The sequence below is a fragment of the Hordeum vulgare genome, chromosome 7H, assembly GCF_904849725.1.
Source record: "Hordeum vulgare subsp. vulgare chromosome 7H, MorexV3_pseudomolecules_assembly, whole genome shotgun sequence".
Lineage (NCBI taxonomy): Eukaryota > Viridiplantae > Streptophyta > Magnoliopsida > Poales > Poaceae > Hordeum > Hordeum vulgare.
The window spans coordinates 152,129,595-152,201,683 of record NC_058524.1 but is presented as its reverse complement, the minus strand read 5'-3'; the positions used below and the strand labels follow the sequence as shown (position 1 = coordinate 152,201,683).

The 72,089-nt window shown below is 45.2% G+C and overlaps 1 protein-coding gene across 3 annotated transcripts; it reads right to left on the bottom strand.

The window, feature by feature from the left end:
* Positions 1 to 35,572: 35,572 nt before the first annotated feature.
* Positions 35,573 to 49,100, bottom strand: LOC123412942 (G patch domain-containing protein TGH homolog). 3 transcript variants are annotated; one of them, XR_006613635.1, is made up of 17 exons: positions 48,867 to 49,100; positions 48,085 to 48,175; positions 47,905 to 47,999; positions 47,052 to 47,155; positions 46,478 to 46,539; positions 46,327 to 46,401; positions 45,853 to 46,001; positions 44,781 to 44,856; positions 44,556 to 44,639; positions 44,381 to 44,458; positions 43,871 to 44,009; positions 42,173 to 42,659; positions 41,769 to 42,050; positions 41,583 to 41,699; positions 40,716 to 40,925; positions 36,410 to 37,316; positions 35,573 to 35,952 (listed from the first exon to the last, which is right to left on the bottom strand). XR_006613635.1 is itself a non-coding variant. In XM_045105902.1 (16 exons), exons 1-16 carry the CDS (start codon positions 49,002 to 49,004, stop codon positions 36,528 to 36,530), a joined length of 2,976 nt encoding a protein of 991 aa, XP_044961837.1. In that variant the 5' UTR covers positions 49,005 to 49,100; the 3' UTR covers positions 36,261 to 36,527. The 3 variants fall into 3 exon arrangements, 1 of the variants encoding a protein (XP_044961837.1); XR_006613634.1 differs by having other exon boundaries at positions 35,573 to 35,931; XM_045105902.1 differs by lacking the exon at positions 35,573 to 35,952 and having other exon boundaries at positions 36,261 to 37,316.
* Positions 49,101 to 72,089: the final 22,989 nt, after the last annotated feature.

Below are 72,089 nucleotides of genomic sequence, written 5' to 3'. Positions count from 1 at the left end.
TGCGGAGAAGAACTATCCTGTGCATGATCTTGAGCTAGCAGCTGTGGTTCACGCATTGATGACTTGGGGACATCTCTTGTTGCAGCGTAAGGTTGAAGTTTTCACCGATCACAAGAGTCTCAAGTATATCTTCACTCAGCCTAACTTGAATCTTCGACAAACACGTTGGGTGGAAATGCTCCAGGATTTTAATCCGAGTGTTGAGTACACGCCAAGCAAAGCTAATGTCGTGGCAGATGCTTTGAGCAGGAAGGCATATTGCAACAGTCTGATCCTACAACCTCTCCAGTCGGGTGTTTGTGAGTCTTTCAGGAAGCTCAACCTTCAGCTAGTACCTCAGGGATTTCTTGCAAACCTTCAGATCTCTCCTACCTTGGAAGATCAGGTCCGAGCAGCACAGCTTCTTGACGCTATGGTGAAGAAGGTCAAGTTTGGCGTGGGAAAGACTCTCCCCAAGTATAAGTGCTTCACTGTTGATGCCAGGGACACGTTGTTTTTCGAGGATCGCCTTGTCGTCCCGAAAGGTGATCTCACGAAGGTGATCATGGAAGAAGGTCATAACTCTCTGCTCTCTATTCATCCTGGAAGCTCCAAAATGTACCATGACTTGAAGCAAACCTTCTCGTGGACTCGTATGAAACGTGAGATTTCTCAGTTCGTAAACGAGTGTGATGTATGTCGAAGGGTGAAAGCAAAACATCAACGCCCAACAGGCCTTTTGCAGCCTTTGCCGATTCCCGAGTGGAAGTTCGATCACATTGAGATGGATTTCGTCACTGGGTTTCCGAAGTCCAAGAATGGTAATGATGCTATCTTCGTCGTCATCGACAAGTTGAGTAAAGTGGCTCATTTTCTTCTAGTCAAGGAGTCCATTTCAGCAGCTCAGCTGGCAGAGTTGTACACCTCCAGGATTGTCTCTTTGCACGGCGTACCTGTGATGATCTCTTCAGATCACGGAATTATCTTCACTTCCAAGTTCTGGGACTCCTTTCAGTCTGCTATGGGCACGAAGATCCGCTTCAACACAACGTTCCATCCTCAGACTAGTGGTCAAGTGGAGAGAGTGAATCGAGTTCTTGAGGATATGCTGAGAGCCTGTGTTATCTCTTTTGGCATGAAGTGGGAAGATTGTCTGCCTTTCGCGGAGTTCTCGTATAACAACAGTTATCAAGCTAGTTCTGGCAAGGCTCCGTTTGAAATTCTTTATGGCAGGAAGTGTCGTACCCCGCTCAACTGGTCCGAGACCAGCGAGCGTCAGATCCTTGGCAATGATATGATAGAAGAAGCTGAGGAGATGTGTCGGATCATTCGCGACAACCTCAGAGCAGCTCAGTCCCGTCAGAAGAGCAATTATGATAACAAACACTGTGACATGTCTTATGAGCTTGATGACTTTGTCTATCTCAAGGTGTCGCCTATGAAGGGTATGCAGCGCTTTGGCATCAAAGGCAAGCTTGCGCCTCATTTCGTTGGTCCGTTCAGAGTGTTTGGCAAGAGAGGCGACCTTGCGTACCAGCTCGAGCTTCCGTCAACCTTTGCAAATGTCCATGATGTGTTCCATGTTTCTCAGCTTCGGAGGTGTTTCAAGACCCCCGAGCGCACTATGCATCTTCAAGACATCAACCTTCAGCCTGCCCTTTCTTATCATGAGCATCCAGTTGCGGTTCTCGAGGTGACTGAGCACAAGACCCGTAACAAGACTGTCAAATTTCTCAAAGTGCAGTGGTCACACCATTCCGATAAAGAGGCGACTTGGGAACGCGAGGATCACCTCCGTTCCGAATTTCCCGAATTCTTTCAGTCTTAGATCTCGAGGGCAAGATCTTCTTTGTAGTGTGGGAGAGTTTGTAGTGCCCCAAGTGTAAACCTTCCCTATTTGGAACCTATTGCAAGTGGGTCCACCTTGTCAAGGATATGATGATATCATTTGTGTCATGACTTCTTGTGATGTCCCTTGTAATTTTCTTCCTTAAATGCATGCATGTCATATCATCTCTTCCATGTATCTTTGTGGCTTTGAGTTTGCAAGTGTGGTGGTGTTGATGTGGTGTCTTGTGTTCATGTGGTTTGGTGCATATGTGAGGAGATGGGTAGTAGTAATAGTGTGGTGTTGGATCTTTGCAACCCTTGCTTAAGAAAAATCCCCTCTCTCTCTTTATTCCCTAGTTGAATATTTACTTGTTCCTTCCCTGTTTTTAAAATGTCCAATGTTTAGAGAATATTGTGGGGATGATGGAGTGACATATTTGATGTTTTGTTGAGTTGAAATAAGGGTGCAAATAAATCCAAAACAGAAACTAAGTTGCTGTTTTGCATTTATTCAAGTTGCTCCAAAAATTCCCTTTGTATTTTATTCAAATAGGTTAAATGTTTTCATGACCAGGGGCATTTTTATTGTGTTTTTATCTCCAACAGAAAGCCATGTATCTATTTTTCTTTCTCTGGGTTTTCTTTTAATGGGAATTAGTCCAGGAGCTTCTTTCTCTATCTGTCGCCCTAGTGGGCTTCCTCTCACCTAGGCCGGCCCATCTCTCTTCCTCCCTCGCGCACGTGGCACGTGCGCTTTCGTCCCCCTCCTGACGCCGTTGCCTCCCCGCTTCTCCTTTCCGTCAGGTTCAGAGAGGGACTCGGCCGACGCCGTGAGCAGCAGCAACGTCGAGGCCCCCCCTTAAATTGCGTTGGCGTACGTGCATCCCCTCGCCTAGGGTTCCTCTTCCCCCCTCAGCCGCCGCCGCCACCTCTCCCCATCTCCATCTTTCCTCCCTTCCTTCCTTGCGGTAAGTCTTCTGTAGGGATAGCAGAGAGAAGCAGAGAAGGAGCCCGCCGTCGATCCCCTGCCTCCCGTCGTCTCCGGCAACGGCGGCCATGTCCAGGGGCACGGGATATCGCCCCGCACTCCATTCCCGCCATCGCTGAGGTCGAGGAGCGACCTCAACGACGGCCAGGACCTCGTCATCGCCTCGGACCAGGAGCTCTTCTTCCTGTTCTTCGGTACGGCACCAGCAGTTCGTCTTCTTCCTCTTCATCGCCTCGTCCCGTGGGGTCCTCTCCTTCCTTCCCAGGGTGAGGAGATCTTCCCTCCCTCCTTCCTCCTCGTTAGGATCGCCTGTAGGTCGCCGGAGTTTTCTGCTGTGTAGGTAGATCGGTCATGGCGTGGTTGTGTTGTGTTTCTTGCGCTCGTTTTCCTGGGTGCAAGATAGGGGCCTCCTCCCCCCTCGTGGTAGCACACGCATGAACATATTTCATGTGCACCATGGATTGTGAGCATGTGCTTGTGTGTATGGATTCCCCACCTACTAGAACAAGGTGCACCTTCATGTGTCCATATGTGAGTGGTGCATGTTTCTTGTGTTGGTGTGTTTGCTTGTAGATATGGTTTGGATTGGTGATGACCATGGCACAGACACATGGGATCAAAACCCTCATGTCAACATTGGTGTTGTGGTCATGCAAGTGCTTGTGTAGGAGTTGTTCTAGTGTTTTTGCACATATGATGTTGCACTCTTCAATTTGTAGGAATCTATGTAGTTTTTCCTTCCTAGTTTAAGCTCACTTGCTCCAAGCAAGTGCATATGTTTCATATATGGTTTTGGGGTAGAAAGATCTCAGGAGTCCAATGGTGAAACCATTTTTGCCATTGGAGCATTTTCTGAAAATGGCATATTTGCATTTTCTTCTAAGTTTAGAGCTTGGTTATATTTTCTTCTCCTGTAGATGAGGTTGTGTTGGTCATTGTGTTGTGATCTGGCCCTAGCTTTCAACCAGAAAGTTGGACCTGATAAGTTTTTCTAGCTCCCTGTAAAATTTCATGTCATTTGGAGCCCTGTAGGTATTGTTTTGGCTGCTGTCAAAAAGCTTCAGAGCAAAGACAGAAAGTTAGGTGCAGGAATTTTCACTAAGTCCCTGAGATCTAATGGTTTTGGGTAAGTTTGCGGCCTTATAACTTTCTGTGTTTAATTCCTTTTAGTGTGATTCTTGCTTCTTCTAGTAGTATTCTTGGCTAGCTACAGCCACATATATCATTTCTCATAGTTGGGTGGCTGTAGGTGCTTTGCATGTAGCTCACAAAGTGCTATGATGCAGTTTATGGCAGATTGTGTAGTTTTGTCATCTTGATGATTGTGAGTGCTTAGTTGATGTTGTGGTGTTCTTCTTTGCTCCACCCCATCCATGATGGTTTGTCTTATGTCTTGGCAACCTGGGAATACCATATTTGTGCCATTTGAGTGTGTGGTGATGATTTTGACACGTAGGGCTTCATAACTTGTTTCGTTGATTCCCGTTGATCCGTAGCTCCGATTGTATTGTTCTTTATATGGTTTTGCATCATTTTCACGATATGCATATTATCATGTCATTCTCATGCATCTCAAAATAGGTTAACATGCAGTTCTGTCCAGGAACATGTTTTAGCTTCTTTTGCTTGTGCTAGTGATAGAAATAGTGATGCATGCTCATATTCATCTCATGCATCATGTGCTTGTTGCATCTTGAGGTGCTGTTGTTCATTGGATGTTATTCTTATGTTGGGTAGCACCGGTATCGGATAACGAATACGTGGAGTCAGGATAGTACGTGCAGGACGATCAAGAACCATTCCAAGCTTAGGATATCACAGGCAAGATGATATGACCTTGATTCCATCTCTAGACTTGTTATGCTAGTTTGCGTTTCCATGTCATATTGCTCGCTGCCTACCACTGAAATATTTTCCTCTTGATATGCCATGAACCCAAACATTGATCCCTTCCTAGCAAACTTGAATGGCTAAGTAGGCTTTGCTCAGCTACTAATGGTAGCGTTGCTAGATGCTGGTGCTTTGCCTCATGTGATAACATGAGCTTGATATCATTATCTAAATTCTGTTATTTAATTAATGCACCTAGATACTTGGCAAATAATGGAAGGCCTAGCCTTTTGCCGTGTGCTTTGTTCCTTATTGCCGCCATAGTTACCGGCTATCTGTGTTTGATTCCATATTGATCGCTCCTAACACGTTCGGGGTTGTTATGGGGACCCCCTCGATAAATCGCGTAGTGTTAAGACTTGTCCGGCAGGACCCAAATTGGTTTTAATTTGCTAATCACTTAATAATAATCTGCACAGGGAATAGCTACCCCGAGTAATTTAATCAACAACCCGGGCTAGTGCTCCTCATGAGTGTTGGTCCAACCACCTAGCAGTCGGCAAGACCACCCCAAGGAAACTTGAGGTTTGGTCCTTGTCCACTTTGCATAGACGGTGTTGTCCTGAGACTGAGATACGCGACTCTTATCGGGGTCGTCGACACACAGGGAGGTCCTACTAGTCTTGTCTTACCTTAGCGATATATCTTGCGTATAGGAATCCCGGTGAAGCTTTGGTTCTCCCCAGACTTCTCCAGCGATATATCCCCCAAGAACCGTGATAGAGGATTACTTTGCGGCCTGTGTACATTTGTGATGGACTAGTTGGAGCACCCCTGCGGGGTTTAATCTTTCGGAAAGCCGTGCCCACGGTTATGTGGCAACTTGGAATATTTTGTTAACATCCAGTAATAGATAACTTAAACTTAAACTATTAAAATTGCCAACCGTGTGCGTAACCGTGACTGTCCCCTCGAAGATCTCTCTTTGATCGGGAACACAGTGGGGTTATGAATGACGTAGGTAGGTGTTCAGGATCACTTAGTGATCAAATATTCACGACCGCTAGAATAGTCCACCTTCGTAAATGCTCTACATAAGTTAGCCACCAAATCAAGCTTAGGATGCTGCAACCTTAAACACTTTAACCTTTCCACCCTAATAACTTGACTAGTTCTGGCACCAAGGTCTTAGATTGCTGAGTCCCCGTGGCTCACGGATTCCTCCACAATACCAACAGGTTCAGGTACACCAGAGACAGATGATCCCGACGGCACGCAGCTGGCATGGCAGTACGATGAGGAGACAGACCGCCTGTACGTGAACTATCCAGAAGATTGAGGCGTGGTCGTGATCGTGGGCCTGCAGGCAGGGTAGCATAGCCTTTTCTCTGTTTTTGAGTCCGTAGCGGAACTACTTTGGTTGTATGCGTGATGTACTCTGATATATTATGAGAAGGCAATTGAACCCCTGGTTGTCTATCTTTTATTATTATGTATGTGTTGTGTTACCTGTTTGCGAGGCGCTTAGATGCGCTCCTTTCCAATTCGGGGCCTCGATCCCCAGATCGGAAAGGACCGCATCTTGGTCGTTACAAGCTCCTCGTCGCCGGTGAGCATTCTACCGTAGCCATGGTGGCTCAAGCTTGAACATAAGCACGTAGGCGTGCATAGGGGGTCCCAGGGAACCCGTAGGTGCCACCAGTTAATTTCTTATCTTTCTCTAGCACCGGCTCGATTGGCACCCGAACGCCAACGTCCGCCAAGGTCGCTACCTGTGATGATTCTGGCAACCCCGCGACCACTTAACCCTCCAGTTAGATGCGGCCCAGCGTGGGCTACCTCCTGGTGGTCTCCGAGCATCCAACCGCTGCCAAAGCAGCGTTTCTGGCGAACTTCCGTCGTTGGAAAGGTCACCGCTAGTGGAGCTCCAGCGAGAATGACGTGGCACCGTCATTAGGTGTTAACCACCTAGTTAGTTAATCCCACAGCTAACTAGTTTAATTAGTGAGGTAAATAAACACTTTTAACTAACTGTGACACTCACGTGTGAACCCCACAAGTTAGGTTTGACTTTGACCAGGTCAGTTGACCTGCTGAGGTCATGCTAGCGTAGTGCTGATGCAGTTAATCCCTTCTGGACTTAAAGTAAATACTAAATGAATTATTATATTCCATAAAATGTTATAAACTTCAAAAATTCATAGAAATTCAACCATGGCTCGGATGGAAATAATTTATATATGAAAAATGATCAGAAAAATGCAACGAATCTGTTTATGCCATGTTCATGCATGTTTGAACAAGTTAACATCACGAAGTAGGGAAAATGATGGTTAGGACAATTTGATAAATAGTGTTGGAGTTGGAATTTGGTATATAATTGAATTCAACTTCACTCAATATGACTATCTTTTTCATTAGGTCAATTCAATGCTTTAACATGCCATATCATACATCATGTTTGTTGCATTGCATTGAATGTGTTCTTTTCTTGCTTTGTTGGTGTTGTTCCCTCTCGGTAGACGATGGTTCTGACATTGTGACTGTTGGCATTAATAAAGAGAAGTACTATCTTCAAAACTGTCAGGCAAGCAACCCCCTCTTGAGCATACTGATATAAACCCACTCTCTCGCTCCTGCTCTCTTTTACTGCGTTAGGACAACAACGATTCAATTGCTACATGTTTCGGTAGTTGAACCCATTCCTCTGCATGACTTGTTTTTGCCACAGTAAATAGATGAAACCACTTAGCATGAGTAACAAATGTTTGAGCCTTGTTATTCTTACTCATCGATGCTTGCTTACTATGCTTGTTATGCTTAGAGTCGTGTTGGGTCTGATCCATCTGAACGATGAATCGGAATGGTTGGGTTCATGCCCTACTGTGTGAAAGTAAAGCATGTGAATCCGATTTGCTAAAGGTAGTGATGAGAGGCCATGTAGGAGTACATGGTGGGTTGTCTCATTGGAACCGTCCTTAACAACTGAGTTTTGTGTATGTTATCCAAGACAAGACACTACCACGCATTGGAATGCTTAAGTGCCCCTCTCGGCTTATTAATCACCTAGATCTATGTCCAGGAGTTGCAACTAGTTTCTGGTGTTTGTAGGAAAAGTGTTGGCGGCCGTGTTTAGCTCTGCCCGATGGGGTAGGCTTCAGTGCGGTAGATACACAGTGGCACGGTGTACCAAGTGGTACCCGGATGGTGGGCTTGTGGAACCCTGCGCACATCGTTTGAGGCCGTTGAGGAAACTTCGGTCGGACTTACTTGCGGGTTCAGTCTCAAATAGGCGATAAACCTGGACTAGGGTCTTTTGTGGTTAACGGTCGTGGCCGACACCCACACCAGTGCTTCCGCTTGAAGGTTGTCGAGATGCATGATGTGCACATGGTGATAAGTGGTGAGAGCGTGTGTGAAGAAGTATACCCCTGCAGGGTGAATTAATCTATTCGAATAGCCGCGTCCTCGGATATGGACTACTTGGAAACATTATGTGGTACTTAGACAACTTGAAATGGATAAGCTAAAACATGCAAGATAAGTGTGAGTGCTATGATGGCCTTCTCGTGGGGTGACGGGAGTGGATCCATATTGGTGTATTGATTTGGTGAATATTTGGACTCGTGTGCGCTACCCCACCTCAAAGAAAGTATTTGTGATTGTAGTACAGGTTAGCCAAGAGTCAAAGCTGGCTTGCTGCAAATAAACTCCACAACCCCCTTTGTTGACAATGATGCATATGTAGATAGTTCTGATGTAAGTCTTGTTGAGTACCTTGTGTACTGAGGGTTGCTTAATTATGTTTTTGCAGAGTAGACATTAGCCTCATTAAAGGTTTCTACGCGATGTGTTTGACATTGACCGAAATAGTTTGGGAATCCCAAACAAAGGTCTGGCTCCTTTGGTAGCTTTTCAGGCTCTTCGAGTCGCTTTTAGTAGATGTCTGTACACAGACATGTTATGCTTCCACTTGATGCTTGTATGACTTGCGTGTTGGGTCATGTGACCCCTGTTTGTAATATCATACTATGTTGACTCTTATGAGTCTTTAATAAATGCTTCAGTCGTAGAATTACGTTGTGATGGCATGTTGTATCTACACATATCGTGCATATTGTGTGTATGTTTGAAATGCATTGGTATGTGTGGGATTCGACACCTAGTTGTGTGCCTTTAGTAGTACTCTTTACGGCGAAATGCCTCTTTGTGCTTCCACCGAGCCTTGGTAGCTTTCTACTCCTCCGAACACATCGATCGACAGGCATGTATCCTTCTTTGTTGTCCTGTCTGTCCCCTCGGGGAAATGTCACGCGGTGTAATGGAGTCCTTGTAGCTTGAAAGACTCGTCTACACACGCTATTGACCGAATCCTGCTTTGCTGGGTTATGTATGCGAGTCCCCGTATGGATGTACCACTTGGGTTTATAACTAGTCATGTCGACTCGGGTTCTTTGTTGCTCGAATGCTAGCGACACATTCATATACGTGAGCCAAAAGACGCAAACAATCCCAATCAAGGTAAGGTGGTAGCCGTGGAGTTTACCGTGCGTGAGGCCACAAAGTGATGTGATGTGTTACATGTTGGGTTCTTATGACTTAGGATCGGGGTCACGACACAATTCTTCTCACACACTTTTACACCCATCTCGTTCCATCACATCATTGAGACAGAGGACCCTCCTTTCTAACTGACCGGTTGTACCGCTGCCTAGGGCGGTTGTACCACTCAACCCCTGGGTGGTTGAATCGGCCTAGCACCGACCCACAACTCGACACGGCTCTGTTTAGCTGCGGTAGTTGGTTGGCGGTGTCCCGGTTGTACCGTTATATTAGTATAGCTTCTACTACTGGTGTTCTTAGCGGTTGTACCGCTTAGGACTTAGCCATGCCCAGCAGTCGTGGAAGGTGGAACCGCTGGCCAACTCTTTGTTTTGGACCGGTTGTTGGGCGGTGGCTGGGCGGTTGTACTGCTAAATTATGCAGCTCGGTTGTACCGCCATGGCAACCGGTTGTACAGCTACCGTGTAAAAATGGATGTAATAGTTATAAAGTGGGGGGCTATATAAAGGGGGGGTCTTCCTCCTGCCTCTTATCTCTTACCTCTCTCTCTCTCCACCATTGATGCTCTCCAAGCTTTCTTGCCCGATCTCTCTCCCTAGCCACCCAAACTTGTTGTCTTGCTAGAGACTGGAGGAGGAGATCTAGATCTACACTTCCATGAAAAAAACTGATTTCCTCAAAGTTCTTGTGTGGATTTTGTTACTCTTGGGTGTTTGATCACCCTAGACGGAAGAGGTCACCTCGGAGCCACATTCCATTGTGGTGAAGCTTTGTGGTTTTGTTTGGAGCCTCCAATTGAGTTGTGGAGAGAGCCCCAACCTTGTTTGTAAAGGTCCAGTTTCCACCTTCAAGGGCACCACTTAGTGGAATCACGACACTTCACATTGTGTGAGGGCGTGAGGAGAATACGGTGGCCTTAGTGGCATCTTGGGGAGCATTGTGCCTCCACACCGCTCCAGCAGAGATGTACTTCCCCTCAAAGGGAAGGAACTTCGGAAACACATCCTCGTCTTCATCGGTTCCACTTGTTGTTATTTCTTACCTTTACTTGCATTTACTTTTTGCTTATTATTGTTGTGGTTAGCATCATATAAGTTGCTCACCTATTTGCATATCTAGACAACCTATTTGTTGCTAAACCTAATTTTTTTAAGGAAAAGATTAAATTTTGTTAGTTGCCTAGTTACCCCCCCCCCCCCCCTAGTCAACCATATCGATCCTTTGAGTTACATCCACCACTTGGCATACTGAGGCAAATCAAATTTAAAGTTTTTTATCCCAGAATCACTCGGAGGACGATGGAACCACATCTTCCATGAAAGTGTTAAGGTCGACCCCGTCTGTGATCAGAGTGGCAGCCTCCATGAACATCTCCATGAAGTCCTCAAACTTGGTGTTCTTCCTATCGGAGACATTGAGGTTCTTCATCTTCTCCTCGTCCACTCCCTTACAATGGATGCGTACAAGCGAGAGAGCGATGTCGGCTCTAGCTCGGGCTGCTGACTTCTTCCAAGATTGCACTCGGCTTGGTACCTCCTTCACTCGGTCGATGATGGCTTGCATGTCCTTAGATAATTCCTCGCCTAGGGCAAATTCTCGGTCAAACTCCGAGACGGCTGAAATGAGCCACTTGAAGCAGATGAGCACATGCTCTATGTGGTCCTCCAGTCACAGAAGAGATGAGGTGTGTTGTCCCTGAAGACCCCCTGATACGTCTCCAACGTATCTATAATTGCTTATGGTTCCATGCTATTATCTTTTCAAACTTTGGATGTTTTGTATGACTTTTATATCTTTTTTGGGACTAACTTATTAACTCAGTGCCAAGTCCGAGTTCCTGTGTTTTTCGTGTTTTTGACCCTTTTCAGAGGAGGATTTTAAACGGTGTCCAAACGGAATAAAACTTCCGAAAAGATTTTTTCCGGAACAGAAGATACGCACCAGACTTGAGAACCAAGGCAGGGGCCACCAGGTGACCCCACAAGCCACCTAGGCGCGGCCAGGGGGTCGCGCCTAGCAGGCTTGTGGGCCCCCTGTGGCTCGTCTACCCTACCTCTTCCGCCTATAAATTCAGAAAAAATCCAAAACTGCGAGAGAGATCCACGAAAATACTTTTCTGCCGCCGCAAGCTTCTGTCTCCGCAAGATCCCATCTCGGGCACATTCTGGTGCCCTGCCGGAGGGGGGATTTGGATACGGAGGGCTTCTTCATCAACACCATGACCTCTCCAATGATGCGTGAGTAGTTCACCATAGACCTTCGGGTCCATAGCTAGTAGCTAGATGGCTTCTTCTCTCTCTTGGATCTTCAATACAAAGTTCTCCATGATCTTCATGGAGATCTATCTGATGTAATCTTCTTTTGCGGTGTGTTTGTCGAGATCCGATGAATTGTGGATTTATGATCAGATTATCTAAGAATCTTATTTGAGTTTCTTCTGATCTCTTATATGCATGATTTCATATCCTTGTAATTCTCTTCGAGTTGTGGGTTTTGTCTGGCCAACTTGATATATGATTCTTTCAATGGGAGAAGTGCTTGGTTTTGGGTTCATACCGTGCGGTGACCTCACCTAGTGATAGAAGGGGTAGCGAGGCACGCATCGTGTTGTTGCCATCAAGGGTAAAAAGATGGGGTTTTCATCATTGGTTTGAGTTTATCCCTCTACATCATGTCATCTTGCTTAAGGCGTTACTCTGTTCGTCATGAACTCAATACACTAGATGCATGTTGGATAGCGATCGATGTGTGGAGTAATAGTAGTAGATGCAGAAAGTATCGGTCTACTTGTCTCGGACGCGATGCCTATATGTATGATCATTGCCTTAGATATCATCATGACTTTGCGCGGTTCTATCAATTGCTCGAAAGTAATTTGTTCACCCACCGTATTATTTGCTATTTTGAGATAAGCCTCTAGTGAACACTATGGCCCCCGGGTCTACTTCACACCATATTTTCAGCCTTACACTTTTACTCCGTTGCACTTTCCGCCTTCACATCTCACTTCGCAATCAATCTTGAAGGGATTGACAACCCCTTTATAGCGTTGGGTGCAAGCTCTTTTGTGTTTGCGCAGGTACTCTGGACTTGGCACGATTCTCCTACTAGATTGATACCTTGGTTCTCAAACTGAGGGAAATACTTACTGCTCCTGTGCTGCATCACCCTTTCCTCTTCAAGGAAAAAACCAACGCAAGCTCAAGAGGTAGCACCCCCTTGATGGATCCAGCTCCTTCTCGATCCCCTTGATATCTTCATTGACGTTAAAGCGGAATTCTGAACAAAAGCAAACAACAAAAGAAATTAGATGTCACCCGAAAATTGCCAAGAGGGTGCAAAAATCACTCGGGTCGAGGGCGTACCTTTAAGCTTTTCGCTCATTTCCTTGCCAAAGTCCTCGACGAACTGCTCTAGTTCGAGCTTCTTGGTTGTGACCTTCTTGAACTTGGTCTCCCACTCGGCATAGTGCTTCTTCATCTCATTGAGTTCTTCGGTGGACTTCTTTGCAGCAACCTCTAGGATTTTCTTCTCCTCCTCAAGCTTCTCAACCGAATTCAGCTTAGCGTCAGCTGCCTTGATCTTCTGGTTAGCTTCCTTCCAAGCTGATGCTAGTTCGCCATCCCTCTTCTTAAGGGCCTCCTTCATGGTAACTAAAGAAATAGAAGTCCTTAGCCTCTCAACAAGTTGATCTCGCAAAACATCCTCGGTCGGACATGGAGGGAGAACAAATGGTAAGGTGGTCGGATGAAAAGTGCTTACCTTTGAGTGAACTCTTATCATGCTCAAGGCGCATGCTCTTTGCTTTCTCGGCTTTGAGGCTGAGGCGCACATCCTGCACCTCCTTCTCCATGGCATCGCAATGGGTCATGAGCTCACAGACGTTCTGCCAGCAAATAAATTGAATTCGACAATGGAAACTCTAAGACTACCGTTGAGTGCTTCAGTTGACTACAGTTTCAGGGACTACACCCAGTGTGTGTGCTCAGCGCGCCCCCACTTGAGAGATGAAGCGATAGACAAAGGGTTTTGTACCCTTATGGTCTATGTCAAATCAAAATAGGAACTAAGACTACCGCCGACTGCTTGAGTCGACGGCACTCTCGGGGACTACACCTAGTGGGTGCACTCAGCATGCCCCCACTAGAATGGAACACTCGGTGGGTGTGCTCCGTGCAAACCCACTCAGGAACAAACAAAAATACATACAAAAGGAAAACTCCCAACTGAGATCAACAATCACAAGGGTAATTACCTTAATGTTCTTCCCGATGGCTTCGCTGGCCGTATACACCTCCTTCAGTCGTCTGGTCATCATCTCTAGCTAGGCCAAGGCCTCCTTGCACGCACCCTCTTGGTCCTCTGGGACATGGTGTAGTTGGACGATGTTTTCCATCTCAGGAGTTGGCGGCGTGGTTGTCGGACCTGTTTCATGTGAAGCTCTAGCCTCCGGAGTGGCACCCCACGCACGAGTTGAAACATTGGCAGCAGAAGACCTGGTCACTCGGGTGGGAGTGGTGTCAAGCATCACCAAATCATTGACGGTTGGAAGTTAGGCACGATCATGTTACGCGGCCCCGGAAGCATTGAAAACCACTTGGCGATTAACAACAAAGAGAAATCAAGATTCCCGAATAAAGTACAAGCAAGTTCACATGCTACCTTTGGAGGATGCAACGTTGGCATCAGCCCGACCCTTATCCATGGCCTTAGGATAGAGTGAGGCGGTCGAGGTATCAGCTCTACAACAAAGACATTCAAAAAATAAGTCACTCGGCCGACAATCATAAAACATCATTCGGGATACTATGTCATTTGCTGAAAACACTTACATTGAGGTCAGAGGCATGTTCACCTTGATGCGCGGGATGACAGCCTTCCGAGGCCTGGAAATCATGGTCTTGGGCTATTTAGCGGCCTTCTCCAGTGACGTCGCGGTCTCATTCCGCCCCCGCTTTGAGTTGCGGGTCAGTACGGTCCATGCAGTCGGCTTGGCGACACTCGGAACCTTGGTGCCGCCAGCTTGGACTCTAGGGTCCTGGTGTGCCTTGGAACGAGCCTCAGTTGGAACTGCTTCACACACGGAGCAGTCCGTCTCATTCCCGTGCTCGTCGTCATCATCACTCTTCTCGGATTCCTCCTCATCATCATCGTCGTCGTCATCACCTCCTGAGCTTTTGGGTGCTCGGTGTCACTCACCATGTCAATCGGCGTGCGGTCGATTGCTAGCACAAAGTTGATCAACGTCGTAAAGGCCTGTCGAGTGAAGATATCGAGTTCATATCAAACAACACAAAGACAACATCGATAAAAGTCACTCACGCAAAATGAACAAAAAGTTACCTCACTCGGTGGATTCTCCTCTAAGAAAGGGGGCACCAGCCTGGTACGCCTAGGGTTGTCACGCACTGGGGTGATAGCTTTGAGCTTGTCCTCCACCTCGAGCTCCTGTGGGTGAACATGGGTTGGATCTTTCGGCCCTTCATACATCCACGTGGGACGGGCCCTGGCGTGGAGGGGCTGGATCCTCCGCTGGAAGAAGACGAGTGCGATCAGCAAGATGTCTACATCTACTTTCTCCTTCTTCGACACTGCCAAGGAAGGGAATGTGTGCACTCACTCCGCCGAGTAAGGCAGGAGGCCCGGCTGGCCCTCGCAGACTGCGACATCCTCGCAGTAGAACCACGAGTCATGCTAACCCTCGACTCAATCCGGAAAGGACATTTTAGGGAAGCTACTTTTAGCTCTGAGCTGAATGCCTAAACCCCCGCAAAGCTACACTACTTTCGTCCCCCCTCCCCCAACCGAGAAGACTTTTTCACCGTCATCACTCGGCAAGTGAAAGGGTGCTTGAACAGCCCCCAGTAGAGGTGACAGCCAAGGAAGTTCTCATAAATGTACACGAAAGCTTCCATGTATGAGAAGGCATTGGGGGGAGATGATGAAGTTGCACGCTGTAAAAATCAAGAAACGCACGGAGAAAGGGATGCGGGGGCATGGAGAAACCTTGCTCGACATGGGTGACAAGGAGCACTCGCTCATCTCCTCATGGTATGGGCTCCTCCGGCAAGCACGAGCTCCCTGGAGCCACGAGCCCCAGGCTCTCTAGCTCCAGCAGATGGTTCTTGGTGACACAGGGCGTCAGCCAATCGCCTTGGATCCAGTCGGGCGGCGACGCTCCGGCACTCGACAAGGACCCACACAAGGTCTTTTTAGCCCACTCGTCCTTCACGGTCATGCTTCATATCATGTCGCTCGGCAAGGCAATCGAGGCATACGGTGGCTAGGGCGGAGTGGCGAAGCTCACGAATGGGTTGGCGGAGTTAGAGAGGAGGAAGGAAAGATCAGATGTGAGAGTATGTCTCTCTCCTCCTGATCTCCCTTTTATATGTTGGAGAAAAGATCTTCGACTCTCAATCAGCATTCAACAGGGAGATTTGCGAGATCCCTTGGACAACGCACCTGCCGCATGTGGCAAAATTCTGTGCATGGAAATCAAGGCGCCACGCCACTTTCCCCACTCATTGTGATGTCGTTGTTTCTGCTCTCACACGCGCTCCCACGATTCGAAAACCACGGAAACTCCAACACATTTCGTCCCGCATGGATCCTGCATCCTCTTACGAAAAACCAAATGGATCAGCCCACCGAACAACTCGTCCATCCGCGGGACTCCAGTCACTCGAATATGTTCAAAAGTGGCTAGGTCAACCCCGCCGGGGCGCGAGTGGGATCTGTCCTAGCTTACCCCTGATCACTCGGAGCTCCAAGCTAGTGCACATCCGAGCCATCAATTCATCTCCCAGAGATATGAGCAACCATCACTGAATGAAGACATGCAGACGAGCACGATCATTCATAATATTCTAGTCCTATATCTGTAGTGGCTTACTACGAACCCGAGTGGAACAATCCCTAGTTGCTTTCCTAGTGTCTTCCAGACAACGAGGAAACTACAAAGTGTCTTCACTCGGCCAGTCAAACCTCGATCTATTTGGGGGTTACTGATGGGGTTGCCTGCTAATGGTAGGGCCATGGACCTGCTATCAAGGGCCCACCTAGATCCCTCACATTCACAAAAGTCTGAGTGTTGTCGATGCAGTCAAAGTCTCACTCGGACAGCCTCCGGTCAGTTGGATGCTCACCAGCACTCGGACTAAGGCGAGGCATGGATAGCGAAGGGACTGCAACGGCAAGGGACTTAATCTCTCACATCAAGCACTATGAAGACTTACGTTACGAGTAACGTTGTAGTTAGACCTGTAATTATAGGTAACTTTCGTAGTTATTGTTATTTAATGCCCTTGAAGTGGACGCGCAGGTCCATGCACACTTTATATAAGCCTGCCTTGAGCTCCGCAACAGGGATTAAGTATCATGTGTATTCACACACCCCATAAGCAACACTAAGCCTCTGGGCTCAAGACTTAGGGTCTTTACCACTTCCGAGTGGGGCCTGAACTCGTACATCCAAGTGTTACAACTCTTCGTAGCTAGGCTTTGCCTCTCCATTCGTACCCCTGACTATTGTCAGGCTCGTTCCCTCAACACCTACCTCGTGGGGATTTTGGCCTCCTCCCGAAGCTTCTAGGTCTTCTTTTCATCTAGAAAAAATCACCAAAAAGTTTCGTGCCAATTGGACTTCGTTTGGTACTAGCCAAGTTCTATAATAAAAATTCCCACTAGCATATGGAAGTGATAAAACAAGAGACTCTCTATATGAAGAACATGGTGCCACTTTGAGGCACAAGTGTGAAATAAGAGGTAGTAGCAATGTACCTTCTTTCTTTACTCTTATTTATTTATTTATTTATTTATTTTATTTTTCTCTTTTTTCCTTTTTTCCTTTTTTCCTTTTTTTCCTTTTATACTTTTTCTCTTTCTTTTTTAAATTTTTTATTATTTGCCTGGAGTCTCTTCCCGACTTGTGGGGGAATAATTGTCTCCATCATCATTTCCTCAGTGAGACAGTGCCCTAAATAATGATGATCATCACACTTTTATTTACTTAAAACTCAATATGAAAAACTGACAGGACGATATGACTCTATATGAATGCCTCTGGCGGTGTACCAGGGTGTGCAATGATCTAGCATAACATGTATAACAATGATAAATAGTGGCTTTGCCACAAATACTATGTTAGCTTATATGATCATGCAAAGCAATATGACAATGGAAGTATAAGTCATATGATGTGACGATTGAAGTTGCATGGCAATATATCTCGAAATAGCGATAGAAATGCCATGAGAGGTATGTATGGTATCTGTTTTGAGGAAGATATAATGAGGCTTATGTGAAACAGAGTGTATCATGTCACGGCGTTTGGATGCACCAACGAAAGTTGCACCGATCGTCGAGGTGAGAATGTGCAATGCACAGTACCGAAGAGGTACCGAAGAGGCTAGCGAATATGTGGATGTGAGAGTGAGTATATCCATGGATTCACATTAGTCATGAGGACTCACATATTTACTGCAATATTTTATTAGCTCTCTCGAAGCAAAGCACTACTCGCATGCCCCTAGGGAGGATGTTAGTAGGAGTTAACCATCGCACGCCCCCGGGATAAACAACACTAGGATTTCAACAAGAAATAAGTATGCTCACAAATCATCACCATGCCATAAAAATATTTGGATGAACAGCAAGTTAACACCTCTAATTCATGATGCCTATATTAACCAATGATTATGCACTCATGCTTTTTCACATTACCACATTAATATCATTAACCATGATTTCTCTTATATGTGCTACATGTGGTTTTGATTATGCACTCATTGAACACCTATTATTTTTGAACTAATCTTATAACCCATGCAAATTAGCGTTGCTATTTATTACCTCTCAAACAAATATAAGTGAGGAATGAGAGTTCAACTATTTCTATAAAATCGATACGCCTCCGTGCTCTAAAAGATATAAGTGAAGTACTAGAGCAACTTCTAAGCTCAAAAGATATAAGTGCAGCACAACGAGTATTCTAAAAAATCGTGGTGAATCAAAAGCAAACTATTATTATGGAAAAGTAGAAACAAAAGCAAACTAAATCAAATGACGCTCCATTCAAAACTCATATCATGTGATGAATAAAAATGTAGCTCCAAGTGATATACCGATGGATTGAGACGAAAGAAGGGATGCCTTCCGCGGCACCCCCAACATTAAACGCTTGAGTATTCCTAGAATATTACCTTGGGGTGCCTTGGGCATCCCCAAGCTTAGGCTCTTGCCGCTACTTCTTCCTTTATTCATCACGATAACACCCAAAACTTGAAAACTTCAGCACAGAAAAGTCAACAGAAACTTCATGAGATCCGTTAGTACAATAAACATATAAAATACTTTAGGTACTATTACAAAATTGATTCAAATTTTATTATTTCATAAGGTACTATATTCTAACTTCTCCATGACTTATACCCCCTGATATAATCCATAGCATCATCAAAACAAGAAAACTCCGCAAGCAAAAACAGAATCTATCTAAAACAGAACAATCTGTAATGATATAGTTAAGTACCATACATATGTAACTCCAAAAATTCTGAAAACTTAAGATGACCTCGGGAACTGTGTAAAAATTTCAGATCAAAGAGACTTTCCAGTAAAGTCAGAGATATTCAGATCAAATACGATGGGACAAAATTTATCTTGTTCCAAACCAAGTACTAAGAAATCAGTGGGGTACTTGACGTTTCCGCCCAAGACTTCAACATCCCTAACAATCCCAAGTGGCGAAATAGTGTCACGGTTTGCAAGCTTAATAGTGACATCAATATCTTCAATTTCAAAGGGTGCTATATCATGTATAATTTCTTGATATAATGTAAAGGCTATAGCACTAATACTAGCACCAAAATCACACAAGCCATGATAGCAATGATCTCCAATTTTAATTGAGATCACAAGTGTGCCTACCACCGGTTTATTTTTATCTAGTTCATCTCATTTGTTTCTAACGAGTTTTGCAATTCTAGCAGCTTCATCACAGATGTAAATAACATGTCCATCAATATTATCAACTAGGAGATCTTTAAATATTGCTACATTAGGCTCAACATTTATTTGTTCAGAAGGAATAGGTGTCCTAACATAACTCTTATTAACCATTTTTGTAGCCTTAGCATGTTCTCTAATCCTAACAAGGAAAGGAGGTTTCTCAATGTAAGCAGTAGGAACAATTGGATCAACACGGTTAACAATTATTTCTTCCTTCTTAATTCTAACAGGTTCCTTGAGTAATTTTCAATGGGGGGATGATATTTGAACCACTTTTTCTAAGGCAGGTCAACATAGGTAGCAAAAGTTTCGGAGAAAGAAGCTACTATCTCACTGTCAAGGCCATATTTGTTGCTAAACTCATGAAAGGGAGAAGTTTCCATAAAAGATTTGACACAATAAAAATTAAGCTTTATAACTCACCCTTTACCTTCATCAAGTTCCCAATCTTCAGCATTGCGTTTAATCTTTTCCACAAGATCCCACCTTAATTCAGTAGTCTTCTTCTTATAGGAACCGACAGCGCAAGCATCAAGTAATGTTTGATCATCATGAGAAAGCCAAGCACAAAAATTATGTATAATCAATTCCTTTGAGAGCTCGTGGTTGGGGCAGGTGTGCATCATAGATTTAAGCCTATCCCAAGCTTGAGCGGTGCTTTATCCTTCACGAGCCGAGCAATTATAAATAAAAATTTGATCATGATGGATTAGATACATAGGATAAAACTTGTGATGAAATTCCATCTTCAAGCGATTCCAATCCCATGATCCAATATCATAGAATAGCCTATACCACATTAGTGATTTTCCCTCCAAAGATAAAGGAAAAAAATTCTTCTTAACTTTATCTCCTAGTAAACCTGAAAGTTTAAACAATCCACAATTCTCATCGACATATATCAAATGGTAATCAAGATGAGTTGAACTGATATCAGGATTATTTAATAATTTCTCTACCATACCTAAAGGAACCTCATAATAAATATTTTTAGTAGGTTCAACAGGTTGTGGAATAATTTCCACAACTTCCATACAAGGCGAATATGCCCCGAACAAGCCACTCAAAGGGTCACCATTCATAGTGACAAGCAACAGTATATTTCAGCACGTACCGAAAATGTTTCCTTACCAATTTCCACTTACCAAAGGCGCTTCACTCCCTGGCAACGGTGCCAGTAAATAGTCTTGATAACCCACAAGTATAGGGTGTCAATCATAGTCTTTTCAATAAGTAAGAGTGTCGAACCCAATGAGGAGCAGAAGGAAACAATAAGTAGTATTCAACAAGGAATTCGCTACGAGTGCTGTAAGTAATAGTGTTCGATTGTTTTGTAGCAAGATAATTCATAACAAGTGACAACCAACCATAGTAGCAAAGGTGCTGAAAGGTATCCCAATCATTTTTATAGCAAAGGATAGGCCTGAAAGTTCTCTTATATAAAGCAAGCGCTCTCGAGGACACATGAGAATTTACGTCTAGTCATATTCATCATATTAAGTTGATTCGCGTTTGCTACTTTGATGATTTGATATGTGGGTGGACCCGTGCTAAGGTGTTGTTCTTGCTTGAACTGACAACCTACTTATGATTACCCCCTCTCGCAAGCAGCCGCAACTACGAAAGAAGAATTAAGAATAATCTAACCATAGCATGAAACATGTGGATCCAAATCAGTCCCTTATGAAGCAACGCACAAATTGGGGTTTAGGCTTCTGTCACTCTTGCAACCCATCATCTAATTGTTACTCCATAATGACTTCCTTAGGCCCATAACATGGTGAAGTGTCATGTAGTCGATGTTCACATGATACCACTAAGAGAAGTAACAACATCCATATCATCAAAATATCGAACGAATGCCAACTTTGCATGATTACTTATAACAAGACTTCTCCCATGTCCTCACGAACAATAATTACTACTCACACATCATAAACATGTTCAATACTAGAGGTGTAAGAATAATGATTAAGGATCTGAACATAATATCTTCCACCAAGTAATCCAACAAGCATCAGCTACAAGATGTAATCAACACTACTAGCAACCCACATGTACCAATCTGAGGTTTTTAGACAAAGATTGAATACACCTGACGAACTAGGGTTGGATATGAGATGGTGCTGGTGAAGATTGTGATGAAGATTGGTCGTTCCACGAAGGAGGGAGCATTGATGTTGAGGATGGCTTCTATTTCCCCTTTCTGTAGGGGAATTTCCCCGACATAATCTCTGTGTCGGAGAGAAAAAGGGCCTCTGCCCAGGTATCCGCCTCGAGAAGGCGGCGCTTCGTGTTGAAAGATAACTTACGATTTTTTTTCTAGGGTAAAATATACCATACAGGAGAAGATAGTCGCCAAAAGGCCAGCTCGGGCCCCATAATCTATCAGGGCGCGACTAGGGGGGTCGCGCCCTCATGGCTTGTGCCCAGTCGGTGGCCCCTCTCCGGTATATTTTTAGCCAACAAATTATTAAATATTCTAGAAAAAATCTCCGTAAAGTTTCAGGTCATTTGGAGCAAGTTGATTTTTCTACCTTTTTCTCGGTTTCCCCGTCCAGAATTCCAGTTTCCAGATATTTCTCTCTCAGTGATGTACCTTGAATATTCAAAGAGAAAAGGCATAAGAATTGTATAGTAATAATGGATAATGGAAAAGATCAACACAAATATCAATAGTAATTCATGATGCAAAATGAGCGTATCAAGGTATTGATGGGACAGGAGGACATGAGATTATCGGGATGAACTGTCATGTGGGTCATAGCCCCCGTGTCCATGTACCAATCACCGCCTCCAGCATAGTTGTTTGGTGAAGGGTGTACATGAAGAGCAGCCAAGAGGGTCAGATCCCATGGCGTGGGTGGCAGGGAGAGGCTGTCGTAGGGTGGGTAGCCACCAGCCGGCAGTGGCGCGGGCAACACTGGGTAGCCACTGGCTGAACCGACGCCGTAAATTGCGCCTGGTGCACCGGAGGCGGGCCAAGGATGCCCGGGGCAGGCGAACGAGGGACCGACATGTGGTAAGCGTGGACCACATCTGTCCATGGGTTGGTGCCGATCGTCCACGACGGGGAGGGCTGGTGTTGGCGAGGACCCCCCCCCCCCCAACCCGAACTATTGCGACTGCTGGCATGGGCGGTCACCGCCGCCATGTCTGCCCCCACCGCGACTGCCACCACCATTCTACTGCTAGAACCCGGGTGACGCGGGCGGCGCGGGGGGTAGTGGGAAGAACCCCGACGGAGCAGGGGCATGGGGCCGGCACGGGCGCACGCGCGGGAAGTGCCGGCAACGAGCGCGATGTGCTGCACCCAGTTCTTCACCTTCTGCATCTGGCATTCCTCGAGCTTCAAGTATGCGACGATGGTGTGAAAGGTGGGCTCAGGCAACAAAGTGAGATTAGAGGCAGTGTTGCCGAAGTCCTCGTTGAGGCCGGCGGTGAGAGTGCTAAGCATGAGCTTGTCGTCACCTTTCGCGTCAATGTCGCGAAATTCATCGGCAAGCATCTTGATACGCATGCAATAATCATCAATAGTGGAGTCATCCTGATGACACCCGAAGAACTCTTACTGCAAGATAATGACACGCTGAAGTTTGTTGTTGGTGAAGAGTGCGTTGATCTTATTCCACACGATAAAAGCATTATCGCCCTCAGTAAGACCGTGTGGAAGATTTCCTTCAAGACGGTTTGGTAGAACCATCGGATGAGTGTGGCCTTGATGGAGGACAACTCCGGTTCAGCAACCATGGTCGTGTTGTTGCCGGAGCCGTCGATGTGCTCGGTGAGGTAGTACTCGTGGACGACAAGGCCGAAGTAGGTCTTCCACGTGTGGTAGGAGGAGCTGGAGTGATCTAGACGGATTGGGACCCGGACCCCGATGTTGAGATCGCGGATGGCGGCGGCGGAGGGCTCGGGGCCGACGAACAGGTTGGAGTTGCCAGAGAAGGTGGACGTGGGGGAACCCATCAGCGGCGACAGCGAGAGATGGACACGGCTACGGGTATGGAGGAGAGGAGAGGCGGCTAATGGCACGGCGGCTGGGGAACATTGGCGACAGCGACGGCTGGGAGAGGCGATAGCTGCGGGTGGTAGAGGCCGGGTGAACTGATGTAAGCGGCGGCGGCGGTAGGCTACAACGACGGTGACGGCGTTGGTTAGAGGCGGCGTCAAAAGCGAAAGCTAGGGTTGGATCGAGGAAACCCTAAACTGATACCATGTTGGATGAGAGAATTAGATTGGATGCATCCATAACTTTACTATCATGCACCTCGCACATATATATATATATATATATATATATATATATATATATATATATATATATATATATATATACGTATATAGGGGTGCACGACTACCTTGTGTTCCAAGTTACATACACGTTACAATGGGAGAGAGACGCGGCAGGTGCAATCTACACAGCCTATACCTATATACGTACATGCAATATATACATGTTCAACAGATATAACTCTTATTTCTAATTAATAAAGTTAGAGCATCTGCAGATGAACCTTGCAAGACGCGTCGAGGCACGTCTGCAAGCACTGACCGGTCACTTCTCAAATTATGTCGTCCATATCCGTGTATCTCATATCCGATCCCTCATATCCATACTAGCATGCAACGTAGATAAAACGAACATATATCAACCCACAAACATAGAATTGGACACAGGAGGGCACGTTCTGATCACCAAAAGATCACCACACTTCACATAATTCACATAAACGATGGGTCAAATTTAAACCATATTAAAAAATTGAAATTGAAGACGGAGACGGGACAGTCACCACTTCCTGGCCGACCCTTTGCCCTTCCAGTCGTCGGCGCAACTGTAGGAATTGGCGGCTGGTGGGGAATCATCTGAGTCGTCCGATGAGGAGTCGTGGTCGTCATCATCATCGTTGGAGAGGATGACGAGCCTGTTTAGCCACCGGACCTCCATGTCCTGCTGCCGCTTGAGCTTGGCGAGCCGAGCCGCCTCCACGGGCTCGGGCTCGGACTGCTCAATGGCAATTCGGAGCGCCTTCGCGTTCTTCCGACATAGCTGACACGCGTCCGCCTCCGCATTCGTAAGCGACCGGCGGTAGAGCCATTCGAAGAGCTGCGCGTCCTCGTCCGGCTCCGCCTCCATCCCGCGACGGCGATGCACGGATTGCTCTGCCTCCCACCTCTCCCTTTGTTGTTGCCGCTCACGGCAAGCGGTGCGCGCCTTTGATTCAGGCGTGTGTGTCCCGCCGCAGGACGACGGGGCGGGCACAAGCACCCATCACTGCCCACTTGGGGGAAAAGCAGCCGACTGGGGCAGGGGACGGCGTAGGGAAGGCGTGGATCGCGGAGGCCGCCTATCGAAGCTACGTATGGTCCGGGAAGGGCCAGCACCGACATCGGAGTTGCGCCTACGTGGAAGCGGCAAGGCTGCAAATCCGGAGCTGCCCCGGTCTCCACCTTGGACCACTCCAAGGCGATGTAGAGGGCAAGCTGAAAGTATGGATCCACCTCCTCGTCGGAGCGGCTGTCAGGGCTCGACATTGTGCCGGATTCCATCAAAATTTGTGCTGGGAGAGGACCGGATGGAGCGAGAGAGAAGAGTGATTGAGCAAGGGTTTCGAAGTGAGGAGTCAGATGGTTTTTTTTGTGGGGACAGAGGTGGGGTCGGAGGTGGGTTGGGCCTGTCAGGTGGGCGCGCCCGGGCTCCCTATATCCGTCCCATATTTGGACTGTATATGAGGGGTGTCGGTCAGTCCGAACGTTTGTCGCCCGTTTAAGATGTCCGTATGGATCGAAAAATCGTGATCGATCATTAACCGGACAGACTGTCCGGACGTTTGAGGGCGGTTTGAAATGTCCAAGTAAAAATGCTCTTACAATTTTTATTTAAGAAAAAGTTCTTCAATCGTAAAGCAATCGAACATCCAGACACGGCTCTCCATATGTGTGCCCCCGCACGTACACATCCCTTCAAAGTTCTGAAATCTTCATGATGGTTGTAATGGTTAGTATCATATACTAGTATCATGCATATGATAATAGTGTATAATACCACATCTGTAATGTATAGTATCATATGGTAGTATCATAGGATGATTCATTTATTGTCATGAAAGACACATACTATCACATCATTTAATATGATACGATATCATGATATGATACTCAACCCTCTCTTTCTTTATTTAATTCTATGTCACCTCATCAAAATTCATGTAGTAGTTAACATGCATGATACTCCCTACGTTCCTAAATATAAGTCTTTTAAGCGATTTCACTAAGGGTCTACATACGGAGCAAAATGATTGAATCTATACTCTAAAGTATGTCTATATACATCCGTATGTAGTCCACTAGTGAAATCTCTACAAAGACTTATATTTAGGAACGGAGGGAGTACGTACCTATATACTCCCTCGGTCCGGAAATACTTGTCCTAAAAATATATACTCCCTCCGTTTCTAAATATAAGTCTTTTAAGAGATTTCACTAGTCGTCTACATACGGAATAAAATGAGTGAATCTATATTTTAAAATATGTCTATATACATCCGTATGTAATCCACTATTGAAACCTCTAGAAAGACTTATACTCCTATTTAGGAACGGAGCGAGTACAATGGATGTATCTTTAACTAAAATAAGTCTACATACATTCATTTCTAAGACAAGTATTTCCGGACGGAGGGAGTATGATACGGCAGCCTGAGTTGTTGGGCTACATCTACGAGAGGAGAGGCGGTGAGCTGCACACATTGAGAGTGAGTGCCCTACTTTGCAATTTCCCCACTGCAGCCATTTTGCACAGGTGGTACAGGTGCCACTATTTATGTTGACGGGGACCATGCGGTTCAAAAAATACGTGGGTCGGTGACAAGGACCACCACTCGGACGCCACCGCGCCACAACAAAATATAGGCCAGGGTCATTGACTGACTTTGCAGTTTACGCGGACCAGAATCGAACGACTTGGGAAGTCGCGTCCATGGAGAGGAAACCTGAACCGGAGGGTGGATGGGTGCAAGATGGATGGGCCGCATTGCCCGATCGAGACGCCAAAGACCACGGAAGTTGTCACGTACAGTGCTACTTTCACTAGACGACCGACTTGGCCACTTGGGCATGGACATACTTGATACTTGTCCACGGAGATTGTGAGGCCAACTCCACTGCACGACACCATCCTGTCCGGCCTCGTTCGTTTAAAGTAAAAAGGACAAACAGGTCGACCCAGTGCGAGACGGTCTGAACCCATCTTGTCCGTTTTCTATCCGGGGCGATCCATTTCGAACGCAAACTTGCACGAAGTTTGGGTCATGGCGGAGAGCAAACGGACGCGCGCTCGTCCGCGTCGGGGCCGCGTGGCAGGCGGCCACCTACCTCCCACCCGCCCACATCAATGCGCACGAACGGTCGGGTCCGCGTGTCATCCGCCTAGGAAACGGTCGCGGTCCTTCTTAAATGGGAAAGTCGTGGACCGATCGTCGTCCACATTTCCCACTACACCCCGCGGTCTCCTCGAAACCTGACACCCCAAACCCTATTCTCGAACTCGTCGGCCGGCCGCCTCGCAGCCATGGGGATCTAGAACTACGGCTGCAAGGGGAAGCACGACCGCGAGGCTGGCTCCTCGTCGGGACGCCGCCGCAGCTCCGTGAAGGAGGAGGCCGCATCGCCACCGCACCGGGCCTCCGCGCCTGCTCCCTTCACCATCAGCCCTAGGCCCGCCCGCCAGCGCGACCGGCAGTACCTCAGCGCTGAGGTATGCCGGCGCTACTGGGAGACGAGGACGCCGGTCCCGTGGAGCGACGTCCACCTCCCGAACAACTGGCATCTCTCCGCCGACCGGGTCCCGATCCCGCCGGTGCCGACAAGCGGCCGTGCACGCCGCGTCGAGGTCGAGCGCCGCCGCCTCCTCCTCCCCGACGACCTCTACTACGACGACAGATACGCCCCCGATTTCGTGCTCTGGGACACGTGGCTCACGGACGAGCACGACGTGCGGCGCGCCTCATACTTCGCCGGCACGGTGTCGGGGCCGCGGCGGCCACGTCGGGAGGTGCGCGGGCGTACACGGGTGCGCGGCTTCACGCCCACGTCGTCGCCTTCCCCGTCTCCGTCACCACCTCCGCCTCCTCGCATGACAGCGCAGGAGGAAGCCCGGCTCATGCAGCGTGTCATGGAGGACTCCATGATCACGCATGATGAACGCCAATGCCGGGCCTAGAGGACGCGATGGCCCTCTCTGCGGACGACGACGTCGCCATCCCCGAGCTACGGAGATGGCGCACGCAGTGGGGGCGTGAACTGGTGCCCCGCGCCGCCGCGGTCACCGGAGCGGGGCGCCTCGCCACGGGAGGAGGTGGTGCAGGCACCTGCCAGCTTCTAGCCCGCCCCCGCGCACCACGGACCATCGGCCCACCTTTGGACGCCGCCGGCCTACGTCGATCTCGTCAGCGACGACGACGACATCGGCGGCCACTGAAGACGGCGACGGCCACGGCATCGACGAGCGTTTTTTAATTATTATTTTTATGTTAATCATGTCAATGACGGTGAAATTGGGCCGTTTTGTGGCCATGACCCTTAATTTTATGTTTTAAGTTTTTTTAATTGTGTTTAATTATTTTTTGTTTTAGCTTTTCTAATTTTTTAATCACGTCCCACACGGACATGATTTGAACTGCGGTCACGCGATGAACGCACGCACGACCCAACGAACAAAAACGAACATAATGAATCCATTGCCGCCTCAAATGGACAAAATATGATCAAACCGAACGTGTGTTTGGGATCGTGCGGTGGAGTTGGCCTGAGGCCACGTAGGTAGGCAAGGTATACAAACCTGGGATGGGAGAGAGACGAGAGGGAATCAAATGTACTTCCTCCGTTCTTAAATATAAGACATTTTAGAGATTGCACTATGAACTACATACGGATGTACATAGACATATTTTAGAGTATAGATTCACTCATTTTCCTCCGTATGTAGTCTTCTAATGAAATCTTTAAAAGATCTTATATTTTGAAACGGAGGGAGTAGTACTGTACGGTGGCCAAAGGTGGACTAATATCCTTTGCCTTGTTGCTGCGGCCAGTGCTGGATATGACCTGCGGGGCAGATCTTTGTTTATTACTCCCTCCGTTCTTAAGGCCCTGTTTGGTTTCAATAAGTCAGGTGACTTAAAACCAGTGACTTATAAGTCACGCCTGTTTGGTTGTCATCTGACTTATAAGTCACCTTTTCATGCAAAAGTGGGTGACTTATAAGTTTTAAGTTGGGGTGGAGCAACTTATGACTTATAAGTTGGGGTGACTTATAAGTTGGGTCTGTTTGGCAAAATAAATCACTTTTTGCACTTTTCAACTTATAAGTTGATGACTTATTTGAAACCAAACAGGGCTTAAATATAAGTCTTTGTAGAGATTTCACTAGTGGACTACATACGAATGTATATAGACAAACTTAAAGTATAGATCCAATCATTTTGCTCTGTATGTAGACCTTTAGTGAAATCGCTTAAAAGACTTAGGTGGTGTTTGTTTCGAGGGACTTTTTGGTGTAGGGACTAAAAAAAGTCCCAAAAAGTCCCATGTGAAACAAACAGGAGGGACTTTTAGGGACTAAAGTAGGGTGTTTGGGACTATTTGGAGAAGTACCTATGTGAGGGACTTTTTGGCACTTTTTTCAACAATGTCCCTACTTTTAGCATGTAATTTAATAACTACTACTACATTACTAAGGATAACATGGTCTTTTTACATGTCATTTAATGACCTTTAGTCCCTATTTAGTCCCTGGAAACAAACGGGTAGGGACTAGGGACTTTTAAGTTGGGACTAAGAGGGTGTTTGGATACTCTCTAGTCATGTGACTAGTAGTAGTCAGACTAGAAGTTTTTAGTCAGACCCTGTTTGGAAGGTGACTACTACTAGTCAGCATTAAATGTCTCTGTATTAAATTATTCTCATTTATCTCCCTTTCATTGGCGTGCCAGCATGGGAGGATGAGCCATTAATTGGAGAAGAGACTTTAGTCATTTTTAGTTGGGGGTGGGGTGACTAGGGACTAAACTAGTTTTAGTCACCCATTAGTCAGGGGTGTTTGGAGGTTTACTGACTAAAGATGACTACTACTAGTCTTTAGTGATCCAAACACCCTCTAAAAAAAAGTCCCAGGACTTCTCAAACAAACAGGCCCTAGGAACACGTACTACTCGAATCCACATAGAACAGCGAACCACACGTGCATGCATGGCGACAAGCAAGGCTGTGCCTGTGCCTGGGCTGCTATGGCCTATGGGTCTAGGGTCTAGCAGATGCTGGTGTGGTGTGCGTGCGTGCGTACGCCGCCACATCACAGCGCGGACGACAAAGGTGCGTGGCATGTCGCGGCCAGAAAGCTCCATGACATTGCTCATGTGTCACGAGAAAAAGCTTGCAGGAATTTGGCATTGCATGCATCACCTTCTTCCGCTAGACGAGACGGCCGGCCACGTCTTGAGCAGCGTTGTTCGAGAGAAAGGATCACAAGCACCGGACTGCTAATAATAACCAAGTCCGAGTGCTGCTTGCGTGCAGATCAGAGCTCCTCTCGCGTTCACAAATCGCATTACCAAGGCCTTGTTCGGATTACCTCTACTCTACAAACTCTACTCCGGGAGCAGGTAGAGTTACAGTAGAAAAGCGCAGAGCACCTGTTTCCTAGCTCCGCAGCTCCTGGGATTTCACGGAGCCATCCGAACAGGATCGAAATGTCAAAGGACAGCGACGAGTTGGCGATCCTCCCGCCTTTCTGTCCAGAATAGTCGATACATTCACCTAACCAAACAACTGCCACCACCACTAATATCACCCCGGGGTTGCGGTAAGGTCGCACATAACGATCACCTCGAGCCCCCATACATATATATTCCCTGTCAGTTCCGTTTTGTCTCTTATATATTCGTTGCTAGTTGTGTTCGTTACAGGTGGTCGACGGGGACAAATCGTGAGTGTCTAATCTCAACTTGGATGCAACAGCACTGTTTTAAAGTATATTCCCTATCAGGTGATTCATGCATATTCAATACAAAAGCATAGGAGGCAAAAATAGACTCCTTCCCTTTTAAAATAAGTGTTTCTGATTTAATACAAAGTTATATTAAATGAATGACACTTATTTTTAAACGAAAAGAGTATATGCATTAGCATCGTTAACAAGATTATTCGGGTAATTCTTAAAGAGAAAGAGTGAAATCCAATCCGAGCTGAATACAAGTTGTGAGCACTTTGACATTGAGACCGAAGTCTGAACCACATTGGCAGCCAGGCTGCTACCTCACATGATGTGCAAGATTGTTTTTAGCTCGCTAATTAACTCTTTATTGACAAAGACTTGCCGGGTCGTCATTTTCCTTGAGATTAAACATGTCGGAAACAACAGCTGGGTGTTGGGTCGACTCAATAATTGTTGGCATTGTATAAGCATTGGTGTCCAAACAGGACTTACATACATACGTATAAGCGGTCGTGATCCTTACCGGAGAACCACGTTGCCATCACCAAAACCCAATAATTCAGATTGAGTACATTTGTTCACGTATGCGAATCGCTAGGTGATTGAGCTGTACGTCAAACGAACAAAAAAGACGAGCTTTCATTATCGGGGGCGCGTAGAGGAGTTGTTGCCATTCATGGAACAAGTTTAAGTATGCAAGTAAGCAGCATTTGTTCTGTTATTAGCATGAATCGTGCTATTCTCTATTTTTTTAATAATAAAGCATGCATTGTTTTCTGGGATGGACCCATGTTAAGCTGAGTGGGGACCCGGGCCAAATCAATTTCTGTTTTTACTGCTATGAGGCCTAATATTTTATTAGTTGGGTTTCAGTTAGTCAAATATTTGTGTCCCCAGTCACTTTTGTTCCCACTGAATTCTTGGGCTAGGTCCGTCCCTGATTGTTTTTAGTCGCCCGTCGCGTTATTTGATAAATAAATCATTTTGTTTTTATAAATTAACCCATAGTACATGTTTAAGTCATATCCCAACAATTATTTTCATTTTTTTCAAAACATTCTGACATTTTAAGTAATCAACTCGTCCATATTTAAATCAGCCAAATTATTTTTTAACATAAAAAACCTGGCGTTATGGTTAATTAATGAGTAGTTTATTCAAAACAAAATTATCCACATTTTTAAAACCTTAACTTTGATTTTTGACATAGTATATATGAAATTTGATTAGAAAAACATATACAATCTAAATACGATGTTCTTTCTAGCTGTTAAGTATTTATAAAATATTACTTTTGATGCAAACATAATCTATAGTGCACGGTTCCAAAAAAATCTGTACCAACGACAATCCAATTGCAAATAAATATCCATTAAAATAAGATTAAAAGGAAAGAAAATATCTATAGCCACGCATGCACGGCTTTGAGAAATTTCGCAAAAAATAACATGTTTCTCATCTTAGAGAGAGAGAGAGAGGGAGGGAGGGAGGGGGAGAGAGGGGGGGAGGGAGGGAGTGGAGAGAGAGAGAATGAGAGAGGCAGAGATGGGAGGGAGGGAGGGAGAGAGGCCTTAGGACTAACCATTGTCGGTGACACAAATGTGATGCCGTGTGAAAATAAAGGACGTGGACCTATTAAGAAGTCATGCTTATTGGGTTAAGAGCGTGTGTATTTTCTCTTCCGCTACAACGCACGGGCTCTTTTGCTGGTATATACACATGCAACAAAAGCCATATGACGAACTGGCCTATGGTCGAATGGTTGGGAGGATAGTGGTATCCCAGCCCAGTGGCGGAGGTATGCACAGACAAAATTGTGTCATGGCCCGCCCAACTTATGGTTAAATCAATAGATGTTAGGGCAAAGTTGTCTCTAACAGGATAAAGTTTGCAAGCTTCCCTTTAGCTTAGCCAAATCTGGCCCGCCCAACCTACTGTCCATAGCTCTGCCACTGTCCGAGTTCATCATAGTTTAAATTCTGATGCTCGCATTATTTTAAAATTTATTTTAGAATTTTTGACAATGTGCGTTTGATGGAGGAGACGTTCTCTTTAACTACGAGGCGCCTGTGATGGCTTCATTAATCTCAAGATGATATGTCGACTCAGTCTCTCGAAGACGCTACTTGTGTGAGGGTCGAAATTACTTGTGTGAGAGTCAAACGAACAAAAAAGACGTGCTTTGATTATCGGGGGCACGTAGAGGAGTTGTTGCCATTCACGGAACAAGTTTAAGTATGCAAGTAAGCAGCATTTGTTCTGTTATTAGCATGAACCGTGCTATTCTCTATTCTTCTAATAATAAAGCACGCATTGTTTTTAGTCATCCATCATTTTATAAATAAATCCTTCGTTTCTTTATAAATTAACCCGAGGTACACATTTAGATTATATCCCAATCATTATTTTTGCATTTAAAAAAAATATGTTTTAAGTAATCAATCCATCGTTCATATTTAAGTCAGCTGAATCGTTTTTTCATTTTAACATAAAAGACTTGACGTCATGGTTAATTAATCAGTAGTTTGTTCAAAACAAAATTATCCATATGTTTTAAACCGTAACTTCGATTTTAACATGTTATAATGAAATTTGATTGAAAAATGTGTAGAATATAAATATGATGTTATTTCTAGCTGTTAAGTATTTATAAAATATTATTTTTGATGCAAACATAATTTATAGTGCACGGTTCATTTTTTCATACCGACGGTGATCGAGTTGCAAATAAACCGCACCGGCGTCGATCGAATTGCAAATAAATACCCATTAAAATTATATTGAAAGGAAAGAAAATATCGATAACAACGCATGCACACCTTCAAAAAACCTCGAGAGACGACAGAGAGCGCCCGCGAGAGAGAGACGACAGAGAGAAAGATAAAAACGCCTTAGGACTTACCACTATGAGCAACACAAATGTTACATCATGTGAAAATAAAGGACGTGGACCTAAGTCATGGTTATTGAGTTAAGAGCGTGTGTATTTTCTTTCTCGTTGCAACTCACGAGCTGTTTTGCTAGTATATACACATACAACAAAAACCGTATAACGAACTAACCTATGATATGATGATGGTTAGGAGAACAGTGATATCCCAACCAAGTGACGGAACTAAACAGAGACAAAAATGTGTCATGGCCCGTTCAACTTATGGTTAAATCAGTAGGTGCTAGGACAAAGTTGTCTCTAACAAAATAAAGTTTGCAAGCTTCCCTTTAGCTTAGCCAAATCTGGCCCGCACAGCCTACCGTCCATATAGCTCCGTCACTGTCCTAGTCCATCATGGTTTAAATCTTAATTCATCATGGTTTAAGTCTTGATGCTCGTCTTATTTCTGAATTTCTCGCAATGTGGGTTTGATGGGAGGAGACATTCTCCTCAACTACGAGGCGTCTGTGATAACTTCGTCAATCTCAAGATGATATGACGGTTCAGTCTCTCGAAGGTGCTACGTATACGCGAGTCGAAACTATTGTTCGTGCGATTCTTGGTTGACCGATGTCGCAGACCCTCACACAGACCTATGCCCTGTCCGTATGGATATCTTTAAAAGACTGCGCGAACATATCATTTTAAGATTTATGAAGCCGTTACAAACATTTTCGTAGTCAAGGGGAAAGTATTCTTCCACTAAGCATACATCGACGAAAGTCTTGAAATAAGTCAAAAGTACATCAAAGATAAACCTCAAACTTAAATTCTGATGGACTAAGGGTCTGTTTGATTCCTAGCCACACCTTGTCACACTTTGCCACAACTCACCTTAGACAACTTTGATCAAGTTAGGTGAGTGTTTGGTTCTAGCCACACCTAAGGCAAGCATTTTTTAATGAATATTAAACCCCACATGTCATAGACACAAAAAGTGTGGCAAGATTTCCTTAGGCAAGCCAATGTGTGGCTAACAATTTGAGCAACTCAAGTAAGTCAAGTGTGGCAAAAATAATGTGATAAGATATGGCAAAGATAGTGAGAATACAAACAGCCCCTAAGTATATCTCTGTACTCCAAACCATCCAACCACATGCTGACTCGTGAGTGGTTTTGTATTAGCATATCTGACTATCATCATGCCTGGCCTTTGGAGCGTCCTAAAGGATACCCCTTCTCGGAGCACGGTTAGACTATACTAAACAAAAGGACGCCAGATGTACTTAGGGAAAGACACGATCTCCCCACGAGCACGCAAAAAGAAAAGAAAAAAGGAGCACCGTGACAAAGTTCACCACTGCCACTTCCCTCGGTTCCATCTCCCGCTGTAAAACTTACCGTCACTCGCGACCTTTTCCACGCCATCCCGGCATCGCTTGATTGAATGACTGGTTAGCTGTTTACCGTCGGCACGGTACTACTTTAACCGAACTCCGCTGTCCAAGAAGGCACGCATGTAGTCCAAGCCAGACACACCCAAAAAGAGCTCACACCAGCTGCTCGTTCCTGCTACTACCTAGTCTGTGCACAGCACACTTGTCTTCCTCCCGATGCGTGCGGCGCGGCGCATGGCTCGCGTCCGTTTGCGCCCGTCCGTCCGTGCACGGGTCCGCGTCGATCATCATATCAACCAGTCGCTCCAATCCGACGTGCCGTGCAGACGCCCGTCCTGGACTGGACGGATGCGGATATCCCGCCTTCTCCCCTATCGCTCTGTGGCCGGAGGAGAGGAGAGTTTGGTGGCCGGTAGGTTAACCACCTCCATTTGATCGCCCAACTAACAGCTCTCGCTCTTATCGCGTCGCCTTGCGCCCCGTCACCCGCAGCGACTCCTTCCTGCTGACACACACCACCCCCAGTGAAGGAAGAAGACGACGTTTATCCGCTTCTTCTCTAGGCCGTTGGGTACACGTAGATAGGGACGGTCCAATCCAATCAGCTTAGCAGCACGAGAGTAAATACAGTATGATAGACAGATGCTGCTGGAAAGAGAGACAGATCCCCACCCCCGACCTTTTCTCTTTTCTCGGCGCTGCTGACACCGTATCTCCCGGCGACAGCGACGGCGACGGCGACGGCGACGCCAGGCTCGCGCGGACGTCGCAGTTGGCCAACAAACACGGTTGGGCCAGGCGAGGGCGACGCGTGCTTACGTGCGTGCGTTGGAAATGCTGGGTTGGAACTGGAATGGCATCCAACCCGTGCGACGAGAGCCAAGAATCGAATCTTCGGGGCGTCTCCTGTGGGGGTCATCATGTATGCCTTGCCTGCTGCTACTAGAGTCTGCATGAAGCGACTGTGAGCCTTTTCGAGACTGGTCCTCATCGCGACGCCTACATGATGACGCTACCATATGCTGATGTGCTAGTGCATGGGCGCTTCGTCTTGGCGTCTGATTACCGGGTGGTTGCTGTTTCGCTAAACATTCGCACAAGCACACAAGTAACACGGAGAACGAACCTTTTCTTGTCCTGGACCGACGTACATTTGTAATGGCATGACAGAAACAATACACGTGACAGAAAACAACAACACCAAGAAATCTTAATGACTTGCCAATCTCCTCCTATTTACATCTGTTCACGGCTGCTAATTTGAGTGGTACACAAGGGTCTTCAGAGACCGTCTTCCGAAACCGAACGATTTATGACATGGCATGTTCTTCAGAGGCACGACGGCACAACAGAAACTCCACATACAAAAGAAGGCCCGAACAATCCAGATCTCAGTAACTACTCTGCAGGAAGCTTCAGGCTCATCAAATAGCTTTGGATGACTGCATAACACGGTGTCAGCTTGTAACTGCAACGACACAAAACAGGACTGTGCCACATTAGTTTTCCTTGCTCGGGCAGGGATGACACAAAGTTAGGTAATGCAAGGAAGAAACCGATAACCAAAAGACAGAAGCCACATAAGGCCTGTAGCTCAAAGAATGACTCTCCAAAGAACTCTCCTTTCCTTTTTCTTTTCTTTTTCAACTTCTAGTTCTGCAACAAGAATGGTTTCGTTTCTAGCGCTGCCATGGATTGTGATCTCCCACTTTTATAAAGGCTATTTGCTCGTTCGGAAAGTGCAGGATAAGAGCTTGAAGTGAAGGACAAGAGAGTGATAGGCATGCTTAGGTAAAATAACAACTCAAAACATCTCATATATTGAAGACAAGAAAAGGATCTTCCACCATTATATAGATATAAAATACCAAAAATAATAACTCACTCAAAATATCATGTATACCTAAGAACAAAAAAAAAAAACAAGGTTGGTTTAGAACGCTTACTATAAACATCTACTTCAGTATCAGGCCCAACATTTTCACCAACTTGGATGATCTGGAGAAGCTATTGTGAATTCTTTCACTTCCAGCCATATATTCCTGCAGCTGTTATTCAAGAACATTATGCAGAGTCTTTTCTTCTGTGCCTGCGGTGTTTAGAATGCTTTCTACTTCTGTCTTTATCAGATGATCTTCTACTACTGGATGTATATTTTTCCTTGTATTCATGATCACTAGAATCAGTGTCAGACATGTTGGTTCGATGACTCCTTTTCTCCCGGCGTTTTCTCTTATTCTTTTGGCTGTCAGAGGACAAATCGGCATCAGGAGTTCTACTCCTGCCTGATCTATGCCTTGAGTATGACTTTCTTTTCTTACTACTGCGCCGTTCATCAGAAGAACCAGAATCTGGCGTTGGGCTCCGATTTCGGTGATGGGATCTTCTTTTCCTACTCCGATGCCGTTCAATAGAAGTATCAGACTCTGGACTGCCATTCCGAATCTGACGATGTGAAGAATGTGACCGGCCTTTGTCAGCACTGTGCTCATATTTCAAATCAAGCTTTTCGACATTGGATGTAGGACCGTCTCCATTAGCATTGGCAGCTTCCATCAAACTGAAAGAACCCTTAGTCTCATTTATCTCCCTGCAAGTAGATGTCTGTCCATTCCTAGACACACTTGCATCAGCCTTTGGAAGGATTTCTGATCTAAATAAGACATTCGGTGGCTGGGCAGGTTTCTCTGGAGGAACCTCCAATCCCAGTTCTCTACCCAAAGATTCCAGGAAATCCTCAGCAACAAGACGATTAAGAGCCATGTTGGCACCTTCACTCGTCTTCACTGGATCCACTGGTTGATTGTTAAGAGGTTCGTCCATTTCATCATCTGAATCATCAGAAAAGATTGCCTGGAAAGCGCAACAAATAACTTGTCAGTATAGAAGTTCAGAACCGTCAAGTCCAATTAACCATTTCCTAGTTGACAATACAGACAACTGTGGAAGCAAAATCAGCAACTTGCGCCCATATCACCCATCACAACAATGTAATTTGTGTGTTTAATAAAATACAGAAAATTCACAGATGCACAACATGCCATACAATATGGCCATTTATGAAATATTTTGCAGGCTTAAAAGGGAGCATAGACAGCTGTCCAAGGTCTCTGACGACCCCATATAGACAAATGAGTGCAAAAAAAACTATCAGAACCCATGCTAGCAACGGACTTAAATTGGTACTTCTACACGATAAAAAATGACAATATCCCTGTTCTGAAGAATTGCATCGACTAGCAGGTCCACTTGTTAAATGGAAATTTGACTGCAAAGATTATGTTAATACACAAGACATTATACTCACATGGTATACCAATTTAAGGTTATCAATTTATTGCAGGAAACTGGGTTCAAATCCCCGCCTTTATCTCTCCCCAAGCATGCCGACGCCGCCACCTTCGGGGACTACAGGCCGATCAGCCTTATCCATCTCGTCGCCAAGGTGTTCGCCAAAGTGCTCTCACTCCGCCTTGGCCCACAGCTGGATCGCCTCGTCAGCCCGAACCAGAATGCATTCATCCCCGGGCGCAGCCTTCATGACAACTTCGTCCTCGTCAAGCAATCTGCGCGGCTACTCCATCAGCTCAAAGCCCCACGTGCCCTCCTTAAGCTGGACCTGACGAAGGCATTTGACTCGATCTCCTGGCCTTTCGTCTTCGAGGTGCTGCAGCGCTACGGCTTTGGTACTCGCTTCCGAGCATGGATGGCCATCCTGCTATCTTCAGCAAGCACTAGGGTGCTGCTCAATGGCGACCAGGGCCCCCCCATTTGGCATCGTCGAGGCTTTCGGCAGGGCGACCCGCTGTCCCCGCAGCTCTTCGTCCTTGCCGTCGACGTCCTCGGCCGGCTCGTCAACCGGGCCACCTCACTGGGTATCTTGCAGCAGCTCCACCCGCGACGCACGGTACCGGCGATCTCGCTGTACGCAGACGACGTCGTGCTGTTCTGCCATCCATCGCCGGCCGAGATCACCGCAGTCAAGGGTATCCTGCACCTCTTCGGCCACGCCTCCGGCCTCCACGTCAACTTCGCCAAGAGCACGGCGACCCTCATTCGCTGCGACGAGGATGCGGCAACCGCTGCAGTACAGCTGCTCGGCTGTCCCATCGTCAAGCTCCTGGTCACCTACCTGGGAATTCCACTCACGATCCGGCGACCGACGGCGGCGCAGCTGCAGCCCCTGGTGGACAAGGTGCGGGGCCAACTGCCGTCTTGGAAGGCCTGGCTCATGAACAAGGCTGGGCGCCTCGCGATGGTGAAATCCGTCCTCTGTGCAGTCCCCATTCACCAACTGCTCGTATTTGCACCGCCCAAGAACACCATCAAGCAACTAGAGAAGATTGAGCGCGGCTTCTTGTGGGCTGGCCGTGAGGCTGCCAATGGGGGCAACTGCCATGTAAACTGGCGGCGAACTTGCCGCCCCAACGAGCTTGGAGGCCTTGGCATCCCGGACCTCGAGCGCACCGGGTTGGCCCTCCGCCTGCGATGGCTATGGCTCAGCCGCACCGACCAGAGCAGAGCATGGAGTGGGCTCAACCTGCAGTTCTCGGCGGATGAACGTGCCCTGTTCTTCGCCTGCACCACGATGTCCGTGGGGAACGGCCTCTCGGCCCTCTTCTGGGACGACCGCTGGAACAGCGGCCGATCCGTCGGCGAGATAGCACCGCGGCTCCTCGCCTGCATCCCCACGCGCAAGAAGAAGGCACGGACTCAATGCCAATGCTTGGGCTTGCGACATCGAGGGCACTCTCGGCGTCCACAAGATTGGCCAGTACATCCGCCTCTGGAACGCCATTGAGCACACCATCCTGCTCAACACGCCCGACCAGCTCGCCTGGAAGTGGACCGGGAATGGTTTGTACTCTGCCAAGTCCTGCTACAAGGCTACCTTCCAGGGATCCATCCCCAGCGCTTCCTGGAAGCTCATATGGAAGAGCTGGGCACCACCCCGGGTGCGCTTCTTCCATTGGCTTGCTGACCAGGATAGATGCTGGACCTCCGATCGCCTAGCTCGTTGTGGGCTGCAGCACCACGACCCTTGCCTCTTGTGCTGCCAGGACCCCGAGACGATGGACCACTTGCTCCTCCGCTGCCCCTTCTCCAGGCAGGTATGGCAAGACGTCATCACCTGGCTCCGCTTGCCATGCACCACCCCCAGCCTCGAGCCTTCCCTTCTTACCTGGTGGCATCGTGCCAAACGGAGTATGCCGCAGCCCATGCGCAAAGGCTTCGCCTCCGTGACCCTGCTGACCCCGTGGATGGTTTGGAAGCACCGCAACAGCTGCGTGTTCGAGGGCGCCCAACCCTCGGTGAACGACCTGGTTACGAGGATCAAAGACGAAGCGTCCCTCTGGACCAAGGCAGGAGCGGCTGGTCTTCGCGTCATCTTCCCCCAGACCTGGGATGTACACTAGCTATAGGTTTTCCATTACCAGTAATGCCCCTCCTAGGAGGATTGTAACATAAACTCTACCTTTTCAATACAAAGAAACGCATGTATCTCACTGCGTTTTCTCGAAAAAAATAACCAACTGGACAATACCGATTGTGTGGCCCATATAGGATAATAACACACGCAAAAAACGACCACGAGCAAGGAAAAAAAAACTAAACCAGGACCAGGACTAAGACTCTCCCCATATCAGTCTAACAAAGCCTTTGACCCCAGCCAAGGAGCAAGGTTGTGATTCATCTTTAATGGCCAGCAGCACCCATTGGACATTAGGCAAACTCATGTCGAAGAGACGCCCATTTTGATGCTTCCAAATCATTTTGAACTTCTTATTATTGTTATATTTACATACATGATACTTAAGGATTCTCAAATATTGTTTTTCCACTCATACATAACTGGGTAAGAAGCATTTTATGAGACAACAGAGCAACATTGTTATTATAGGCCTTTTACCCCCCAATAATCATGAAGCTCTATAAGTTCTAGTCATACATATGTTTTCTATGAAATTCATGCAGAAGTTTGGTTTATTTTCCAAGTGAGACCATGAGCTGGGACTTTTGTGTATTTGCATGTAGAGACAAGCTAGTCTCTAAAGGAAAAACAACCTGGTGCACTGCTCAATACAGGGAGCGATATGAATGCGATTAGAGAGGTCAGTTTCACTCTGAGCAGAAAGTAAAGGAAGCACACATTAAACATGTCAAGACATAATTCCTTCAGATATGATTTAATTCCACGTGAATTTCTGGCCAATGTTTCCACTAAGAACATACATAGGGGGTAATTATTACCTTGTAAAGATCAACAGGCCTCTGCATACTGCTTGACACAATATCAGGGTTATTTGCAGCTTCCTGTGGCTCTGTCTCTTCTGTTCCTGCCACAGAAGCATTTTGTGGAATAGTACTTGAGCCCCTTACATCTTCATTTATCTTTTTAGTGGACTCAGTCATAAACATGAGGGTGTCCATCTTGCTTATTGGTCTTCGAAGAGGCATTGGCTGCACATACAGCAAGCATGATCAAATGTCAACTTGAGTGACGTTTTGAAAATATGTATTTGATATAATGCCAAATAGCAAATAATAACAAGTAGAGCAAGAATACTAGAACTGATACATTTATCAACTACCAAATCAGTTCCTTAGAACTAGACATCAGAAACTACTTAGCTACAACAGTATGAAAATAAGGCAAACACTATATTTATGGTGTGCAAGAACTGGGAAAATTTACAAGGATACTCTAAACATAAATCACAATGTATCTATGACCCCGTTCCTTTTCAGCGCAGGCCTCCAGAAGCCCCAGTGCACAGCGGACGGCTAAAGCATGCTGATAATGTCAAGAGAGGTCGGGGCAGACCGAACTTGACATGGGAAGAGTCCGTAAAGAGAGATCTAAAGGATTGGAGCATCACCAAAGAACTAGCCATGGACAGGGGTGCGTGGAAGCTTGCTATCCATGTGCCAGAACCATCAATTGGTCGTGAGATCTTATGGGTTTCACCTCTAGCCTACCCCAACTTGTTTGGGACTAAAGGCTTTGTTGTTGTTGTTGTTGATTCTGTGTACTTAATTTTTACCTTTTTTGTTCATTTGCCTATCATAATTGGCTAATTAACACATACCCAGCAATATAGAATCACTTAAATTTACCTTTCCCATGAAAGGGTCAACAATATCGAAACGCTTGCACAGTATTGGTGAAGGCCGCCATTCAAACTCCTCCCTCTGTGGATACATGGACCTCTCATCTTGGAGTACCGCGGAGCTCTGTATTATTTTTAAGGATTAAAATGTGAAAAAGAGACATTACTAATAGGCCCAAATAAGCTAACCTACCTCTAACTGAGTGGATGAAACAAAGCGTTGCTCGTTCAATCCAGGTAAACCCAATATTGACAAAGGATCTATAGCCTTATATTCTTTGCCTTTTTCAATTGCGTCTGCAGCAGCCTCAAAATCTAGTCTTTCACGAGCACGATCAGCCTCCGACATTGTAATTGTGGGGATAAGATTTGCAATACGAAGACCACCCTGATATTTCTCCTTTAGAAACTGCTCAAACCTTGCCTGCTTTGCTGGCTCATTTCTAAAAGGCTTCTTCGACTCTGGCACACCATCCTATTGCGAAGCAAGAATAATCCATTGCATAATCAGACCAAGATTAGGTAGTTCATATAAAGAATGTGGCACAACGAGGACAGCAGCAATAATTGGTAAGACAATACAATTCAAAGACATACAAGAGATATTGGCTTCACAAAGGTGTCACCAAGATTTGATTGTAGTTGAACAGCTTCTTTTGCAGAAACAAATGAGCTAGATGATTTGGAGCTTCTATCGAGGGGCCTTTCACCAAGAATAGTTCCACGATTCTCAGCTGTCAACTTGTCAGAAGAAGGCTTCAACTTCACAGCATCAGGTCTTTGCCGGTCAATAAACTTCTGCTGATGCTCCCATAACTTCCTTGCGTAGTAGCTACATCCATCTCCTCCATCGAGGAAAAGAAACTGCGGACTTGCTTTACTTTTCTCCTTGTAGAAATCCTCTATATGTTTCCCGCAACGAGCAACCATAGCAGCACAGCCCTCAATCAATAATCTCAAGGTAGTGTCTTCTGGAGGAGGAATCTCAGGAGGAGCTAGATCAGAAAACTTATCAGCTGTCTGAATTGGACTTGAGAACTTATGGCGACCATCAAAATCAGCTGGGATCTCAGGAGGATGAAATCTGAAGAGTCACAGTGTCAGCAAATTTCCCAGATGAATACATATATATAAGATGAATATGGAATTGTGTAATCTACTTTGCTGAATGTGAACTATCATAATACAATATATACATAGCTAACAGGCGCGCCCTGTCATCCTCCATATTTATTTGCTGATCCCACTAACTTAAACTAACATGGCAAGACCCGGCAACTATTTTTCCATTCTTGATGGCCTGGTTGCCTATCTACACTCCAAGGCAACTGAGGAACCCCTTAGCAATTAATTTACCAAATGTTGACAGATGAACTATCAGCACATAAAATGCGCATGATGACTTTACTTTTGCGGTGAGAGAGAGAGAGAGAGAGTAATTTTGTTGAAAACACATATTGTTACACACCATGTTATGGATGCTGGGAAAACACATATCAGTACATATCACGGAGAGAGAGAGAGAGAGAGAGAGAGTAATTCGGTTGAAAACACACAATTGTATGCGTGTCAGGAGTTCATTGGGTGGGAAATGGCTAGAATTAATTTGAAAATATAATTTTGATAATTTGTGAACAAATTTAACTAGATTTTATAATATACCACTACCATTTAAAGTAACATGCGGAGAGAGAGAGAGGGAGTAATTCGGTTGAAAACACACAATTGTATGCGTATTGGAAGTTCATTGGGCGTGGAAGTGGCTAGAGTTAATTTGAAAATATGTTTTTATTAATTTGTGAATAAATTTAACTAGATTTTTACAATACACCACTACCATTTAAAGTAACATTCACTAAACCGGCGCGCTAGATTGTCATTGCATGTACTACTTCTCTACCAATTGCTTTGTGCAAACGCTCACAAATCACAAAAAGATTCTAAATTAAATGACATGTTATGCACATATTTGGTTCGTTCAACGACATACTGGCAAGGGGTTTGGCATCACAAATCACAAAAAGATTCTAAATTAGATGTCATGTTATGCACATATTTGGTTCTTTCAACCACATACTGGCAAGAGGTTTGGCATCAATAGGTCCAACTTAACAACTATAAAACAGGTTTACATAACACAACATAAACAGCAAAAGAATACCTAACATGGTGACAATATGTGGAAAGAGAAAGAGTCAAATGATTCATACATACAAAGTGCAAGCAAGTACTAGGATAGAAAAAACAAGCTAAGGCATTAACAGTAATCCATCATAACTCAACGAGAAGCATCACCTTTCGAGTTTGTACTCGGAATTTGAGGCGATTTTAAAGCTCAGGAAGAAACCTCTCTTCCTATCTTCAAGTTTAAACTTACTGTCACCAGATGTTTTTGAAGGCTCGATATCAACTTCTGTTTGTTCATAATTGAAACCTGAGCACGACAAATGTAAGGATAGTAAGACATGCGAGAAACAATATCGAAAGGCCAGTCCATCTTAAATAGATGTAGCATCTTCAAACAGTGAAACAAGTCTATTATGTCTTGTCAAGTCTTGTCAAGCTATATGCACAACTTCAAAGACTTCCATTTGATAGCACACATCTCGCAGAACCAAATAAGAACTCACCTTATAGTGGTACAAGATACAAGAAGATAACAATTGTACATTCAGAATCTACCATGACCGACCATTCCACTTCAGTGAGTGATACACAAAAATATCATATGCTTCCATCAAGAGTTCAAGATTTCCGATGTTAACATTAGGTAGTTTCAAATGGACCAGAAGATAATTAAAATACCTGATGCATAAATATCCTCATCTTCAACACCAAGCTCTTCGAGTGCTCCAATTCCAAAGCCAGGAGCATATTGTCCTGCTGATGACCAAACCAATAGCTAAGGTTTTCCGCCCAATATACACAAAGCAATATCAGCAAAATAGAGAACTGAACGAGAGGGTCATGACAATCATACAGTTTGAAATCAGGAGACTTCCCCTTACGGAAACATCACTTCTGTTTCGGTCCCTGTTCATTGATTTGTGTGATCTTTTCCTATCTGAGGAAAGAATAAATGTGAGGTCAAGCCAAGGTTCAAAAAGGCGCGCCTAACCACCCGCTTATGCGCCTAGTCAGGTCTGTACGCCTAGCCATAAAACCCATTCAAATGATTAGTCGTTGGAGACTTGGAGTATGGTACCTTTAAACTCGGGAGCATGCTTGAATGGGTCAAAACCTAAACCATGCAGATCTTCCTTTGGATGAAGTACATACACCTAAATATTTATGGAAAACCAGGAAGATCAGCTGATGTTTCTGGAAAACAGATTAGCAATTGCATGCACACTTTTGAGCAACAGTAACTTCTTGCATGACTAGTCCTCAAGGCAGACCCACAGGATGCATATTTAATTTTTTAGTGGCCTGCGTACAAAAAGCAGGCAGGCTCATGGGATGCAAGATCTATCCACATAGTCAAGTTCAGCACAAAATCTCAAACTTAGCTACCCACTAGTCAGGTCCAACCAGTAGTATTATAATTACTTAATTCGGGAGTAATTATTTATTATGGCAACCAAGACACCGTAAACTTGCAGTGGTAAAGGCAAATCTTTTCTCCAGATTAAAACTTTTTGCTGAAATTCTTTACCACCCACACAATGCACACTGGACATAATCCAGCCAATCTAACAACATTTCCAGATTTGCAGGCTAACCTGAAACTAGGCAACCAACCAATCATGTGTTAGATACTATCATACAACTCATCTGTCTTTTATAATGCTGCTAGTGACTTTTTAGGGTCTTCAAGACAGAAATTTAAATTTTGGTTTTAGAACAATGATTAGTAGGAGCTAGACAAAACATATTAGTATAAAAGTACTTACTATTTTTAGTTTAACTATAAAACAATATTATATAGTCCATTTGGAAAATTGCACCATACGCAGTCTAACATAAAACAGAGGTACGAGGTCTAAAATATACTTCAGATTTGCAAGAAAAATATCACAACAAGTTCGTTGAAGTTGAAGAAAAAAAAAAGTCGATGAACAATTTAGTACTCCCTGTGTTCCTAAATACTTGTTGTTGGGGAGAACTAGACTAGTTCTCTCCAACAACAAGTATTGTGGTACAGAGGGGAGTACATCATAAAGAACCACAGAAATGTAAAAAAGGAGAAACATTACAAGAGAAGTGCTCATAAACAATTAAACAAGGAAACACATTAACTTCAACAAATAATCCAGAGAGATGCATGTCCTGCTTACTGGGGTATTTCCCAAGGCGCTTATTTTGTCAAATGATTCTGCAACATTTTCATCCACTCTAGATTTCTGAGAAGCAATTTGATCTTGATCCTCATCATTACTGACACCAGAGAGCGCAAGAAACGCTTTTCTAGCTTCCCTACGTGACTCTGTAGGCATCAGCAGATAATAGTTAGATAACAGCACAACAGTACAACAAACACTATAACACACCAAACCATTAGGTCGCTATTTGAGAAGCACAATGCTTATTTTAACAGATAACTGTTGAACTAAGATAATTTGTGAACTCAGGTTTTCTACAGCCGATACAACAGACCGCTCATGGCTATCATAACCTGTTGTTCTGACCAAATGGTAGGCTGGACCGCTGGACTTTGGATGAATTCGACAAAAAACATTGAGCGACACGGAACAAGTTTGTCCCATAGATCAACTATGAAATGGCTTCCAATTCACAGAGGATATGCATACCATATAAGGAGTCAGCATGTGCATCCTTGATGGTACGACCTTGGCGCCAGCCCATTTTCATCAGTAACTTCACGCCTGCTCAAAAGGTGTCAAGATATTACTATTATCTGAAAATATATATATTTGAAAAGATAAAACAACAGAGACAAACCAATCGAGGTTGAGGCAGGGACCACCAACTCATCAGGAACAGGTCCAGGAATAGCTGATGGTCTGCATGCAGATGTGCAAATATGTTTACATTTATATGTCAATTTGAGTGGTGAGAACTGAGAACACTAACTTTTGCCATTTAAGTTAAAAAGTCATGGTGATACGAACAAATTGATGAAGACCAGAGTAATGCTAGAAAACTAGTGTATATAGACACATTAATACTTCAGTGCAGCTAAAAGTAAAGAGGACACTTAAGTAAAGCAGATTTCGAGGGTGTTGGGTTAATTTCCGCCCCTAACCACAACAAACTCATGCATGTTTGTCTGATGACAGCCGTATGGTTCACTGTTGCAGTTTGGGCAGACCAAAGTTGCATAATACCATGGCCAGCTCATCACACACAATTGGCGAACGAAACAACCTAACTTGTGACAGACAACTTAGTTGCCACAAGAAGTGTGGCTTGCCACACATTACCAAACCTAGGTTAGCCATTAGCCAAGTGTTATGGCCAACCAAACATCCCCTAAGCTTCATGTCAGTTATGCATAGGATGGAAAGATGCTAACCTCTCATTTTGTTCCTTGGATGCTTGTTTTCTGGCATGCTCTGCAGCTGTAAAACCGAATGTATCATACTGTTGAGATGTTTCCAAGGCATTACCTCCCATATCCTGCAAATTGGTGCCCAAATTCATCAACAGATAAGTTAACAATTTCATGAAACAAATTTATCCTGAGAAATCACTTATGCACAATCAAAGCCAAAAAAAAATGACACTGTTGGGGGCCAAGGTCAGTCAAATACGCCAGCACTGACACTAGTTCAAGAACCACTGGTACATGCCCGTCAAGCTTTACACATTTTCAACATTCTAAGGAACAGAGAAGACAGTTTACAGTCTTTTGCTTCTCTGATTGGCAATATCTGTACAAGTTGTACCTTTACTGCAAGTGTCTGTAAACAGACATATGTTGTAACAAGTAAATTAATTAAAGACGAGAGATAACATGCTTATACTTATCCTGGCATAATTTCGCAGATAATGAAAGTTACAATAGTGATGTTTTCTACTTCCAACCATGGAGCAACTTCATTACAAACCAAAATTACTTGTCTATTAAAACTAAAAATCACAGTATTTTCATGTAACAGTCTTGTTTTCTACTCCCTCCGTCCCAAAATAAGTGTCGTTGGTCAAGTACAAAATTTATACTAATTTAGTGTTAAGTTTGCAACACTTATTTTGGAACGGAGGGAATATATGACTAGAACATGGCGTGTTTGCATTCACACTCAAAACATTAAACGTTGGGCAGTCCAGTATGGAGTACCATGATTTGAAATAGAACAAAACAGTGTATGATTGCAAATTATCAATTCATACAGAAGGTGAGGTAGAAGAGAAAAAGCATTACATACCTTGATATCTTCCTCATCAAGAAAATTATATATGCTTTGCTTTTTATGCTCAGCTCTACTTTTTCGTGAAGATGTGAATGTCTGTGGCGTCCATCCTAAAGTGAATGACATTTTTATAATCCCACTCATTTCTTCTGTGATACTGTCAAATATTAGAATCGTAATCTTAAGGCAACATACCCTCTTTTGAGCCAGCAGTATTGTAGAAGCCAGCAGAGAAGCCTCCAGTAAATGCACCATGAAATCTTCTCCGTCCTTCCTCATCCCTGACCTACACTCCAATCACATCTAATCTTTAATAAAGAAGAGGTATGATTACTTAAAACAAATCATATGCTACACAATTTCATGGCAATGCTAACAGAAGAGAAAATCCAAGTGTCCAACGAGTTGGTAATAAAAGAAGGAAATATCTACAGAACTAATATCAGGCAAACTGTGCTGCCACAAAAGGTGTGATGAACAAAATGGTCACCATAAGCATGGCAATATTGGGCCAAAAAGAAAAAGAGCCTATGACATCTGGACCATGTGGCTAAGAAAGTGTGGCGCACCGCAACTGCAAGCCAAAGGTTAAGCGTGGCAACCTTACTACAAACCAGAACATCACCATAGCTCACTCCACACGATTCCGTCAAATAAACCCTAAATTGAAGAACATTTGCAGCATCCCCAACCGCAACAAAACACTATTAAAGAAGTTCAATTGATTCGAAAACACTAAACACGATTCTGTCATAAACGCTAAATTGAAGAACAACTCGCTTTCCCGACAGCCCCAGATGTATAGACTAGCATGCGTTGCTGCTAAACTACGAAATTGCTAATGATCATAGCTGAAATCTATTACCAACTAATGCGCCATCAATGAACCCCATAGAAGGGAGAAAATACACCCTGATGCTTAACTACAAAGGATACACGGAGAGTGGATGTGGTGGCGGGGTGGCGGGGCGGGGTACCTCCTGCTTCCAGGCGGGGAGGGCCCGGAGCTGGCCTGCGTCGGCGACGGCGCGGCGCTTGCGGGCGGAGATGTCCTCCTCCCGCTCGATCGGTGTCCCGTAGACCACGAGGTCCTGGTCGTCGTCGTGGGAAGCCATGGCCGCGGGAGCCTAGGAGTGGGAAGCCCTAGCTCGCTGGCGGCGAAGGCTGGTACACGACGACGGTTCAGGACGGAAAATTGCCGATAGGCGGCCGGTGGGTCTGTCCGCGGTGGTAAAAGGGGTGGGCCGAGAGCCCGAGACTATAGGTCTTTTTTCCCTTTCAGATCCGGACGAGACTATGATGTACTTGGCCCAGCTTGGAGTACCCTCGTGGCGATAAATAGCACATATGCCACATCAAAAAAGAAATACAGTACCACATATGGGCTAGGCCCAAAAGGCGCTCCAGATGCTACTCTGAAATTGTGTGAACAAGAATACGTACAAGATATATATGGAGGCGGCTGCTAGGCGGCACGCGGCTGTTAAGTCGGGATTAACAGCCGCCGAAATAGCCGTCAGTAGCCAGGTATGTTCGACACGGTCGGTCGACAACACGTGTCCCAATGCAACTAGACAAAACAAGTTTGGTCCTTGTGATGCTCCAACGACACCTGAAACTGTGAGCTCGAAGCAAATTCCCCTTCCTCCCACACACTCGTCCTCTGCATCTGCCCTGAAGCAGGGCGAGGCGAGATTCCAGCGACAGCTCCTACGATGGTAGCCCCCCGACAGCAGCAACTCCGCCTCGACCCCGACTTGTAGCTCTCCCCGACGGCACCTCCTCCTGTGCAGCAACTCCGCTTTCACCTCCTAAGGAGCTCCTAGACAACAGCTTCTTCATAGCTCCGACGCGTGGGAAGCAACTACGTCATCGTCTGCAGCAAGTCGATCACCTCCCTCGCGCAATGGCAAGTGACCACATCGTCAGCTCCATGTTGTCGGCCGCCATGCATGGATCGAAGCTCCGGTGCTCCATCCACCAGCACGCATGCCAAATCGGCCCCAATACTGGCTGGAGAGCGCATCATTCGGTCTGGAGCTGCAGGGGAGCTCCGGAACCCTCCTATCTTCTCAGCTAATGGCTCCTCCGCTAGCTCCTCACAAGCTTGGGTAAGTTGCAAACGAACCCTAGATTCACATAAAGTATGCATCAAATTGAGTTGAAAAAACACCATGTTATTGATTTTGTTCTGACATATGCATCAATGTGAGTAGTGCATCACCATCTATACTCTGTTCACTGAACCTTTGTTTACTAAATGTATATGAATTGCCGCTTTCAGGAAATTCAGTTTAGGAATTGCAACAAAAAATTTCTCAAATAATGTCCATGTTGCATAAAGGTTATGATATGAAAGCATTAGTCATGATATGAATCTATGGTTTATGATGTATATGTGTTGCTCATGTAGGATGCTAGTCACAATTGTCCCTGTTTGACAAGTTTCTTCACATGAAAAGTAAAAAAACAAATGTTGCATCTGCGAGGGAAAAACTTACAAATAACATGACCAAAAATATGATCATTCTACTAGAAGCAGCTGATGATTGTAGTAGCAATTGTAGCATGATATAAACTGTAGCATTCTACCTTCTTTTTGTTGATAATTTCGTATTTTTTCCTGTGAAACATTGAAACAAAATGTAGGTTGTTGGAGGTGGAGTTGATGATGATGAGAGCTACATCAGGAAGCACATTCCTGCTGGGAATGCAATTATTATGGAAGGGATGGTTAATGTTTCTGATGTGCAACGGGATAATGATGATGGACATGATGACGCAATATCACTGCGACCGCTTGTTCCATATGTGGGCATGACATTTGATACAATTGGCGATGCAATAGCTTGCTACAACAAGCCTGCTTTCAGCCACGAGTTTGGAATCAGAACATCTGCTTCGAAGAACAACCAGGCAAGAGAACCGCAAAAGTTAATAGGTAGGACTTTTACATGTGTCCATGCATGAAAAGGTGGTGAACAGAGTGAATCTGATAGCACTACAGAGAGTTTTGCAACAGAGTGCATCAATGCTAGTAGTCGCCCCTGGCCTTTGAATAAACATGAGTGACACATGAAAAAGGAACAGGTTGCAACGTCATGATTGCAAAGCACACATGATTGTTGTGCTCCGAGAAAACAAAAGGATCGTCACTTGTTTTACACAAGAGCATAGCCATCCTTTGGTGCAGCAGGAAGAGAAAGTTAGGTTTTACCGTCTCACCGACAGATTCCATGAGAAGACCACCAAATGATAATGATTTTCCATGAACGCAACTTGTCAACCTCAGATTGCATGGGCATTCTTAGAGATTGTCATGGAGGTGATAAGAGGCGCCTTGGTTATGTGAAGAGAGATGTTTCGAACGCACGATCCGAGATGCGGAAAACATGTCATTTCAGTGTTGGAAATATGCCCTAGAGGCAATAATAAATTGGTTATTATTATATTTCCTTATTCGTGATAATAGTTAATTATCCATACTGGAATTGTATTGATTGGAAACTCAAATACATGTGTGGATACATAAACAACGCACTATCCCTAGTGAGCCTCCAGTTGACTAGCTCGTTGATCAAAGATGGTCAAGGTTTCCTATGTTGGGGAACGTCGCATGGGAAACAAAAAATTTCCTACGCGCACGAAAACCTATCATGGTGATGTTCATCTACGAGGGGGATTTCAGATCTACGTACCCTTGTAGATCGCACAGCAGAAGCGTTAATAAACGCGGTTGATGTAGTGGAACGTCCTCACGTCCCTCGATCCGCCCCGCGAACCGTCCCGCGATCCGTCCCACGATCCGCACCGATCTAGTGTCGAACGGACGACACCTCCGCGTTCAGCACACGTACAGCTCGACGATGATCTCGGCCTTCTTGATCCAGCAAGAGAGACGGAAAGGCAGATGAGTTCTCCGGTAGCGTGACGGCGCTCCGGAGGTTGGTGGTGATCTAATCTCAGCAGGGCTCCGCCCGAGCTCCGCAGAAACGCGATCTAGAGGAAAAACCGTGGAGGTATGTGGTCGGGCTGCCATGGAAAAGTTGTCTCAAATCAGCCCTAAAACCTCCGTATATATAGGGGGGAGGGGAGGGGCCTTGCCTTGGGGCTCCCCAAGGGGTTCGGCCGATGGGGGGGAGGAGGAGTCCTCCTCCAATCGTAGTCCAACTAGGATTGGAAGGTGGAGTCCTTCCCTTCCTTCCCACTTCCCCTTTTTTTCTCCTTTGATTTTCTATCTCCCTGCGCAGGGACCTCTCTAGGCTTGCCCACCAGCCCACTAAGGGCTGGTGCGACACCCCTAAGGCCCATGGGCTTCCCCGGGGTGGGCTGCCCCCCCCCCCCCCCCCGGTGAACATCCGGAACCCATTCGTCATTCCCGGTACATTCCCGGTAATTCCGAAAACCTTCCGGTAATCAAATGAGGTCATCCTATATATCAATCTTCGTCTCCGGACCATTCCGGAAACCCTCGTGACGTACGTGATCTCATCCGAGACTCCGAACAACATTCGGTAACCAACCATATAACTCAAATACGCATAAAACAACGTCAAACCTTAAGTGTGCAGACCCTGCGGGTTTGAGAACTATGTAGACATAACCCGAGGGGCTCCTCGGTCAATATTCAATAGCGGGACCTGGATGCCCATATTGGATCCTACATATTCCACGAAGATCTTATCGTTTGAACCTCAGTGCCAAGGATTCATATAATCTCGTATGTCATTCCCTTTGTCCTTCGGTATGTTACTTGCCCGAGATTCGATCGTCAGTATCCGCATACCTATTTCAATCTCGTTTACCGGCAAGTCTCTTTACTCGTTTCGTAATACAAGATCCCGCAACTTACACTAAGTCACATTTCTTGCAAGGCTTGTGTGTGATGTTGTATTACCGAGTGGGCCCCGAGATACCTCTCCGTCACACGGAGTGACAAATCCCAGTCTTGATCCATACTAACTCAACGGACACCTTCGGAGATACCTTTAGAGCATCTTTATAGCCACCCAGTTACGTTGTGACGTTTGATACACACAAAGTATTCCTCCGGTGTCAGTGAGTTATATGATCTCATGGTCATAGGAATAAATACTTGACACGCAGAAAACAATAGCAACAAAACGACATGATCAACATGCTACGTCTATTAGTTTGGGTCTAGTCCATCACATGATTCTCCCAATGATGTGATCCAGTTATCAAGCAACAACACCTTGTACATAGTCAGAAGACCCTGACTATCCTTGATCAACTGGCTAGCCAACTAGAGGCTTGCTAGGGACAGTGTTTGTATCCACACATGTATCTAAGTCTTCATTCAATACAATTATAGCATCTATAATGAACGATCATCTTGACACAGGAATTATAATAATAACTTATTTATCGTTGCCTCTAGGGCATAATTCCAACAGTCTCCCACTTGCACTAGAGTCAATAATCTAGCCCTCACATCACCATGCGAATTACATTGTAATAAATCTAACACCCATACAGTTCTGGTGTTGATCATGCTTTGCCCGTGGAAGAGGTTTAGTTAGCGGGTCTGCCGCATTCAGATCCGTGTGCACTTTGCATATATTTACGTCCTCCCCTTCGACGTAGTCGCGAATGAGGTTGAAGCGTCGTTTGATGTGTCTCGTCTTCTTGTGAAACTGTGGTTCCTTTGCTAAGGCAATGGCACCCGTGTGTCACAGAACAAGGTTATTGGATTCAGTGCACTTGGCACCACTCCAAGATCCGTCAGGAACTGCTTCATCCACACACCCTCCTTAGCCGCCTCCGAGGCAGCCATGTACTCCGCTTCACATGTAGAATCAGCTACGACGCTTTGCTTGGAACTGCACCAGCTTACCGCACCCCCATTAAGAATAAATATGTATCCGGTCTGCGACTTAGAGTTGTACGGATCTGTGTCAAAGCTTGCATCAACGTAACCATTTACGGCGAGCTCTTCGTCACCTCCATAGACGAGAAACATCTCCTTAGTCCTTTTCAGGTACTTCGGGATATTCTTGACCGCCGTCCAGTGATCCACTCCTGGATTACTCTGGAACCTGCCTGCCATACTTATGGCCAGGCTAACGTCCGGTCTAGTGCACAGTATTGCATACATGATAGAACATATGGCTGAAGCATAGGGGACAGTGCTCATATGCTCTCTATCTTTATCAGTTGCTGGGCACTGAGTCTTACTCAATCTCGTACCTTGTAAAACTGGCAAGAACCCCTTCTTGGACTGTTCCATTTTGAACCTGTTCAAAACTTTATCAAGGTATGTACTTTGTGAAAGTCCTATCACGCGTTTCGATCTATCCCTATAGATCTTAATGCCTAGAATGTAAGCAGCTTCTCCTAGGTCCTTCGTACAGAAACTTTTATTCAAGTAATCCTTTTTGCTCTCCAAAAACTCCACGTTGTTTCCAATCAGCAATATGTCATCCACATATAATATTAGAAACGCCACAGAGCTCCCACTCACTTTCTTGTAAATACAAGATTCTCCAACCACTTGTATAAACCCAAATGCTTTGATCACCTCATCAAAGCGTTTATTCCAACTCCGAGATGCTTGCACCAGTCCATAAATGGATCGCTGGAGCTTGCACACTATGTTAGCATTTTTAGGATCGACAAAACCTTCGGGTTGCATCATATACAACTCTTCCTTACGGAAACCGTTAAGGAACGCCGTTTTGACATCCATCTGCCAGATTTCATAATCGAAAAATGCAGCTATTGCTAACATGATTCTGACGGACTTTAAGCATCGCTACGGTTGAGAACGTCTCATCGTAGTCAACTCCTTGAACTTGTGAAAAAACGTTTGCTACAAGTCAAGCTTTATAAACGGTCACATTACCGTCAGCGTCCGTCTTCTTCTTAAAGATCCATTTGTTCTGAATAGCCTTGCGGCCTTCAGGTAGTACTTCCAAAGTCCATACTTTGTTTTCATACATAGATCCTATCTCGGACTTCATGTCCTCCAGCCATTTGTTGGAATCCGGGCCCACCATTGCTTCTTCATAATTCGCAGGCTCATTGTTGTCTAACAACATAATTGATAAGACGGGATTACCGTACCACTCTGGAGTAGTAGGCGGTCTCGTCGACCTGCGAGGTTCGACAGGAACTTGATCCAGAGATTCATGATCATCATCATTAACTTCCTCCTCAACCGGCGTCGCAACGACAGGGGTTCCCCTTGCCCTGCGCCACCATCCAGAGGAATGAGAGGTTCGACAACCTCATCAAGTTCTATCTTCCTCCCACTCAATTCTCTCGAGAGAAACTCCTTCTCGAGAAAAGCTCCGTTCTTAGCAACAAACACTTTGCCCTCGGATTTGAGATAGAAGGTGTACCCAACTGTCTCTTTCGGGTAACCTATGAAGATGCACTTTTCCACTTTGGGTTTCAGCTTTTCAGGCTGAAGCTTTTTGACATAAGCATCAGATCCCCAAACTTTAAGAAACGACAACTTTGGTCTTTTGCCATACCACAGTTCGTATGGTGTCGTCTCAACGGATTTCGATGGTGCCCTATTTAAAGTGAATGCAATTGTTTCTATTGCATAACCCCAAAACGATAACGGCAAATCGGTAAGAGACATCATAGATCGCACCATCTCTAATAAAGTATGATTACGACGTTCGGACACACCATTACGCTGTGGTGTTCCAGGCGGTGTCAACTGTGAAACAATTCCACATTGTCTTAAGTGAGCACCAAACTCGAAACTCAGATATTCACCCCCACGATCAGACCGTAGGAATTTGATCTTCTTGTTACGATGATTTTCAACTTCACTCCGGAATTGTTTGAACTTTTCAAATGTTTTAGACTTGTGCTTCATTAAGTAGACATAACCATACCTACTCAAATCGTCAGTGAAGGTGAGAAAATAACGATATCCGCCGCGTGCCTCCACGCTCATTGGACCACACACATCGATATGTATGATTTCCAACAAGTCACTTGCACGCTCCATTGTTCTGGAGAACGGAGTTTTAGTCATCTTGCCCATGAGGCATGGTTCGCACGTGTCAAGTGAATCAAAGTCAAGTGACTCCAAAAGTCCATCAGTATGGAGTTTCTTCATGCGCTTTACACCAATATGACCTAAGCGCCAGTGCCACAAAAACATGGCGCTATCAATGTTAACTCTAACTCTTTTGGTCTCAATGTTATGTATATGTGTATTATCACTATCAAGATTCAATATGAACAATCGTCTCACATTGGGTGCATGACCATAAAATATATTACTCATAGAAATAGAACAACCATTATTCTCTGACTTAAACGAGTAACCGTCTCGCAATAAACAAGATCCAGATATAATGTTCATGCTTAACGCAGGCACTAAATAACAATTATTCAAGTTCATAACTAATCCTGATGGTAACTGAAGTGAAACTGTGCCGACGGCGATTGCATCAACCTTGGAACCATTTCCCACGCGCATCGTCACTTCATCTTTTGCCAACCTTCGCCTATTCTGTAGTTCCTGTTTCGAGTTACAAATATGAGCAACAGAACCGGTATCGAATACCCAGGCACTACTGCGAGAGCTGGTTAAGTACACATCAATAACATGTATATCAAATATACCTGATTTTTCTTTGGCCGCCTTCTTATCAGCCAGATACTTGGGGCAGTTGCGCTTCAAGTGACCCATACCCTTGCAATAATAGCACTCCGTTTCTGGCTTAGGTCCAGCTTTGGGTTTCTTCGTCGGATTAGCAACAGGTTTGCCTCTCTTCTTTGAATTACCCTTCTTTCCTTTGCCGTTTCTCTTGAAACTAGTGGTCTTATTCACCATCAACACTTGATGTTCTTTACGGAGTTCTGACTCTGCGACTTTCAGCATCGCGAACAACTCACCGGGTGACTTGTTCATCCTTGCATGTTGTAGTTCAACACAAAGCCCTTATAGCTTGGCGGCAGTGATTGAAGAATTCTGTTAGTGATAGCTTCTTGCGGGAGTTCAATCCCCAACTCAGCTAGACGGTTTGAGTACCCAGACATTTTGAGCACGTGTTCACTGACAGACGAATTCTCCTCCATCTTGCAAGCATATAATTTATCAGAGGTCTCATACCTCTCGATCCGGGTGTTCTTCTGAAAGACAAACTTCAACTCCTGGAACATCTCATATGCTCCATGACGCTGAAAGCAACGTTGAAGTCCCGGTTCCAAGCCATACAAGACTGCACATTGAACTACTGAGTAGTCCTCCTTACGTGTTAACCAAGCGTTCTTAACATCTTGGTCAGCCGTAGCGGGTGGTTCATCTCCTAGCGCAGCATCAAGGACATAATTCTTCTTCCCAGCTTGTAGGATCAACTTAAGATTACGAGCCGAGTCTACAAAGTTGCTTCCATCATCTTTCAACTTAGCTTTCTCTAGGAACGTATTAAAATTTAGGGTGACTGTCGCGTGAGCCATGATCTACAACACAAATATATTCAAAGTGGACTTAGACTATGTTCAAGATAATTAGAGTTTAACTTAATCAAATTACTTGCTAAACTCCCACTCAAAAAGTACATCTCTCTAGTCATTTGAGTGGTTCATGAACCAATTCCACTAGCTCAAGTCCGAGCATCACGTGAGTTGAGGATAGTTTCAGTGGTAAGCATCCCTATGCTAATCATATCAACTATATGATTCATGATCGACCTTTCGGTCTCATGTGTTCCGAGGCCATGTCTGCACATGCTAGGCTCGTCAAGCTTAACCCGAGTGTTCCGCGTGTGCAACTGTTTTGCACCCATTGTATGTGAACGTTGAGTCTATCACACCCGATCATCACGCGGTGTCTCGAAACGACGAACTGTAGCAACGGTGCACAGTCAGGGAGAACACAATTTCGTCTTGAAATTTTAGTGAGAGATCACCTTATAATGCTACCGTCATTCTAATCAAAATAAGGTGCATAAAAGGATTAACATCACATGCAATTCATAAGTGACATGATATGGCCATCATCACGTGCTTCTTGATCTCCATCACCAAAGCACCGGCACGATCTTCTGTCACCGGCGCCACACCATGATCTCCATCAACGTGTCGCCATCGGGGTTGTCGTGCTACTCATGCTATTACTACTAAAGCTACATCCTAGCAATATAGTAAACGCATCTGCAAGCACAAATGTTAGTTTTAAAGACAACCCTATGGCTCCTGCCGGTTGTCGTACTATCGACGTGCAAGTCGATATTAACTATTCTAACATGATCATCTCATACATCCAATATATCACATCACATCGTTGGCCATATCACATCACAAGCATACCCTGCAACAACAAGTTAGACGTCCTCTAATTGTTGTTGCATGTTTTACGTGGTGACCATGGGTATCTAGTAGGATCGCATCTTACTTACGCAAACACCACAACGGAGATATATGAATTGCTATTTAACCTCATCCAAGGACCTCCTCGGTCAAATCTGATTCAACTAAAGTTGGAGAAACTGACACTCGCTAGTCATCTATGAGCAACAGAGTTACTCATAGCGATGAAACCAGTCTCTCGTAAGCATACGAGTAATGTCGGTCCGAGCCGCTTCGATCCAACAATATCGCAGAATCAAGAAAAGACTAAGGAGGGCAGCAAATCGCACATCACCGCCCACAAAAACTTTTGTGCTCTACTCGAGAAGACATCTACGCATGAACCTAGCTCATGATGCCACTGTTGGGGAACATTGCATGGGAAACAAAAAAATTCCTACGCGCACGAAAACCTATCATGGTGATGTTCATCTACGAGGGGGATTTCAGATCTACGTACCCTTGTAGATCACACAGCAGAAGCGTTAATAAACACGGTTGATGTAGTGGAACGTCCTCACGTCCCTCGATCCGCCCCGCGAACCGTCACACGAACCATCCCGCGATCCGTCCCACGATCCGCTCCGATCTAGTGCCGAACGGACGGCACCTCCGCGTTCAGCACACGTACAGCTCGACGATGATTTCGGCCTTCTTGATCCAGCAAGAGGGACAGAGAGGCAGATGAGTTCTCCGGCAGCGTGACGGCGATCCGGAGGTTGGTGGTGATCTAATCTCAGCAGGGCTCCGCCCGAGCTCCGCAGAAACGCGATCTAGAGGAAAAACCATGGAGGTATGTGGTCGGGCTGCCGTGGAAAAGTTGTCTCAAATCAGCCCTAAAACCTCCGTATATATAGGGGGAGGGGAGGGGCCTTGCCTTGGGGCTCCCCAAGGGGTTCGGCCGATGGGGGGGAGGAGGAGTCCTCCTCCAATCCTAGTCCAACTAGGATTGGAAGGTGGAGTCCTTCCCTTCCTTCCCACTTTCCCTTTTTTTCTCCATTAATTTTCTATCTCCCTGCGCAAGGGCCTCTCTAGGCTTGCCCACCAGCCCACTAAGGGCTGGTGCGACACCCCTAAGGCCTATGGGCTTCCCCGGGGTGGGCTGCCCCCCCGGTGAACATCCAGAACCCATTCGTCATTCCCGGTACATTCCCGGTAATTCCAAAAACCTTCCGGTAATCAAATGAGGTCATCCTATATATCAATCTTCGTCTCCGAACCATTCCGGAAACCCTCGTGACGTCCATGATCTCATCCGGGACTCCGAACAACATTCGGTAACCAACCATATAACTCAAATACGCATAAAACAATGTCGAACCTTAAGTGTGCAGACCCTGCGGGTTCGAGAACTATGTAGAGATGACCCGAGGGACTCCTCAGTCAATATTCAATAGCGGGACCTGGATGCCCATATTGGATCCTACATATTCCACGAAGATCTTATCGTTTGAACCTCAGTGCCAAGGATTCATATAATCCCGTATGTCATTCCCTTTGTCCTTCGATATGTTACTTGCCCGAGATTCGATCGTCAGTATCCGCATACCTATTTCAATCTCGTTTACCGGCAAGTCTGTTTACTCGTTCCATAATACAAGATCCACAACTTACACTAAGTCACATTGCTTGCAAGGCTTGTGTGTGATGCTGTATTACCGAGTGGGCCCCGAGATACCTCTCCGTCACACGGAGTGACAAATCCCAGTCTTGATCCATACTAACTCAACGGACACCTTCAGAAATACGTGTAGAGCATGTTTATAGCCACCAAGTTACGTTGTGATGTTTGATACACACAAAGTATTCCTCCGGTGTCAGTGAGTTATATGATCTCATGGTCATAGGAATAAATACTTGACACGTAAAAAACAGTAGCAACAAAATGACACGATCAACATGCTATGTCTATTAGTTTGGGTCTAGTCCATCACATGATTCTCCCGATGATGTGATCTAGTTATCAAGCAACAACACCTTGTACATAGTCAGAAGACCCTGACTATCCTTGATCAACTGGCTAGCCAACTAGAGGCTTTCTAGGGACAGTGTTTTGTCTATGTATCCACACATGTATCTAAGTCTTCATTCAATACAATTATAGCATGGATAATAAACGATTATCTTGACACAGGAATTATAATAATAACTTATTTATCACTGCCTCTAGGGCATAATTCCAACATCCTTGCCATAGACAAGTGTTGTCACTTGATAACGGGATCACATCATTGGGAGAATGATGTGATGGACAAGACCCAAAACTATGAACGTAGCATATGATCGTGTCAGTTTGTTGCTACTGTTTTCTGCATGTCAATGTATGTGTTCCTATGACCATGAGATCATGCAACTCCCGGACACCGGAGGAATGTCTTGTGGGTTATTAAACGTCGCAACGTAACTGGGTGACTATAAAGGTGCTCTACAGGTATCTCTAAAGGTGTCTGTTGGGTTGGCATGGATGAAGACTGGGATTTGTCACTCTGTGTGACGGAGAGGTATCTCGGGGCCCACTCGGTAATACAACATCACAACAAGCCTTGCAAGCAATGTGACTAAGGAGTTAGTTACGGGATCTTGTATTACGGAACGAGTAAAGAGACTTGCCGGTAACGAGATTGAACTAGGTATGGAGATACCGACAATCGAATCTCAGGCAAGTAACATACTGGAGGACAAAGGGAACAACATACGGGGTTAACTGAATCCTTGACATAGAGGTTCAACCGATAGAGATCTTCGTAGAATATGTGGGAGACAATATGGACATCTAGGTCCCGCTATTGGTTATTGACCGAAGAGTGTCTCAGGTCATGTCTACATAGTTCTCGAACCCGCAGGGTCTGCACACTTAAAGTACGGTGACGTTTCGGTATAGTTGAGTTATAGGTGTTGGTGACCGAAGGTTGTTAGGAGTCCCGGATGAGATCCCGGACGTCACGAGGAGCTCCGGAATGGTACGGAGGTAAAGATTGATATATAGGAAGTCCTGTTTTGGTCATCGAAAAAGTTTCGGACTCATCGGTAGTGTACTGGGAGTGCTAGGAGGGGTGACGGGGACCATCGGGAGGGGTGTCACGCCCCAAGGGGCCTCATGGGCTGTGGGAAGAGATAAACTATCCCCTAGTGGGCTATAATAAGTTCCCACTAAGGCCCATAAGGTTTGAGAAGGAAAAAACACAAGGTGGAAAGAGTTTCCAAGGGGGAAGGAGGAATCCTACTGCAAATAGGATTGGAGGACTCCTCCTCTCCTCCTTGCGCAGGGGAAGAAAGGGCTTCCCTAGGGCGCAACCCTCTCCCTCCTGTCCTCCTATATATACTAAGGGTTTTGAGGGTTTTAGACACAACAGAAAACAACCACGTGTTGCCCTCTCTCTCTAGATCTGTTTCTCCTCTAGTTTCAGCGATGCTTAGGCGAAGCCCTGCTGGAATAGCACCACCACCACCACCACGCCGCCGTGCTGGAGAACTCATCTACCTCTCCGCCCCCTCTTGCTGGATCAAGAAGGTGAAGATCGTCATCGAGTTGTACGTGTGCTGAACGCCGAGGTGTCGTCCGTTCGGCACTAGATCGGAAAGGATCGTGATAGGATCGCGGGACGGGCTGCGATTTGGATCGTGAAGATGTTCCACTGCATCAACCGCGTTATATACGCTTCCTCTTAGCCATCTACAAGGGTATGTGGATCTGATCTCCCTCTCGTAGATGATCATCACCATGATAGGTATTCGTGTGCGTAGGAATTTTTTTGTTTCCCATGCAACGTTCTCCAACAGTGGCATCATGATCTAGGTTCATGCGTAGATGATATCTCGAGTAGAACACAAAACAGTTTGTGGGCGTTGATGTTTGATTTACTGCCCTCCTTAGTCTTTTCTCGATTCGGCGGTATTGTTGGATTGAAGCTGTTGGGGAACGTTGCATGGGAAACAAAAAATTTCCTACACACACGAAGACCTATCATGGTGATGTTCATCTACGAGAGGGAGATCGGATCCATATACCCTTGTAGATCGCCAAGCGAGAAGCGTCAAGAAACGCGGTTGATGTAGTGGTACAACTTCGTGATTCAAATCACCGTCGTTCCACGATCCGTCCTGATCTAGTACCAAACGGACGACACCTCCGTGTTCAGCACACGTATAGCTCGATGACAATCTCTGCCTTCTTGATCCAGCAAAAGAGACGGGAAGTAGATGAGTTCTCCGGCAGCATGACGGCGTGCCGGTGTTGGTGATGATCTATTCCTGCAGGGCTCCGCCCGAGCTCCGCAGAAATCTAATCTAGAGGAAGAACTACGTGGTATAGGTTTGAGTTGCACGTGGCAAAGTTGTGTCTCAAAAGCCCTAAAACATCTATATATATAGGAGGAGGGGAGGGGCTAGCCTTGGGGCTCAAGGGAGCCCCAAGGGCGCCGGCAGAGAGGAGGAGGTGGACTCCCACCTCCCTCTTTCCTGTCTTTTTTCTTTCTTTTGGTTTTTTCTCCTTGTGGCCCCATAACCCACTTGGGCTGGCCTCACCATCCCACTAAGGGCTGGTGCGCCACCCTAGGGCTACTGGGTTCACTCCCGGGTGGGTGGGCCCCTCCCGGTGAATATCCGGAACCCATTCGTCACTCCCGGTACACTGCCGATAATGCCCGAAATCTTTCCGGTGACCAAATGAAACCATCCTATATATCAATCTTCGTTTCCGGACCATTCCGAAAACCCTCGTGATGTCAGTGATCTCATCCGGGACTCCAAAAAACCTTCGGTCACCAACACATATAACTCAACTATACTAAAACGTCACCGAACCTTAAGTGTGCAGACCCTGCGGGTTTGAGAACTATGCATATATGACCCGAGACACTCCTCGGTCAATATCCAATAGCGGGACCTGGATGTCCATATTGGATCCTACATATTCTACGAAGATCTTATCGGTTGAACCTCTGTGCCAAGGATTCATATAACCCCGTATAACATTCCCTTTGTCCTTCGGTATGTTACTTGCCCGAGATTTGATCATCGGTATCTCTATACCTATTTCAATCTCATTACCGGCAAGTCTATTTACTCGTTCCGTAATACAAGATCCCGTGACTTACACTGGAGTCACATTGCTTGTAAGGCTTGTATGTGATGTTGTATTACCGAGTGGGCCTCGAGATACCTCTTCGTCACACGGAGTGACAAATCCCAGTCTTGATCCATGCTAACTCAACGGACACCTTTGGAGATACCTGTAGAGCACCTTTATAGTCACCCAGTAACATTGTGACATTTGATACACACAAGGTATTCCTCCGGTGTCAGTGAGTTACATGATCTCATGGTCATATGAATGAATACTTGACACGTAGAAAACAATAGCAACAAAATGACACGATCACATGCTACATTTGTAATTTGGGTCTCGTCCATCACATCATTCTCCAAATGATGTGATCCAGTTATCAAGTGACAACACTTGCATATGGTCAGAAAACCTTAACCATCCTTGATCAACTGGCTAGCCAACTAGAGGCTTACTAGGGACATTGTTTTGTCTATGTATCCACACATGTATCTATGCTTTCATTCAATACAATTATAGCATGGATAATAAACGATTATCTTGAAACAGGAAATATATTAATAACTATTTTATCATTGCCTCTAGGGCATATTTCCAACAGTCTCCCACTTGCACTAGAGTCAATAATCTAGTCTCACATTGCTATGCGATTTACATTGGAATGAATCTAACACCCATACAGTTCTGGTGTTGATCATTCTTCGCCCGTGGAAGAGGTTTAGTCAGCGGATCTGCTACGTTCTGATCTGTGTGCACTTTGCAAATATTTACGTCCTCTCCTTCAACGTAGTCGCAGATGAGGTTGAAGCGTCGTTTGATGTGTCTGGTCTTACTGTGAAACCTTGGCTCCTTTGCTAAAGCAATGGCACTAGTGTTGTCACAAAACAGAGTTATTGAATTTAGTGCTCTTGGCACAACTCCAAGATCTGTCATGAATTGCTTCATCGAGACACCCTCATTAGCTGGCTCCGAGGCAACCATGTACTCCGCCTCACATGTAGAATCTGCTACGACACTTTGCTTAGAACTGCACTAGCTTACCGCACCCCCATTAAGAATAAATATGTATCCAGTTTGAGACTTAGAGTCATCCGGATCAGTGTTAAAGCTTGCATCGACATAACCCTTTAAGACGAGCTATTCGTCTCCTCCATAAACTAGAAACATTTCCTTAGTCCTTTTCAGGTACTTCAGAATATTCTTGACCGCCGTCCAGTGATCCATTCCTGGATTACTTTGAAACCTGCCTGCCATACTTATGGCCAGGCTGACGTCCGGTCTAGTGCACAACATTGCATACATGATAGACCCTATGGCTGAAGCATAGTGGACGGTACTCATCTCTTCTCTATCTTCCACAGTTACTGGACACTTAGTCTTACTCAATTGTATACCTTGTAATACTTGCAAGAACCCCTTCTTGGACTGTTCCATTTTGAACTTCTTCAAAACTTTATCAAGGTATGTGCTTTGTGAAAGTCCTATCAGGTGTCTTGTTCTATCCCTATAGATCTTAATGCCTAGAATGTAAGCAACTTCTCCTAGGTCCTTCATAGAGAAACACTTGTTTAAGTAATCTTTTACGCTCTCTAAAAACTCCACATTGTTTCCAATCAGCAATAAGTCATCCACATATAATATTAGAAACGCCACAGAGCTCCCACTCACTTTCTTGTAAATACAAGATTCTCCAACAACTTGTATAAACCCAAACGCTTTGATCACTTCATCAAAGCGCTTATTCAAACTCCAAGATGCTTGCACCAGTCCATAAATGGATCGATGGAGCTTGCACACTTTGTTAGCATTCTATGGATCGACAAAACCTTCGGGTTGCATCATATACAACTCTTCCTTAAGAAAACCATTAAGGAACGCCGTTTTGACATCCATCTGCCAGATTTCATAATCGAAAAATGCAGCTATTGCTAACATGATTCGGACGGACTTAAGCATCGCTATCGGTGGGAACGTCTCATCGTAGTCAACTCCTTGAACTTGTGAAAAACCCTTTGCCACAAGTCAAGCTTTATAAACTGTCACATTACTGTCCACGTCCGTCTTCTTCTTAAAGGTCCATTTGTTTTGAATAGCCTTGCGACCTTCAGGTAATACTTCTAAAGTCCATACATTGTTTTCATACATAGATCCTATCTCAAACTTCATGGCCTCCAGCCATTTGTTGGAATCCAGGCCCACCATTGCTTCTTCATAATTCGCAGGTTCATTGTTGTCTAACAACATGATAGATAAGACAGGATTACGCGATCTCGTCGACCTGCGAGGTCCGATAGCAACTTGATCCGAAGCTTCGTGATCATCATCATTAGCTTCCTCCTCAACCAGTGTCGCCTCAACAGAGGTTTCCCCCTACCCTGCGCCACCATCTAGAGGGAGTAGAGGTTCTACAACCTCATCAAGTTCTATCTTCCTCCCACTCAATTCTTTCGAGAGAAACTCTTTCTCAAGAAAAGCTCCATTCTTAGTAACAAACGCTTTGCCCTTGGATCTGAGATAGAAGGTGTACCCAACTATGTCCTTTGGGTAACCTATGAAGACACACTTTTTCGCTTTGGGTTCCAGCTTTTCAGATTGAAACTTTTTGACATAAGCATCACATCCCCAAACTTTAAGAAACAAAAACTTCGGCCTCTTGCCATACCACGACTCATATGGTGTCGTCTCAACGGATTTTGACGCTGCCCTATTTAAAGTGAATGCAGCTGTCTCTAATGCATAACCCCAAAATGATAATGGCAAATCGGTAAGAGACATCATAGATTGCACCATATCTAACAAAGTATGATTATGATGTTCGGACATACCATTACGTTGTGGTGTTCCATGCGGTGTCAACTGTGAAACTATTCCACATTGTCTTAAGTGAGCACCAAACTCGAAACTCAGATATTCGTCCCCTCGATCAGAATGCAGGAACTTGGTCTTCTTATTATGATGATTTTCAACTTCACTCTCAAGTTGCTTGAACTTCTCAAACATTTCAGACTTGTGCTTCATCAAGTAGATATATCCATACCTACTCAATCGTCAGTGAAGGCGAGAAAATAACGATATCCGCCGTGCGCCTCCACACTCATTGGACCGCACACATCGGTATGTATGATCTCCAACAAGTCACTTGCACGCTCCATTGTTCCGGAGAACGGAATCTTAGTCATCTTGCCCATGAGGCATGGTTCGCATGTGTCAAGTGATTCAAAATCAAGTGACTCCAAAAGCCCATCGGAATGGAGTTTCTTCATGCGCTTTACTCCAATATGACCTAAGCGGCAGTGCCACAAAAATGTGGTGCTATCATTGTTAACTCTACATCTTTTGGTCTCAATGTTATGTATATGTGTGTCATCACAATCAAGATTCAATATGAACAAACCCCTCACGTTGGGTGCATGACCATAAAAGATATCACTCATAAAAATAAAACAACCATTATTCTCCGACTTAAATGAGTAGCCATCTCGCAATAAACAAGATCCAGATATAATGTTCATGCTTAACGCAGGCACTAAATAACAATTATTTAAGTTCATAACTAATCCTGATGGCAACTGAAGTGAGACTGTGCCGACGGTGATTGCATCAACCTTGGAACCATTTCCCATGTGCATCGTCACTTCATCCTTCGCCAACCTTCATTTATTTCGCAGTTCCTGCTTCAAGTTGCAAATATGAGCAACAAAATCGGTATCAAATACCCAGACACTACTATGAGTGTTGGTTAAGTACACATCAATAACATGTATATCACATATACCTGATTTTTCTTTGGCCGCCTTCTTATCAGCCAAATACTTGGGGCAGTTGCCCTTCCAGTGACCCATCCCCTTGCAATAATAACACTTTGTTTCCGGCTTAGTTCTAGCCTTGGGTTTCTTCGTCGGATTGGCAACAATTTTGCCGCTCTTCTTGGAGTTACCCTTCTTGCCTTTGCCATTTCTCTTGAAACTAGTGGTCTTTTTGACCATCAACACTTGATGATCTTTCCGGAGTTCTGACTCTGTGACTTTCAGCATCACGAATAACTCGCCGGGTGACTTGTTCATCCCCTGCATGTTATAGTTCAACACAAAGCTCTTATAGCTAGGTGGCAGTGATTGAAGAATTCTCTCAGTGATAGCCTCTTGCGGGAGTTCTGTCCCTAGCTCAGCTAGACGGTTTGAGTACCCACACATTTTGAGCACATGTTCACTGACACACGAATTCTCCTCCATCTTGCAAGCATAGAATTTATAGGAGGTCTCATACCACTCGATCCGGGCGTTCTTCTGAAAGATAAACTTCAACTCCTGGAACATCTCATATGCTCCATGACGCTCAAAACGTTGTTGAAGTCCCGGTTCTAAGCCATACAAGACTGCACATTGAACTACTGAGTAGTCCTCCTTACGCGATTGCCAAGCGTTCAAAACATCTTGGTCAGACGTAGCGGGTGGTTCATCTCCTAGCGCAGCATCAAGCACATATTTTTTTCCTAGCTTGTAGGATGAGCCTAAGATTACGTGCCCAGTCTACAAAGTTGATTCCATCATATTTCAACTTAGCTTTCTCTAGGAACGTATTGAAATTCATGGTTGCTACTGCGTGAGCCATTGATCTACAACATAAAATATTGCAAAGTGGACTTAGACTATGTTCAAGACAAATAGAGTTTAACTAATCAAATTACTAATAAACTCCCACTCAAATAGACATCCCTCTAGTTACTTGAGTGTGGCATGATCCAAATTCACTAATCAAGTCCGATCAGCATGTGAGTTGAGTATAGTTTCAGTGGTAAACATCTCTATGCTAATCATATCAACTATACGATTCATGCTCGACCTTTTGGTCTCTTGTGTTCCGAGGCCATGTCTACACATACTAGGCTCGTCAAGTTTAACCTGAGTGTTCCACATGTGCAACTGTTTTGCACCCGTTGTATGTGAATGTTGAGTCTATCACACCCGATCATCACGTGGTGTATCGAAATGATGAACTGTCGCAACGGTGCATAGTTGGGGAGAACACCATTTTATCTTGAATATTTAGTGAGGGATCACCTTATAATGCTACCGTCGTTCTAAGCAAGATAAGGTGCATAAAAGGACATCACATGCAATTCATAAGTGACATGATATGGCCATGATCTTGTGCTTCTTGATCTCCATCACCAAAGCACCGGCATGATCTTCTTGTCACTCGCGCCACACCATGATCTCCATCATCATGTTGCCATCGAGGTTGTCGTGCTATCTATGCTATTACTACTAAAGCTACTACCTAGCAATATAGTAAACGCATCTGCAAACACAAACGTTAGTTTAAAGACAACCCTATGGCTCCTGCCGGTTGCCGTAGCATCGACATGCAAGTTGATATTAACTATTACAACATGATCATCTCATACATCCAATATATCACATCATGTCTTTGGCCATATTACATCACAAGCATACCCTGTAAAAACAAGTTAGACGTCCTCTAATTTGTTGTTGCATGTTTTACGTGGCTGCTATGGGTATCTAGTATGATCGCATCTTACTTACGCAAAAACCACAATGGAGATGTGCAAACTGCTATTTAACCTCTCTCGAAGGACCGACTCGGTGAAATCCAATTCAACTAAAGTTGAAGAAACCGACACCCGCTAGTCATCTTTATGCAACGAGTTGCATGTTGGTCGATGAAACCAGTCCCTCGTAAGAGTAGGAGTAATGTCGGTCCGGGCCGCTTCAATCCAACAATACCGCTGAATCGAGAAAAGACTAACATGGTGAACCTAGCTCATGATGCCACTATTGGGGGACGTTGCATGGGAAACAAAAAAATTCCTACGCACACGAAGACCTAACATGGTGATGTTCATCTACGAGAGGGAGATCGGATACACATACCCTTGTAGATCGCTAAGCGGGAAGCGTTAAGAAACGCGGTTGATGTAGTGGTACAGCTTCGTGATTCTAATCACCGTCGTCCCACGATCTGTCCCACGATCCGTCCCGATCTAGTACCGAACGGACGACACCTCTGTGTTCAGCACACATACAACTCGATGACAATCTCCGCCTTCTTGATCCAGCAAGAGAGACGGGGAAGTAGATGAGTTCTCCGGCAGCGTGACGGCGCGCCGGTGTTGGTGATGATCTATTCCTGCAGGGCTCCGCCCGAGCTCCACATAAATCTAATCTAGAGGAAGAACTACGTGGTATAGGTTTGAGTTGCACGTGGCAAAGTTGTGTCACAAAAGCCCTAAAACCACCAATATATATAGGAGGAGGGGAGGGGCTAGCCTTGGGGCTTGCTACGGTGCCAGAAATCGGCACGTTGACGGGAGTCTATTCTTGACATGATACTCCCCGACAACGACGCTAAAAATCCCCGGCGGCCTCTTGAGCTTGCGTTGGTTTTTCCCTTGAAGAGGAAATGGTGATGCAGCACAGGAGCAGTAAGTATTTCCCTCAGTTGAGAACCAAGGTATCAATCCAGTAGGAGAATCAAACCAAGTGTCCAGAGTACCTTCGCAAACACAAACGAGCTTGCACCCAACGCTATAAAGGGGTTGTCAATCCCTTCAAGATTGATTGCAAAGTGAGATCTGAAGGCGGAAAGTGCAACGAAGTAAAAGTGTAAGGCTGAAAATATGAAGTGAAGTAGACCCGGGGCCATACTGTTCACTAGAGGCTTCTCAGAAAATAGCAAATATTATGGTGGGTGAACAAATTACTGTCGAGCAATTGATAGAACCGCGCAAAGTAATGACGATATCTAAGGCAATGATCATACATAGAGGCATCACGTCCGAGACAAGTAGACCGATACTTTATGCATCTACTACTATTACTCCACACATCGATCGCTATCCAGCATGCATCTAGTGTATTGAGTTCATGACGAACAGCGTAAGACCTTAAGAAAGATGACATGATGTAGAGGGATAAACTCAAACCAATGATGTAAACCCCATCTTTTTACCCTTGATGGCAACAACATGACGCGTGCCTCGCTACCCCTTCTGTCGCTGGGTGAGGTCACCGCACGGTATGAACCTGAAACCAAGCACTTCTCCCATTGCAAGAATCATAGATCAAGTTGGCCAAACAAAACCCACAACTCGAAGAGAATTACAAGGATATGAAATTATGCATATAAGAGATCAGAAGAAACTCAAATAAGATTCATAGATAATCTGACCATAAATCCACAATTCATCGGATCTCGACAAACACACCGCAAAAGAAGATTACATCGGATAGATCTCCATGAAGATCATGGAGAACTTTGTATTGAAGATCCAAGAGAGAGAAGAAGCCATCTAGCTACTAGCTATGGACCCGTAAGTCTATGGTGAACTACTCACGCATCATCGGAGAGGTCATGGTGTTGATGAAGAAGCCCTCCGTATCCGAATCCCCCCTCCGCAGGGCACCAGAACATGCCCGAGATGGGATCTTGCAAAGACAGAAGCTTGCGGCGGCGGAAAAGTATTTGCGTGGATCTCTCCCGTAGTTTCAGTTTTTTAGGGAATTTATAGGCGGAAGAAGTAGGGGAGGGGAGCCACGGGGAGCTCACAAGCCTGCTAGGCCCGCCCCCCCTAGGCCTTGCCTCATGGGCTTGTGACCTCCTCCGAGGTCCCCTCCCTTGGTTCTCAAGTCTCCTGCGTGTCATCTGTTATGAAAAAAATCATTCCGCAGGTTTTATTCCTTTTGGACTCCGTTCAAAATTCTCCTCTGAAAAAGGTCAAAAACATGGAAAAAACAGGAATTGGCACTAGGCACTCAGTTAATAGGTTAGTCCCAAAAAAGATATAAAAGGCATATAAAACATCCAAAGTTTGACAAGATAATAGCATGGAACCATAAAAATTTATAGATACCTTGGAGACGTATCAAGCATCCCCAAGCTTAACTCCTGCTCGTGCTCGAGTAGGGAAGTGATAAAGACTAGATTTTTGATGTGGAATGCTACTTAGCATAGTTGTCCTTTGTAACTTCTTTCATGTGACATGAATGTTCAGATCCGTAAGATTCAAAACAATAGTTTGCTATTGATGTGAAAACAATAATACTTCAAGCAAACTAGCAAGGTAATCATGAACTTTCGAAATAACAAGGCCAAAGAAAGTTATCCCTACAAAATCATATAGTCTGGCTATGCTCCATCATCCCCACACAACTAATTTAAATCATGCACAACCCCGGTATTGGCAAGTAATTGTTTTCACACACTTACTTTCTCAAATCTTTTTCAACTCTCATGCAATACATGAGCGTGAGCCATGGATATAGCACTATGGTGGAATAGAGTGTGGTGGAGGTTGTGAGACAAAAAGGAGGAGATGGTCACATTGACTCGGCGTATCAAAGGACTATGGAGATGCCCATTAATAGATATCATTGTGAATGAGTAGGGATTGTCATACAACGGATGCACTAGAGCTATATGTATGTGAAATCTCAAAAGGAGAACTAGTGGGTGTGCATCCAACTTGCTTGCTCACGAAGACCTAGGGCAATTTTGAGGAAGCCCATCATTGGAATATACAAGCCAAGTTATATAATAAAGATTCCCACTAGTATATGGTGTGACAAAACGAGAGGCTCTCAATCATGAAGAACATGGTGCTAATATGAAGCACAAGTGTGGAAAGAGATAGTAGCATTGTCCCTTCTCTCTTTTTCTCTCTCTTTTTTTTCTTTGGGCTCTTTGGCCTCTTTTTTTTTCTTTCCTCTTTTTTTTGTGGGCAACTTTTGCCTCTTTTTTTTCCTCACATGGTACAATGCTCTAATAATGATGA

Excerpts from the sequence above, each read along its gene's own strand:
- LOC123412942 (XM_045105902.1), bottom strand. The coding sequence starts at position 49,004 with ATGGCTTCCCACGACGACGACCAGGACCTCGTGGTCTACGGGACACCG. Across the intron at positions 48,000-48,084 it reads TACTGCTGGCTCAAAAGAGG|GATGGACGCCACAGACATTC; the intron begins GTATGTTGCCTT and ends CATTCACTTTAG. Across the intron at positions 40,926-41,582 it reads TTGACCCTTTCATGGGAAAG|CCAATGCCTCTTCGAAGACC; the intron begins GTAAATTTAAGT and ends CTGTATGTGCAG.